The sequence below is a fragment of the Muntiacus reevesi genome, chromosome 7, assembly GCF_963930625.1.
Source record: "Muntiacus reevesi chromosome 7, mMunRee1.1, whole genome shotgun sequence".
Taxonomy (NCBI): domain Eukaryota; kingdom Metazoa; phylum Chordata; class Mammalia; order Artiodactyla; family Cervidae; genus Muntiacus; species Muntiacus reevesi.
In genome coordinates this window covers 83,144,931-83,217,019 of record NC_089255.1, presented here as the reverse complement: position 1 = coordinate 83,217,019, position 72,089 = coordinate 83,144,931, and the positions used below count along the sequence as shown (strand labels likewise).

Sequence of the window (72,089 nt, the reverse complement as noted above, 5' to 3'; positions counted from 1 at the left end):
GAAGGCCTTTGCGCCTGCTGTGTCTCAGGCCTGGAATCATCTTCCCTGAGTCTGCATGCTCCTCATTTTCATCCACTCCTCACCCTTCAGATTTCACTTCCAGCCACACCACCCCAGAGAGACCTCTTCTGACCACTCCCCTCCCTGAAATACATCAACTTATGACAGTGCATGCACCGGGGACCTCAACTGTGTAATGATTACAAGGTGATAATGATTTTCCATCTATTCGAGTGGATTGCTTTTACATTAAAGACCACCTCTCCCAGTGGACTGTAAGCTCTATGAGGACAGTGACCAAGGCTAGTTTTGCCAGAAGATATTCATATTTCCACCTGATGCAAAGAAATGACTCATTAAAAAAGACCCTGATGCTGAGGAAGATTGAAGGCAGGAGGAGAAGGGGACGACAGAGGATGAGATGGTTGGATGGCATCACTGACTCGATGGACATGAGTTTGAGCGAGCTGCAGGAGCTGGTGATAGACAGGGAAGCCTGGAGTGCTGCGGTCCGTGGGGTCACAGAGAGTCGGACACAACTAAGCGACTAAACTGATGATGAATGAACTCGATTAACATTTCCCCAATACCTAGCTTTGTGCCTGGCACAAAATAGGAATTCAGTAATTATTAAGAGCTAGACCATATCAAACTGACAATATTCACCCATTTTTGAATAGCAATTTCATATGGCTCATCCTAATATTAATGGAATGAATGAATTCTAATTTTTCTGAACACTATTTATTTCAGCATGGAATTCAGTACAGGAAGGGTCCATGCTGGGACTGTTTAAAGAGCAGGCTTTCCTAAAATTATGAAGAGCTGAGTATCTGGTTCCTGGTCATGGTCTTGACCTGAACAGTGCCTCTCATACTTCAACATGCATTTGCAGCCCCTGGGGATCTTGTTCATGTGAAGATTCTGCTTCAGTAGGTCTAGGGTGGGGCCTGAGATTCTGTATTTGTAACAAGCTCCCAGGTGACGCCATGGGGAGGTGGCCAGAGGGATGGAGACCAAAATGCAGCCTTACAGCAGGTTGGTGAAGGGCCTTTGTTCCACTAAAGAGCCCCCACTAAGGCCGTCCTCTCTTTTCTTTCTCAGCCAATAGGAAATCAGAAAGTCATCTGAAAAGAGAGGGGACTCCAGGTCATTACCAGAGTGTCTCATTGTATGGAAAAGAAGTCGATCAGTTGTCACGCATAAATGAACTTTCCAGATCACTGAAACGTAGCCCTCCAAAGGCCCCAAACTGTTTTTCTTTTAATAGTTATTGGTGGAAATGTTTCTAATATTAGTAAATGCTATCTTACCTTCTTCAACAAAACAAATTGGACAGAACCTAACTCTTGCTTTTTTTCTTGCTTCTTTAAAAAAAAAAAAATTGGTGAAATATATCACATACATGAATAAAGCACACGTGTACAGTTTAAAGAGTTTAAATTGAGTGAATACAAATGGACCCATCATGATAAGAAAAAGAATACACTACTGTTAGGGGTTCCTCTTTCACCATCAGAGCAACCACTACACCAAGTTATGTGTTGATCATGTCCTTGCTTTTCTTTATTGTTTTATCACATATGAATGTGCCTCAAACAATATAATTGATTTTGCCTGTGCTTGAACTTCTTATTAATTGAACCCTACTTATGTATTATCTCGTGGTTATTTCTTTTGTTGAACATTCTGTTTTTTAGATTGATCCATATCACCATCTGCAGTTTGTTTGTGTTCCCTGCTGTATAATATTCCATTTCAGACAATGCCATAATGCATTTACTCACTCTACTGTTTGATGGGCATGTGAGGGATTTTGAATACTATCACAAACAATACTGCCTTGAATTTTCCGGCATGTGTCTCCCACGACTGTGTGCCAAGGTTCTCTCTATACCTACTCAGGAGAACTGCTGAGTCAAGGGTTTTGCCTGTGCTTGGCTTTGCAAGGTGCCGCCAAACCAATTTCCAAAGTGGTCATTCTCCCACCAGCAGTGGGGGAATTCCTGTTGCTCCACATGTTCACCAACACTGGATACTGGCCCCCTTTGTAATTTTCCCTGACTTTTCATAATGCCTAGTATTTTCATGAATCGTGCTGTGTCAGTCCATTCAAGTTGCATAACAAAATGCCACTGACTGAATGGTTTATAAACAACAGAAAGTTGCTTCTTTGTGCTGGAGACCAGAAATCCAAGATCAGGGCACTCACATGGTCGGGTGAGGGCACTCTTCCTGGTTGCAGACCCCCTCATTGTAGCTTCACGTGGTGGAAGTGTCAGGGATCTCCCTGGAGCCTCTCTCATAAGGGCATTAATCTCATTCTTGAGGGCTCTGCCCTCATGACCTGATCACCTCCTAATACCATCGCCTTGGGGGTTAAGATTTAGTATGTGAATTTTGAGGGGACACAAACAGTCAATCCATTGCATCCACTACCCTCCACCCCATACCTGGACTGAGCTGTAACACGGAGCTGTTCCTGTTACACTAAATGGGCCCAGGGGCCATCCTGTCCTCTCCTGTCTACTTTTTCTTACAGGTGTGTCTCTGCCTTAAACACAAAATAACAGCCATCTGTCATTCCTATCAGACTGTCAAGGCTCCAGCAGCTTTACCCCCCCCCCGCCCCTTCTAAGGTCCTCTCAAATCTGCTGTGGACTGGGAAATTCTTCATCCAGATTTTCCCTTGAATTGTGTCTGCACAAAGAGGAATGGACTCTGGAGAAGGGACTGCATGGCTTGGGTGAGTAAGTATGTAAACTGTAGGGGATGAATCCTGTGACATTTATTTTAACTGTGAGTGGTCTTTTTTGTTTATTTGTTTTGAGAGTGGTTGGTGGTTTCCTTACCTGTTTTTTGGTTTTTGTTTATTTTTGCCTCTTTCCTGGTTCCTGACAGTGTTCCAAATAATTGAGATTGCTGTGTAACCTGCCTCTGGATAAATGAAGTACTGCTGCTCTTTGAATATAATCTAACTTTGTATTAAATTTAATTAAATTCCTGTTTAATTTTGGTTGCTGGTATCCTCCCAAAATACCAGAGCTTCAACTAGAAGATGGCACGTGTCCCTGTAACAAGAGACAGCAAACATTCCAAGGAGCCTGATTCAGCCCCCACCAGAAGCATCTTTAGAAACAAGGGCATTGGAAAATTCTGATTCTTATTAGATGAGGTTCGTGCCTTATGCTGAGTCTGAGTTAAACTTATTTGATGGCAAAACCCAACCATCTTGGTGAATTCTTATTGTTGAAAAGTATTTTGACTATGGGTTACTGACCAGCTCTAGCAGATGTGAGCAGAAAGGGGATTGATTGACAAGGTCTTGAAAAACTTATAGAATCATCACAACGGGCAGACTAGGTTTGAGATCATGCAGCCGACAATGGTGCTGAAAATCATGAGGCAAAACTGGCCTAGTGAGGACCTGCTCCCACTACCAGACACTGGGCACTTCGTCCTACTTGGCCCCCACCCCCACCCAGCACTGGACCTCGGGTGCAAACACCACTATGGGAATTCAAGCTCCCTGCGGAGACTACCTTGACCAGAGAGGCTGCCTTGGTAGAGTCTGGTCATATGCTGCCCTATGACTGCAAGAAACACTGGGAAGACAAATGCATTATTCAGGCTTGGGTTCCACACCACACAATAGAAAGCTCAAAATACTTACAAACTACAAAACAAAATCGAAATTTATTTCTCCCTACGTAAAAATGTTTAAGGCAAAGAGCGCACACAAGGTGCTCTGAAGCTCCTTCAACTCTGCCTTTGTGTACTGCTTCATGGACCAATATGGCTGCTTGAGCATCCGCCATCAAGTCCACATCCCAACCGTTAGGAAAGACAAAGGGGCAAAAAAGAATGATTTCTTTCTTTACCACTTCCTGAAACACACACATTGCTCATAGCTCAGTGGTTGAAACTTGATCATTTGGCCAAATCTAACATAACAGAGGCTGAAAAATGCAGGTAGCCTTGTGCCTAGCTAAAAATTCGAGGTTCTCTTACTAAAGCAGGAACTGGTGGTGTCTGCCAAAGCAAGTTCCTGGCATTTTTGTCATCTGTGCTAGGATATGAGCTCTGTTCCCTATCAAGACACATCAAAATGTATGCATGCAGGATGGGATGTTTCCCAGTCTCAGAAAGGGGCTTCTGAGCTATAGAACCACAAAAAAATCAAGAAAGAACACAAAATTCCATTACTGCTGCCTTCACTATAAGTACGGCAAGCTTGTTAACTGATTCATGTAGTATGGAGCCTTTGAATGAAGACATTTGCCAGAGGCCTGTGACATAAAGGAGAAAGAGATTTGGAGTCACAACTGGAAATAGAGGCATCCAAACCAGGCAGATCTTTGTTTTTTCATGGGTTTGGGGGACCAGGGCAAAAATTCAAAGACCTACACACCAGGTATCTAAATATTTAAAACCTAATAGTCAAACTGACAACTTGTTAAATAAAATATGTCTTCTCCAGGTACCTTCCAAAAGGTACCTTCCTAACATTCTTGGAAGGCCAAGCTTGAATTTTAAATTCTCAGGCTCAGAACTTCCCTGGTGGTCTAGTGGTTTAAAATCTGCCTTCCAATGCAGGGAACATGGGTTCAGTCCCTGGTCAGGGAATTAAGATCTCACATGCCATGGGGCAACGAAGACTTCCAGCCGCAACTACTGAGGCCATGTACCACAGTGAAAAGCCTGCGTGAAGCAGCAAGACCCCACATGCTGCAACTAAGACGCGACGCGGTCAAATCAATAAATGTTTACTTTTTTAAATGCCAGTGCTCCTCAGACCAAAATGTGGTACAGGTACAGACAGTCTCAGGCCAGGGCCTGTTCCCCTTTTGTTCCAACCCTCAGCAGGGACTCTTGCCACCTGCAAGTTCCTAACACCAGCCTGTACCTCCACATTCTGCCCACCACCTGTGCCCCAAGCACCTACCCTTGGCCACTGGCTGCACAGGGCACCCTGGACCGGGGAAACAGGCCCCCATGGGCCCTGGGAGTGAACTTGGGCCATTTGGGCAGAGTCAGCAGTCCTGGGTACCAGGAGGGAGGTCTAGACAAGGCTAAGCATGGGCATGGGTGTAGACCTTGGTTGGGCTTCTCCCTTGGTCCTGACCACGTCTCACCCAGGGATGCTGGGAGACCAGGGCAGGGGTCACCAAAGGTCAGGGCCTGCTTGCCTGGATCTCACAGTGTCACTGGATCTCATTGTCACACTGACCTGGCAGGCCTGTCCATAGAGTGAATTGAGAGTAACTGGAAGCTATTTTGAGAGTTTTCCCTACTAGATCTGGGGTCTGGAGATTGCCTCTGGATTACTAACTACGGGAGAGGATTTCTTTTGCTGTGACTGCACTGGGGGCAGAATTCAGCGCTAAATGTTTGTCTCCTCACCTTCAGAAACAAACCCAGACCAAAAAAAAAACCAAAACAAAACAAAACCAAAATAGAAGAAAATGAAACAGGAATCCCTCTTCCCTCCTGGATGCACTCAACATATTTCTGTTTCATCCTCCGACGCCCTCCCATCAGGCTCTCCCCCATCGTCGTCTGGCTTTTCCCTGCTAACTTTGTTCCCTCCACCCTCCTTCCCTGGCATGGCTTAATGCCTGCCATAGCGACAGGGAAAACAACATAACACTGGGGCAGATGAGAGCTGGATTTCAAGAGCCCTTCTGAAGAGCACAGACTAGTGGGGGGCCAGGAATTTCCATGGTGCAACAGACCAGAGGGAAAGCTTGAAATCTTGGATAGGCAATGAGGAAAACTCTGGAGTTGGAAGAACAAGGGGCATCCCCAAAACCCATTGGAGGTTGACATAAAAGGAATAAGAAAGAGTGCTCGGCAGTGTTGGTAAAAGATTAATGTACTTCCCCCCAATGCCCCACAGCCCGTGACCATCCCAAAATACAGTCAGTATCCTATGGGGTGAACTGTTAGCAGAGGGGGAAACAGTGGGGAGCAGACCTTCAGGAATACCAAGATCCCTCTTCTGAAAGGAGCTACAGTATTAATATTTTGGTGAAGTGGAACCCAGCATTTTGTGCTTGGAAGGACGGGAAGGGGTTAACACACCCAGGGAGCAAACCTTCCAACCTGGGGTATCTTGGAAGGGTGTGGCCCTGAAACCGATTTATTTCAGAAGCAGAGGAAGCCAGTGAATGTACTTCTGGCCACAAGACACAACAGGTAAGGGAAAAAAAGAGGAAAGAAGCCTGGTTTCTGCTTCCTGGAGAGGAGGTGTTGTTCCAGATCTCCCAGGTAGCGCACACACCTCTCACGAAAAAGAACGTGTACAAGTCCTGATGGCTCTCTCCTCCCACCACCCTATCTCTTCCCAGTGGCTGGCTCCCCAGCATGCTGGCACTGGTGCTGCCAACGCCTGCCAGCAAGAAGGAAGCTGGGTATCATGGCTGCAGCTCTTGGAGGCTGCTTATGAAAAAGATGACTAAGCCCTGGGGGCAGGAGGAGGGTGCAGCTAACACCTAGCTCAGCAAGTATTGCTACGCTCTCAACTCGGTCCAATTCAAGGTTGATCAAGTGCCAACCGTGTGTCAGGCCGGTCCCTGGGTGTATGAAGATTGCTCCAGAGAACCAGGTATGCCCACGAGGAGCTGGAATCAGATGCACAGATCCACAAAAAAGGAGAATTAAGAGTCTGGTGGTGGAAATTATTTTCCTGGGATGCAGTGAGGGAGGCAGAAGGAGGAAGAAAGAGAGCTTTTTTCATTTGTGTCTACAGGCCAAGAGTTTTAGAGGCTTTTTCAAACACACATTTGTCCTCAGACCCTCTAATCCAGTCAGTCTGCTCTGGTCATCTGAGCAACCCTCACACTGCCCCCTCCTCCTGTCTTGGCTCAGGTTCTTATTTCTGGACTTGGTCTAGGCTCTTTGCACTCAGCTCCCTGAATCACTGTCCTCCAGTTAGATCCAATCAGCTCATTCCCTGCTTGAAAACTGTCCACTGTCCCAAGAATAAAGGCTAAGCACCAAGGTCCCTCACATCATGGCTCAAATGTGCCTAAGTCCTGAGAGTAGAGAGGGCTTCAGGGTAGGTTCGATTTAATGGCTCTATATGTCATCAACACCCCTACTTGCTCTTTTCTGGATTTCCTCTCTGCCATCCATGGTGCTGTATTTAACCTTGGGCAGTCTTCTCTCATGGTGACAAAACGGCTGCAGTAATTCCTGGCCTCACACCCACACACCATGACCTGTTGAAAGAGAAGGACGGTGTCTTTTCCCGAAGCTGCCAGCAAGTCTCCAGCCTCTCTGGTCAGAACTAGATATCTTGTTCATTCTCAGGCAAGAAGGGATTTTGCAGATGAGTCTATATTGGATCTATGTGCCCCACCCCTCTGTGAAGGTGAAGTCAACTTCCTCCGGAGGACACGAGAAGTGGAGGGAGGGTGGATACCCAAAGGAAAGTGGGGTAATTACCAAAAGGGAATGGACGTTGAGGAGGCCACCACAGAGTCCACTGCAGCATCCCTGTACGACCGCTTCCCCTCAAGCCCCACTCAGCTACTTGCTGTTCCCAAACCTGTCCTGCGCTCTGATATCTCTAAACCTTTGCACACATTGTCCCTTCCACCTCGGACACTGCATTCTCTGCCTCCAGTTCCAATGTGTGTGTTTGGGAGCGGGGCAAGCAGGAGCAGGGGCGGATTTCCATACCAGCGTGTAGGGTTTCTTACAGCTCAGCTCAGTGCTGACATTTTCTATCTGGAGACAGCGTGAGGTTTGCAGATTGATGTCTCAGTCCTGCAAGACTGTCCTCTGCTTCAGAGGCGAGTCCCAAGACCAGACTGTTACAGGGACTTCAGATTGACTGGCTGGAGGTCAGAGGTTCCCATGACTTCCTCCTCAGGTTCCATTCATTTGCTAAAGTGGCTCACAGAACTCTCACTAGGTTAGTAATTTGTCATTAAAAAAAAAAAAAAATTGTACAACTAGGGGACAGCCTGATAGAAGAGATGCAGAGGGCAGGGTATGTCAGAAGGAGCAGAGAACCTCCACGCCCTCTCCAGGTGCACTATTCTCTCCACATCTCCACATGTTCACCAACCTGGAAGCTCTCCAAACCTCATCCTGTTGGGTGTTTATGGAGGCTTCATTTTATAGGCATGGCCATTTAAATCATTGGCCATTTGTGGTTGATTCAACCTCCAGCCCTTCTCCTTTCCCAGGAGCTCAGGGCCTGGGACAGAAAGTTCCAACCCTCCAGTTACAACGTTGGTTCTCTTGGCACCCAGCCCCCATCCTAAGGTTCGTCCAAAAGTCACCTCATTAACATAACAAAAACACCTTTGTTGTCCTCATCACTTAGGAAATTCCAAGGGTTTTAGGAGCTCTGTGCCAGAAATGGACAAAGACCAAATATAGATTTCTTATTATAAATCACAGCCTCACAGATGCCTTTTCATTGCTGGCTCTCAGTGTGCGCCCATTCAGTTTTCAAGCCCTCGTCAACATCACCTTCCCTGTTTTTTAGATGTTGTGATCACTGGCAGGACAGAAAGTAGGTTCTTATCCACTCTCGGCATAATGCACTACCTGGCACACAGTTGGTGCTCAGTTAAAAACTTGTCCAGTGAATGAACATTGCTGATGAGACAATAGTATTTCCAAAGCCTACAGCAAGAAGCTAGAGTCTCCTCAAAATCTCCTCCAAAAGTCTAAGATGTAACTAATGTAAGCAGAGTTGTAATGTGGAAAACTATGACGAGTCAAGAATGGAGCCCCCAGGAGGTTCAGATAAAGGAACAGGAGTTTGACAGGCAGGAGTTTGTCAAAGTGTCTCCAGCATCATCCCAAAGAGGGGGCTCCCTTGCAGGCTGGCAGGAATGATATAGTTCACTTGGTAGATCAGTATACCCTTAAATGGAAAGGGGTCTACCAGGACATCATGTCGCTGTTGTTTAGTCGTTCAGTCATGCCTGACTCTTCGCGACCCTGTGGACTGTAGCCCACCAGGCTCTTCTGTCCATGGGATTTCCTAGGCAAGAAAACTGGAGTAGGTTGCCATTTCCCGACCCAGGGACTGAACCCACATCTCCTGCTTTGGCAGGTGGATTCTTTACCACTGAGCCACGTGGGAAGCCCAACAGGCCATCACAGCCTGATCCATTAATCTTCCAACCATTTAACTTGTCCTACTGGGAGGAGATTGTGACAGCAGACCCAAGCACACCCACCCATCTTATGAGATTATAGTCTCATAAGCCCCTCATAAACTGGCTTTCTGGTTAGCATTCTAATCTATATTTTCTTAGTGTGGATAGTCTGGGGTCAACACTACCAGTTGATTCCCAATAAATTTTCTCTTTTCCTTCCTTAGTCATAGAACCCTACCACCTCAAATTTTAGATGGCCACATCGTCACCTAAAATACAGATTACATTTCTCAGCCTCCCTTGCAGCTAGATACGGTCATGTGACTACATTCTAGCCTATGACATGTAAGTCAAAGTAATATGTGACTTCTCTGAAGTGCTATTATAGGAGGGTAGTGTTTCCTTCTCTTTCCTTTTCCCCTTTCTGCTGGCTGGAATGTGGGTATGTTGGCTAAAGCTGAAACAGTCATACTGGACTGTTAAGAAATTTGGAAACAAAGTCAGTGTAGAGTGGAGCAACAATATAGAAGACAGAAGCAACAAGATAAAATATGTGTTGCATATTACCACAGTGCCATCTAGGGCAGCCCTCAATGTCTACTTGAACATTATATAAGAGAAAATGTACTTCTCTCTTGTTTAAACCACTTTTGACACTAGCAGCCAAACCTAATTCTAGCCTAACAGCTGTACTGTTCCGTACATGTGACTATTGAGCACTTGAAATGTGGCTGGTACGAACTGAGAAATCCACACTGAATTTTGATTTAGTTCCCAAAAAAGGAATGTAAAGCATCTCATGAATAATTTTTATATTGCATACATATTGGAATGGTAACATTTTAGATATATTGGGTTAACCTATTATTCTTTTCATTTTTTCAAAAATTACTACTAGAAATTTTTAAATTGTACTATGGCTCACACCATATTTTTACTGGACAGTGCTTCTCTAGGTCTTGTCATCTCTGAACTGACAATATCAAACTATTTAACCATGTAAAGCTGAGAGATGATCAGATACTAGTTGCAGACTTACTCCCCAAGGTCCAAATTCTAACTTTACTTCTGACTATCTGTCTGTTTTCTGCTCACTGCAGCCCCTCGCCCTATTTGTTGAACTACCTTATCCGCAGCCAAAATAGCTGTAAAGCTTGGCCCAGAGTATAGCTAAACTTAAAATGAAAAGAGAAAACAGGAGACGATCAAGAAGTTTAAAAGACATCTTCATCAAGTCAAGGAAATTGCCCTCTATTCCTGGTTTCCTAGGAGTTTTTATCATGAATGGATGTTGGATTTTGTCAAATGCTTTGTCTGCATCAGCAGATATAATGGTATATATAGTTTTTCTTCTTTAGCCTATCATTGACGTGATGGATTACATGGATTGATTTTGGAATGTTGAATCGGCCTTACAAACCTGAAACAAATTCCACTTGCTCACGCTGAGTAATTCTTTTTATACATTGTTGAATTTGATTTACTAATACTTTGTTGAGGATGCTTACACTTATATACATGAAAGACGATAGTCTTGCATTGTCCTTTCTTGTAATGTCTTTTCTTGTTTTGGCATTAGGGTAATGCTGGCCTCATAGAATGAGTTGGGAACTATTTCCTCTGTATTTTCTGGAAGAGGTTGTAGAGAGCAGTATCATTTCTTCCTTGAATATTTGGTAGAGTCCACCCGTGAAATCATCTAAACCCAGTGCTTCTGTCTATAATAGATATATCTACTCAACTATCTATTTTTCCTTGTGTGGGTTTTGGTAGTTTGTGTCTTTCAAGGAATTGATCCATTTCATCAAAGTTACCAGATTTGTGAGCATGGAGTTGTTCATAGTGTTCCTTTCATATCCCTTCATTACCCCCTTATGTCCACGGGCACACCTCTTTCATTCCTAATCACTTCTGTTCTATTTTTTTTCTTGTTTAACCTGGCTAGAGGTTTATCCATTTTATGATCTCAAGGAACTAGTTTTTGGTTTCACTGATCTCTATTGTTGTTCTATTTTTCAGTTTCCTTTATTTCTTCTATCATTTTTTATTATTCTTCTGCTACTTGTCATAGGCTTAATTTGCTCTACTTACTCTGTTGATTTTAGATATATCTTCTTTACTAATATATGTATTCAATGTTATAAATTGCCTTTGAAGCTCTACTTTCACTGCACACATTTTTAATAAGTAGTATTTCCATTTTCAAATATTTTCAAATTTCTCTTGGGTCTTCTTTGACCTATGTGCTATTTAGAAGTGTATCATGTAATTTCCAAATGTGGATTTTCCAGCTCTCATTCTGTTATTTCTACTTTAATTCCACTGTGAGCTGAGAACATACTTTGCATGATTTACATTCTGCTAAACATATTAAGGTGTGTTTTATGGCTCAGAATGTGAGTGTCTTGGTGAATGTTCCATGTCAGCTTGGGAAGAATGTGTATTCTGTTGTTTTTGGATTGAGTATTTTATAAACATCAACTAAATCAAGTTGGTTGGTTGTGCTATTCAGGTAAACAATATCCTTACTGATATTCTCCCTGCTTGATCTATCAGTTACTGAAATAAAAGTTCTAAAGTCTCCAGCTATAACAGTGGATTCATTTATTTCTTCTTGTAGGCCTGTCAGTTTTGCAACACATATTTTGATACTGTTTTTAGGTGCACACACATTAAAAACTATTAGGTCTTCTAGAACAATTGGCTCCTTAATTGGTGTGTCTCTCTATCCCTGATATATTTTTTTGTTCTGATGCCAGTTTTGCCTGAAAATAATGTAGCTATTCCAACTTTCTCTGATGAATGTTAGTACAAAGTATCTTTCTCCATCCACTTGCTTTTAACTTATCTGAGTCATGATACTTAAGGTCAGTTGTTGATAAACATAGAGTGTCTTATTTTTGTGTTTTTTTTTTAATCCATTCTGACAACCTCTGCCTTTCACCTATATATTTACAGCATTTACATTTGAAGTGATTATTGATATAGTTGGATTAAATCTACCATGCTTGTAACTGTTCTCTACTTGTTACACTTGATCTTTTCTTCCTCCCCACCTTTTTTTTTTTTCTGCCTTCACTTAGTGTTTAGATGAATGCTTTATATGATTCCATCTTATCTCTTCCCTTAGTATATCAATCACCCCTCTTTAAAAAACTTTTAGTGGTTGCCCTAGAGTTTACAGTATACAGTTACAACTATTTAAGCCCATCTTCAAGTAATACTATAGTACTTAACATATAGTACAGGATCCTTACAACACAGTATTTCCAGTTTCTCTTCCCATTCCTTATAACATTGTTGTCACTCATTTCACTTATCCATAGGCAGTAGCCACCCAGTTATACTTTATATCAATAGATAGTAAGAAAAATAAAGTTTTATTTTACCCTCATTCATCCATTCCTTCTCTGGTGCTCTTCCTTTCTTTATGTAATTCTGATCATATATCATTTCCTTTCTCCCTGAGGAACTTCTAACATCTCTTACAAGACTGATCTGCTGGAATTATTTTGCCTTGGTTTGTGTTTGTTCAAAAAACTTTCTGTTTTTCACTTTTGAAAGATAATTTCACTAGACATAGAATTCTAAGTTGGCATATGTGGGGGGGTGGTTTCTGAGACTTTAAACATTTCACCTCACTCTCTTCTTGCTTGCATGGTTTCTGTCAAGAAATCCTCCATAATTATTATCTTTGTTCCTCTGTAGATAAAGTGTGTATTTCCTCCAGCTTCCTTCAAGATGTTTTCCCTGTCATTAATTTTCTCCAGTGTGAATACAGATTTGGCGAAGTGTAGATGCGTTTAGCATTTATCCTGCTTGGTGTTCTCTGAGTTCCTTGGATCTGCTGTTTGAAGTTTGAAGACTGTCATTAATTTTGGAAAAGTCTTGGCCACTATCACTTAAAATATTTCTTCTGCTCTGTTCTTTCTTTTCCCTCTGGCATTCTAATTATGTGTATGTTGTACCTTCGGAAATTGTTCCAAAATTCTTGGATGTTCTGGGTTTGGGGTTTTTTTTTTTTTAATTCTTCTTCTTTTTTTTTTTTTTACTCTTTGCATTTGAGTTTGGGAAATTTATTTTGTTTGGTCTTGTTTATTTAAGAGCACAACATGAGATCCACTTCCTAACAAAATTTTAAGTGTACAATGTATTGTTGTTGACCAGACGTCCAGTGTTATGCAGCAGACTTCCAGAGTTAATTCTTGTTTGACTGAAATTTAATGCTCTCTCATCAGCAACTCCTCATTTCTCCCTCCTCCCTGCCAGTAGCAACCACCGATCATTCCATTCTTGTCTCTATGGATTTGACTAGAGATTTGACTATTTCAGTCTGGGAAATTTCTATTGACATATCTTCAAGTTCCCTGATTCTTTCCTGAGCCAATCCAGTCTGCTAATGAGTTCATTAAAAATATTCTTCATTTCTGTTGCAAACATTTTTTTTTCTAGAATTTCTATTTGATTCTTTCTTAGAGTTTCCAAATCTCTGCTTATGTTACTGCTTGTTGTCTAAGTTTTCCATTAGAGCCCCTAACATACAAGTTACCTTAAATTCTCTGTCTAATTTCAGGATCTGTTATATCTGATTCTGGTTCTGATGGTTGCTTTGTTTTTTGAATCTGTTTTTTATTGCCTTATAATTTTTTTTGTTGAAAGCTACACATGAAGTGCACAGTAATAGGAAGTGAGTTAAAAGCCTTTAGTGTGGGGTCTTAGATAATCTGGCTAGAGGTGAGCTGTGTTTAACATTGGGCTCTAGTTGTAGGTCCCAGAGGCTTCCGATTTCATTAGCGAGCTTGCTTTGTCTCATCCACTATCTTTGTGCTTCTGTAAGACCTCCTCCTTAAACAGTCTTCACCTTACAGTTCTTCCAGCTCCAATTCACTGTCATCACACAGGGGCCCAGTTGATGTGATGATAACATGTGAAGGGAGGGAGTTTTACATAGCCTTATGATTTAAGCCCCGTCTTTTTTAAAAATTCTATTTATTTATTTTGGGCTGTGCTGGGTCTTTGCTGCAGCACACAGGCTCTTAGCTGCTGCGCATGGGTTTTTCTCTAGTTGCAGCGAACAGGGGCTGCTCTCTAGTTGTGGTGCGCAGGTTGCAGTGGCTTCTCTTATTTTGGAGCACGTGCTCTAGGGCACGCAGGCTTCAGTAGCTGTGACTCACAGGCTTAGCTGCCCCAGAGCATGTGGGACTGAACCCGTGTCCCCTGCATCGGCAGGCCAATTCTTTAAAGACAAGACCAGCAGGGAAGTTCCTAAGCTCAGTCTTTCTGTGGACCTGTGTCTCTGGCTGTGACTTTCACAAATGTTTCTTCGCTTCCCCCTTCCCTTTAGGTGAGATAGGAAGGCTAAAGGGGGCTAGAGTTGGGTAAGTGTACTTCCCCCAAGTGGCCTAAGGCTCTAGCAAAGTATTTTCCCCAGAAGAGTATCCTTTGTTACAGAAAATGCTCTGAATGTATCTCAAAATTATTACTTTGCCCCTCTCGCTCCCAGGGCCACAAGGGGATCTTTCTTGGCTCCTCACTGTGAGAACCTGGTGGAGTTCCTAGAGGGAAAACCCACAAGAGTGTGGGGATCCCTAAGTCTGTTTCCCCCAAGAAAGTTTTACTCTCATTATAGTCCACATTCAATCTTCAGTAGTTCATCTAATTATCACTTAAGTGTTCCCACAAGTTTATGACTCGAGAAACATCTGTTCCAGGTAAGCTGACTCCAGCTGTGTTCCTCTGCATTCACATCTCTTCACAAATTTCAGAGTGGCAATTTGCCCTGAAACCCCAATTCTGATAAATTCAAGGAAAGTCATTGATTTTCAATTTGTATAGCTTCTTCTTGTTGTTAAGACAGGAATGACAACTTCTAAGCTTTTTACATGCCAGAGCTGATTCTAAAAGTCTGTTGGGTCTTTTTTTTTTTTTTAATAAAATTATATAAAGTTCAAAGTATATAGTAATTTTGGTCTACTTAGTGTGGATCAAGTTATCCAATACCCAGGATCATAAGGCAACGAGTACTCTGGTAGGCATACTAAGTCATCAAGAATAGGCTAAATCATGTTTCAAATACTCTACTAAGCAAAGAAAAGAAGCATGCATACATTTTTAAAGCCCATCAAAATGATTTAAATTTGGGCAACCAAATTTTAACCCTTTAGAATGACTTATCCCTTTTATAGCTAAGGTTATAAGGCTCAAAGTAACCAAGTAAAGAGATTCTAAATCAGCTTGAAGTCCTTCTTTCCTTTCCTTAGTTATTATTTAAGAAAACAACCATACTATAGATATTTATACATAAATCAGGTTCCATATGAATGGCCCCTGGACAGTATTCCTCCTAGGGTCAGGAGGTTGGGTCCCCCGTCCACTCCCTTAGGGAGCAGTGTCCAACTCTGCTCTGACCTGGAAATCTCTTCTTGGCTCCTTTTTTCTCTAACGGATCCAGCTGGCCTCTCAAAAAAAAACCCAGGTATCCTGGGAGCTGGGATGGCTGAAACAACAATGCCATAGCCAATGTGCTAATGAATTCTTGAAGCTGCCTAGTGGAATGAGGTTACAAGGAGGTGTTGGAAATGTTCCTTTCTCTCCTTTCTTTAAAAAAAAAGGCCTTTCTTTTTGTGAGCGGGTGTATACACACACATACACCAGGCCTCTAACCTAAAAAAGCTTTCAGTTTCCAACTGCCCCAAATTACTTAAGTTGATTTTCCCATCTCTGAGATCTCAGAATGTTCAGGTTCTGGACTGATTTCTGTTCTTCCCCTTCTGAAATCCACTCCCTTTCCTTAAAACTCAGTTGTTACTAGTGATCTCACTTGCATGGCATTCCTTCTGTTTGACATGTTAGTGTCTTTCTTGTTGACTGAGAGAACCTCAAGAGCTGAGCCTACATCTTATTCTTCTAATAAGCCCTCATATCTCCCAAAGCTCCTGGCATCCACAATACCTCACCCAAACACTCAATAATGCTTATCATTTTTACTCACTCCTCCAGTAATAGTAATAGCGAACACATATGGAGCACTTCTTAGGTACCAGACACTGTTTCAGGTACTTCACACGGATAAATTCACATAATCCTCCTAAACACCCCTAATATTATCCCCATTTGACATATGGGGAAAATAGTACACGAATTTGTTAAGTAACTGTACACAGGTCACAGAGCCAGCAAGTCATGGCAGAGCTGAGATGTGAACTCAGATCTATATCTGGCTCCACTATCTTCTAAATGACTTGTCCATATTGCCTCCCCCAACGTGCATAAATCCCTGAAATGATTTATCAATTTAGTCGTTTGCTGTCATAGCAACAGAACAACTACCTGGGCTTTAACTTTTCAGAAGTCTGTAATTGCATTATAAATGAGCTCCATGGTTTTGCTCCCAGTCAAGCAGTCTTTGCATCACTGGGAAGCCCTAGACATTTATGGAAGGTACAAAGGGGATGGGGATGAGGAGCTGTAGTTGACTCCTTTTCAAATTTGAGATCCAGGTTTCTTTAAAAAGAAAGAAAGAAAGAAAAGCAAACTTATGACATGGGTGAAAAGCTAGAACACTGTGATGTTTAATTCTATGTATCAACTTGACAGGGCCAGGAGGTGCCCAGGGAGCTGGTTAACCATTATTTCTGGGTGTGTCTGTGAAGGTGTGTCCACATGAGATTAGCATTTGAATCAGTGAACTCTGATAAGGTAGATTGCTCTCTCCAATGTGGGTGGGCCTCACTCAATCACTGAAGGCTTGACTAGAACAGGTGGAGGAAAGAGGAATTTGCCCGTTTTCCTTCCCACCTGCCTGTTTGAGCAGGCACATACCTCTTGATGTGGTCTCTTCCTGCCCTTGAACTGAGATTAACAACATCGGCTCTCCTGGCTCTCAGGCCTTTGGACTCCTACTGGAGTTATAATACACCGCAGTTCCCACCTACTTCTGCTTCATTGACTATGCTAAAGCCTTTGACTGTGTGGATCACAACAGCCTGTGGAAAATTCTTCAAGAGATGGGAATACCAGACCACCTGACCTGCCTCCTGAGAAATCTATATGTAGGTCAAGAAGCAATAGTTAGAACCAGACTTGGCACAGCGGACTGGTTCCAAATTGGAAAAGGAGTACGTGTATATTGTCACCCTGCTTATTTAACTTATATGCAGAGTACATCATGAGAAATGCCAGACTAGATGAAGCACAAGCTGGAATCAAGATTGCCAGGAGATATACCAATAACCTCAGATGCACAGATGACACCACACTTATGGCAGAAAGTTAAGAGGCATTAAAGAGCCTCTTGATGAAAGTGAAAGAGGAGAGTGAAAAAACTGGCTTAAAACTCAACATTCAAAAAACTAAGATCATGGAACCTGGTCCCATCACTTCATGACAAATAGATGGGGAAACAGTGAAAACAGTGACAGACTATCTTCTTGGGCTCCAAAATCACTGCCGATGGTGACTGTAGCCATGAAATTAAAACACTTGCTCCTTGGAAGGAAAGTTATGACCAACCTAGACAGCATATTAAAAAGCAGAAACATTACTTGGCCAACAGAAGTCCATCTAGTCAAGGCTATGGTTTTTCCAGTAGTCGTGTATGGATATGAGAGTTGGACTATAAAGAAAGCAGAGTGCCAAAGAATTGATGCTTTTGAACTATGGTGTTGGAGAAGACTCTTGAGAGTCCCTTGGACTGCAAGGAGATCCAACCAGTCCATCCTAAAGGAAATCGGTCCTGAAAATGCATTGGAAGGACTGATGCTGAAGCTGAAGCTCCAATACGTTGGCCACCTAATGCAAAGAACTAACTCATTAGGAAAGACCCTGACTGGGAAAGATTGAAGGTAGGAAGAGAAGGGGACGACAGAGGACGAGATGGTTGGATGGCATCACTGATTCGATGGACATAAGTTTGAGTAAACTCCAGGAGTTGGTAATGGACAGATAAGCTTACCGTGCTGCAGTCCATGGGGTCACAAAGAGTCAGACACAGCTGAGCAACTGAACTGAACTGGACTGTTCCCTCGAGTTTCCAGTATGTGATCCAAAGCGTGATTTGGGGAGGACCAGGACAGCCCTGCCCCAAAGACAAATTACTTTGTGTTAGCTCCCACCATCATCAGTTGGTTCTTTAAAGCTCATTGCCCTGTTCCTCTTGTCCTTTTGTTGAAGCCTGTGCTTTTCCAGAAGAAAAGTCATATATGGTGTAAGCAAGAAGATCTCAATATGGAGGAGGGAGACCTGGAGTCTGGCCCCAGCCCATTCACTGTCTCTGTAGACAATAGAGATCCAGTATCCACACAGCCCATCCTCTGTGAAATAAACGGGTTAGACGTGCCATCTCTGAGGACATTTCCTGCTAGAAGAAACTGTGGTCAGTGATTCAAGTGTGGATGGGCTCCCTGGACAGCCTTCTTCCGAGATGAGGCATATAGCACAGAAGCCTAATTAGAAGGCTGGGATCCCAAGACTCTGTTGCCTGAGCCCTAATTTGCCCCAGAACTGGATGTGACCCAGGGCAAGGAGAACCTGGGGCCGTGGGCATTGCCAGGCTTCAGTCAGCTCCTGCAGCCCCGCAATTCCACATTAGCAAAGCTCTGTTTTGGAAAGGTTCAAGAACTATATTGGTACAAGCTGGAAGTTGGTTGGCCACATTAAGAACTCAGCATCCCCCTTCCCTTGGTCCCACTGGCTACAAAAAGAGCTTTGTCTGCCATGGGGAAGCCAGTCCAGGATGTGACCACCAGACGGAATTCAGACTTTAATAGGCTGCTATGTCTGCTCAGAAACATACGACTCCAAGCTTCTGCACCTCCAGGGCTGGATGCCCTCCACATCAGTCCGGGTCACAAGGCGGGGTCTGGCCTGGCTCTGAAGAGAAGGGCCTGGGCTGCACACCAGCTTGTGCCATCCTTCTTTTCCCATGCTTTCCATGCCCATTCTAAAAATGGACAAAAGTGGCTGGGGGTTGTACTCAGCAGAAATGGTAGGATGAGTTACAGGATTTCACTTTCTCTGCGGCTCCCTCAAAGGTAATACTGCAAGGAGCTGTTCAGCGTCTCACCTGGGTCAGGAGAGAGTATGGCGCATGAATGGGATGGGTAGAACCCAGATTCAGAGCCTGCGTCACCTTCCCTTCCACCATCTCCCCAACCTCCTGCTTCATCCGGTGACCAGCTGGACTCCACCACTGTTGTTGAGTCGCTAAGTCATGTCTGACTTTTTCGCGAGCCCATGGACTGTAGCCCTCCAGGCTCCTCGGTCCATGAAGTTTCCCAGGCAAGAATACTGGAGTCTGTTGCCATTTCCTTCTCCAGGGGATCTTCCTGACCCAGGGACCAAACCAGGGTCTCCTGCTTTGCAGGAGAATTCTTTTTGCTGAGCCACCGGGGAAGCCCATCATACGTAGGAACTAAGCTGTGAAATAGAGAAAAATCTGTCTCAGGTACCCACGCCTACTCTGTGGATCCTCTTGTACCCAAGCGTTTTACTTTAGGGAAGCCACCTAGATGGTGGAGTTAAATCCCAAGGGCAGAGAGTTTTCCCAGTGGCTGTGAGATGTCACCAAATAGGTGGTCTCCCTAATGGAAAGTTGGCCCTTCCGTGTGCTGAAGGTGGGGAGAGGCTGTTTATGGGGGACGAAAGCTGCACTGGCAGGAGAGAGGAAGGAAGCAGTAGTTTTTTGGCTCTCTGAAAATGTTGCCTAGAGGCATCCTGGATTCTGCCCAGCCTGCAAAAAGAGGGTCATTCACCACTGTGGCTGCACCAGCTGCAGGGAAGTATTGAAAGGGTTTGGTCTGTCCGTGGGCAGCCAGCCAAGTGTGTGGCCATTCATCTCTAACATCCAGGGGGAAGGGATAAAAGCCAGGGGAGAGTGTGGGATTGCTTGTAGCTGGAGATCAGGGAAAGATGTACGGTGGCAGGGGCGGCTGAAAAGAGAAATAGGCTTGGACACACAGATCTTATGGGAAAGGCTTTCTGGGCACAGGGAACACAGAGGGTCAAGGTTCGCTGGCTGGAAGACACAGGTGCTGGGAGAAGAGTTTGGCAGGGTGGAAGGTACATGAAGGGAGTAATAAGAAATAAATTTGAAAAGGTCAATTGGGATCCAATTATGGAGGGTGGGCCTTGGGCCATGCTAAGAAATTTGGACTGTATTCCACAGGCAACAGGAGCCTTTTAAGATTTTAGCCAAAAAGTGGCTTAATTAGGGAAATAAACCAAAATTTGCTCAGTACCAAGGATCAGGCACTTTACCCATGTTATCGCATATAATCCCACAGTGATCCCATGAGGTAGGTGACATAATCCCCATGTTGCAGTTGAGGAAATTGAAGTAAAAAGAGGTTAGAAACTTGTCCAAGTCACCCAGTTAAATCCTCACATGGGTACAGTGACCCTTGAACAACACGGGCTTGAACTGTGCAGGTCCACTAAAATGCAGATTCCTTTCACCGAATACGTTCTATAGTACTACACAATTGCTGGTTGAATCTGCAGATGCAGGGGGCTGATGGTAAAATTATACATGGATTTTCAACCACAGGGAAGGTTGAGGCCCCTATTTCCCACGTTGTTCAAGGGTCAGTCATACCTGATATTTCCTTCTTGTGCACCTTACAGATAAACTAAACAAGAATGTTCTCCAGGAAAAGTGAAGTGAAGATCAAGACAATAAAAGGATAATGTGAGAAATACAGAAATGGTGGAATGAGCCCAGAAGTCATCTGTTTACCAATACTCAAAAGAAATTGGTGTCCAATAAAATGTCAGGGAGTCCCAAGGAGAAAGATTTCTAGAAGAATACAATGGATCCAAGAAGCACATAAAATTAGTAAAAATCTAGATTATAAAATTGGAACAAGATGGCAAAAACCTAGCTTTCTTTACCCAAAGAGTAAAAAGGAAGCAATCAAAAGTTTGGTGAAAAACAAACCACCAAACAAGAGTAAGTCATGGTCCAAAAATGAAGCAACATAAAAGGTAAGATGGATTTAAGCAAATGGTGGCACATAACACAGGAAAGTCTATGTGATCTCGGAGCTAAGAATATTGCCCTTGGAATGAATGGCACAGGGGTCTGCCCTTGAATACCAGGAAAAGAAATGTGATCATTTACCATCACCAGGCCCTGGGCCCATTTACCCACACAAAATATCCTATTATAGTCGCTGTTTATTGGTCTTCAATGGACCATGAACAAAAAAAAAAAAAGGGAAAAGGCCACTGTGATTTGGGGACAGGATATAATGTTACCATACTTGACAAATGTAGAAATTTAAAACTCACTGATAGAAGAGGTGAGAGGGGAAGACTAGGATGGTAATGCCAATATCCTCGGAGAAGGCAGTGGCAATCCACTCCAGTACTCTTGCCTGGAAAATCCCATGGACAGAGGAGCCTGGTAGGCTGCAGTCCATGGGGTCGCTAAGAGTCAGACACGACTGGGTGACTTCACTTTCACTTTTCACTTTCATGCATTGGAGAAGGAAATGGCAACCCATTCCAGTGTTCTTGCCTGGAGAATCCCAGGGATGGTGGAGCCTGTCGGGCTGCCATCTACGGGGTCGCACAGAGTCAGACACGACTGAAGTGACTTAGCAACAGCAGTCAATATCCTACCTTGTAGGGTAATGCGTCCAATACAACTGATAGCTAATGAAACGAAGTTATCAACAGGGGAACTAGAATTAGTGACTGCATGAGTTAAAATTTAAAAAAAAAAAAAGGAACTGTTATGGGGATAACACAGTCATGGGACCTGACTACATAGTCTGGGTAAACCTGTTGCCTCTGTGTCTGGTGCTGGACCTGAGGCCAGCAGGACTAGCAGTGGAGACAAAAAGATGGGAGCAAAGAAGGAGAAGGAGAACCTGGAGCCTGTTTCTGTCTCCACCTCCCATCGCCTTGATATGGGTGACTTTCTGGATAAGCGGATGCCCCGGCCATGAAGTTTCACTTGCATCCAGCCCAGGCCATAGAAGAGCTGGAGGAGACCTGGAAGGGGTGGGAGGACCCTCAGGCAGCAGGCCGACGAGGCGAGCGGCTTGTCGGCGACAGGCAGGGGCTGCAATGGTACCTGGCCCTGTGCCAGCCTTCAGACAGTAAAAATGGCTGTTGCCTCACTTCCACCTTCCAAAATTTTGCGCAAACGTCCTGCATGACTAATCCTAATTTGGAACTGTGATGGGGAGGGTATTGGGAGAAACGTATTAATAGTTCCTGCTAAGTTGACACCATACATACAAATTGACATACTCTGAAAATCCGAGAGAGGGACAAGGACAGTTGTCACAGGATGAGGTCCCTGGAAGTAGACACTGAGGTAATTGGAGACACATGATGCTTATGATGATGGGCACCTGTGGAAAGCGTGGGATCGTGCAGGACATTTGGCCTTCTCCAGGACATCCATAGGATGTTTGATCCATAGACATTTGGTCCATGCCAAAACGTCCTTGGAATTTGGTCCTAGCCAAAACATCCATGAACATATTTGGTCCATGTCATGGGGTTTTTGACAAAATCAAATATCAAGGGCCTTTTGGCATGGACCAAATGTCAGCTAACCAGGTGGGAAGGAAGCAGGTTGGGCAGAGGGATGAGTCAAACTGCAATGCAGATCCTACAAAGCTTCCTCCCACCAACCAACCCAGAGCACTGAGGTGAGCATTCACCATTTGAGTCCACTGACCAGAAATGGCCTGGCCTTATTCTCTCATGTGATGTGCGGGATACAGGCTGCTGCAGAAAGGTGTGGCCTGGGCAAGGCAGCTGTGTGCCTCTAAAGCTGATCCTAAAGGAGCTGGCAGCTGGCGGACCACTATTCATGTGGCTGGGCTGCAAGTGGGTCTTGTGTGTGTGTGTGTATGTGGTTTATTTATTTACTTATTGGCCATGTGGCATGTGGGATCTTAGTTCCCCGATCAGGTTTCAAACCCGTGCCCCCTGCATTGGGAGCACAGAGTCTTAACCACTGGACCACCAGGGAAGTCCCTACAAGTTGGTTTTTGTAGGGATCATACAGCATCCGGATGGCCTGTCTCCATGCCCACCCAAGCATATGCATGAGCTGTGAAAGTGACGTGAAAAGTCGCTCAGTCGTGTCCAACTCTTTGCAAACCCATGGACTGTAGCCCACCAGGCTCCTCTGTCCATGGAACTTTCCAGGCAAGAGTACTGGAGTGGGTTGCCATTTCCTTCTCCAGGGGATCTTCCTGACCTGGGGATAGAACCTGGGTCTCCCGCATTGCGGGCAGACGCTTTACCGTCTGAGCCACAATCCTGCTTAATCCGAGCAAGGAGACAAGAGGTGAAGTCCCGTCAGGAACCACGAGGACACAGCGGGGTTGGCATATTCTATTACTTAGAGATAGAAAGCAACTGACAGAACCAAGAACCACAACAGTTAAAAGCCGTCGCCTCCGAGGGACAAGACTGACTCCAAGGCACAGTGGAATGGAGATCTGCTCTTAACTAGAAGCCCTCTGCGCCATTTTATTTTTCTAACCATGTGCATACAGTTCATGGATTAAATATTTGTAAATTTTCTTTCAAGTTTGGGGTTGTCTGACTCCACGCCACATCCCAGAGTCATGCCCCAGGCAGGCCTATTTGGAGTGGGCACAGGGAACCTTCGCTTTCTCCGGGGGGGTAGGCACAGCTGTGAGTGCCTGGCTGTGAGTGCCTGGCTGTGACTTGGCAGGCGTGCCTGGCCCATCATTCCCAAGGCGGGAAGCTGGCCAAGTCCTTCATCTCGTGCCCTGAGTGGATAGGTGCCCAGGACCAGCCCCCGTGTGGTGCTGGATTGGGGGCCTCTCTGTTTCCACTGGAGAGCTGCTGAAAGTGCCATCACTGAGAAGAGGGTGCCCTTTCACATATCCGGACTCTTCCCAAACTTTCACGTCTGTGATTCAGACTCCGAGGACCAGAGCCTGACACCTAGAGAAGGTCAGCAGTCGGTAGGTCTGGTGGGAAGTACTCCTCAAGGCTGGATGGACCTGTGGTGACTTCGGGAGGATCACTCGGTCTGAGGATGTCCCTTCTTATTTTTTTAAAAAAACTTTTTTTTACCACTACTGTATCAGAAGTTAGGAAAATAAAGACAGGTTGACCATACCTCCACCCCGGCGCCAATGCAGTCATTACTTCCTTACCATATTTCCTCTTACTTCATTCTCCTCTATGGCTACCTTTTTAAAAAAAAAAATCTATCGGTCATCCCATTGTACATAAATTTGAATGCTTGCATTTTTTGCTAAATTTATACAATAAGCATTCTCCCTGTTGTTACCTAAGCCTCATAGCTATATTTTATTCTTTAATATTTATGTATCTTTATTTCTCTTGACTGCATTGGGTCTTAGTAGCAGCACGTGGGCTCTTTGTTGAGACATGCAGGTTTCTCTCTAGTTGTGGGGCGCAGGCTTAGTGGCCCCACGACATGTGAGAATCTTAGTTCCGCAACCAGAGATGGAAACTACATCCCCTGAATTACAAGACAGATTCTCTCTCTTTTTTTTTCTCTTTTTTCGTTGCAAGGCAGATTCTTAACCACTGGACCACCAGAGAAGTCCCCATAGCTACCACTTTAAACAGCTGCATGAGATAAGGCCAGGGATTTTATCCCAGAATCTAATAACATCGGATCCCAATGCACAGTAGACAATTCATACTCTTTTTTCAGGAACAGAATGCGTGATCGGGCCATAATCTGTTTTACGACCCCAAAAGAACTTTTTGGCTGACCTAATACTATTCTCTTACTGTGGGGAATTGATATTGAAGGAATTCCAATTTTTCAAACACACTGTCTTACTTCTCTCCAGGACAGCCTTCCTTTTTCAATCAATTTCCCCAACCAACCTCTATACTCTGCTCTTTGCCTGCCAATCCCAAATCACACAGACTCTGTCCTTCATCCATCATAAATCAACCGGCCTTTGCAGAGCAAGCAGCGGTGCCCACGAGTGGGTTACATGAGAAAAAGCAAATCGTGTTAGTAACTGGGTTAGCAGAGTAGGGAGCATGGGTCCCATCTGAGTTGGGGCCCTCCATGCACTTCAGAGGCAGTGAGTTCTGTCAACACTGCTGTCACCATCAAGTACCCTTCGTCCTGAAACAGTGACCCAGGCCCTGCCAGTTATTTCATCTCAGTGCTTGCGTTTTTCATGTGAGTTTAAACATTCAAACATCATGAGCATGAAACATAAACACTCAACCCGCCATGGCATTTTAATGAGGTTCAACTGGGTTCAGCATGTCCTATTACTTACAATTGTGTAAAAGCTTTTCGACCCAGATCACTTCCTTAGGTCTGGCCCATTTCGGCCAAGACAAACTTTCTGTTTTCTGAGCACTTTAAAGTTTGGGGAGAATTATTCTGGGCAGATGATGAACACCCACAGGGCCTTCCTCAGCTCTGTGTAGTTGGATCAGCAGTTTAACTGAGCTTCTCAAAAACTCCTGAAGAGGAAATGACTGAGTGATAAACCGTGACGGCTCACTTGCCCTGAGGATGCTCCCCACCCACCTTTGCCTTGCTCCTTCACTTTTCAAACTACAACCACATCTGTGGCTCTTAAATGCCTGCCAGGGGGCAAGAAAAGGGTTCTTAATATTCCCATCTGACAAGTGTGGCAACTGAGGCCTAGAAAGATAAGGTGACTTGTACATGACCTCAACACAAAGAAAACTAGTTGTCCAAAGTTTCTTTTACTAAACGTATTTAGGTACAGACTAAGCTGCTATCCTAAAGGACATCAACCCTGAATATTCATTGGAAGGACTGATGCTAAAGCTGAAGCTCCAATACTTTGACCACCTGATTCAAAGAGCTGACTCATTGAAAAAGACCCTGATGTTGGGAAAGACTGAGGGCAAGAGGAGAGGAGGGCAACAGAGGATGAGATAGTTGGATGGCATCACTGACTCAATGGGCATGAGTTTGAGCAAGCTCCAGGAGAGAGTGGACGACAGGGAAGCCTGGTGTGCTGCAGTTCATGCAGTCGCAGAGTTGGACACGACTTAGCAACTGAACAAGAAACAGCAACAAGCTGCTATAAAGATGCTTAAAACTGTCCCAGCACACGGGCAGGTGGTCCAGGCCATTAGGTGGTCCTGCCATCCTCCACACACAGCTTCCATCGCTGTGTCCAAGTCCAACATGGCTTCTCCTGTATCCTCAGCCCCTGGGGAGGGAAGGTAGAAAGGGCAAGGGAGTGGTCATGAATTCCCTTTAAGGTCATGCCTTCCTTTTATGGCCAAGAGTTTAATGGGCATGCCAAGCAGCAAGGGCAGCATGTGCCCGGTTCACACTCAGTTCTAATAATGAACAAAGGTGATCAGGTATCAGCTGACAACCACTGCACTCCAGTGTGTATGTTATGGGCGACCCTAAAGGGGGCAGATGAGGGAGGCTCAGGGAGGGCTAAGTTTCTGCAGCTCTGATTATCCTGGAGCTATGGGCTCAGCACACACACACACACACCATAAATGCATGGGAACTGGCCTTGCCCTCTAGGTGCTCACATTTTAAGAGGCAACAAACATAAACAGGACATGCTGACCAGAGGACAAGGCATGAAACCAATAGATGACTGAATGGCAAAACATAGACACTTACCAGGCAAGGATTTCCCTGCCAAGGGACCAGGGCATCTAAGGATAAAGTGGAGATCCCCAAACTGGTCCTCAAACTCTGCCTCCTTCCCACCTTCCATTACATTGTATTGTGATCAGTTGGGCATATTTGTGTCACTCCACCATGTCTAGAATAAAAATTTCACCAAATCTTGTATACCCAGTGCTTAACATAGTATCTGGGAAATAATGGATGCTAAACAAATGAGTGACCCTTAAAATAGCCCTTGAGACATCCCTGGTGATCCAGCGATCAACTCTGCTTTCCAGTGTAGGGGGCACGGATTAGAATCCTGGTTAGGGAACTAAGATCCCACATGCTACATGGCACAGCCTATAAATGAAAACTTAATTACTTAATTAAAATGACTTTTAAAATCGTGTCATTTTCCACCATACACCTGGTGCACAATGTATGCACAAGGCCTGACATTTAGTTGGTGCTCAATACACGGAGCTGACTGACTTAACTAGAACTTAATTAAAGAAGAATGCTATCAGGTGCAGCAAAGACATCCCCAGAGGGCAGAACACATGGTTGCCAATTCAGTCCAGCTGCACCAACGGGATTTTCAGAGTCTGTAAGTCCCATATGTGCAGCTTGGTCTGCCCAGCAGATGGAGGCTTGCGATGCATTTGGCGAAGGTTGTCTGGAGCTGGGGCCAACCATGCTATACTTTAGCCTCCCACTCCTTTTTTCTCCCCTCACTGACTCCCCAGGTCTCAGTCCTTAACCAGGAGCTCTGGTCCCCATCCTCTATTCCCAGGGAGACTCAGATTATCAACAGGGCCGCTACTGGACCACTTTGTCTTCAATGCATCTTGGGTGCCAAGCACAGTACTTGGCACTAAGGTAAAGCATGAATTAAACAGATAAGGTCCCTGCCCACACGACATGTAACACCTATCAGGGGATCAGCTAAGCTAAATGACCCCAAAGAGACACGGTCGGGTGTACCTGTCACCTCGAGAGTAGCATCTGTCTTCAGGACACCAAGCACTTCACACTCAGCCTGTCTCCCCTCCTGAGCTGAGGTTCAGAGAACATGAGCACGAGTCCACCCTCGGACCCAGACCTGCCTCCTGCCCGCCTTGAGCACATCCTGTATCTTCTCCATACCTCTCCCCTCATCTGTGAAATGAGGTCGAGAACAACAGCCGTTCTGCCTTCATTTCAGGGTTCAGTTCAGTTCAGTTCAGTCGCTCAGTCGTGTCCGACTCATTTCAGGGTTAGAGAAGGACTAAATAAGGCACGTGACAGGGCCCTGTAAGCTGTAACGTGTGCGTGCATGTGTGCTAAGTCACTTTAATCATGTCTAACTCTTTGCAACCCCGTGGACTGTAGCCCGCCAGGCTCCTCTGTCCATGGGGATTCTCCAGGCAAGAATACTAGAGTGGGTTACCATGCCCTCTTCCAGGGCATCTTCCTGACTCAGGGACCCAATCCGTGTCTCTTGCAGCTCCTGCACTGCAGGCGAATTCTTTACCACTGAGCCACCAGTGAAGCCTTAAACTACAATAAATGTTGCTTATTACTGTTGTCGCAATTAGTATTGTTACTCCTAAGTAATCCTTCCTCCTGATTTTTCCGTCTGACTGTCAGTGGTGTCAACATTCTCCCCGTCCCCTAGCCTAAGGTTACCTGTTGTTTCTGTCTCTCCAAACCTTTTCTCCCCTTCGTTAGACACCAAAGTTCAACTGGTTTTCCTATAAAGAGCACATCTGTCTCCATCTCCCTGGCTACAGTGATTGGTTCAGAGAATGGGCATGCGACCCAAGCCAGCCAATAGGTATCCTGGGATTTTCTTACCAAAGCTATGAAAGAAATGGTCCCTCTCTGCTGAGATTACCTGATTCTGGAGCTCCAGCAGCAATTGATACCATCATGTGGAGAAAGCTCGTCTGAAGAATAAGCCAAGCAGAGAAAGACTATGTTGAAGCAAGCTATTCTTAAAGTCAGAAGTAACCCAGACTTGCTAGGCACACAAATGAAGGTAAGATCTCTTTTTTATAAGCTGATTGAGTTGAGTTTCTATCACTCAAAAGTGGAAGACTTCTGACAAACTCAAGCCTCAAAACTGAAAAAAAAAAAAAAAAAAAGACTCAAAACTTAGGTGATATGTTCTATTTGTCCTTTTTCTCTTTCCAATTCTAATACTTGATCTATTAGAGTTTGTAAACAGAGTGCTTTCTGCTACATGGTTCTGCCACTGTCCTGGCCAGACTCTCTTTGTGTCACACCTGGAGGCAGTCTGGTGGGAAAAGCTGAAGGATTATAGTTAGAAGGAGCTGGGGTGAATCCTGGCTGCATTATTTACTCACCATTCATGTGATCTTAGGTTTATCTGGACCTCAGCATTTTCCTCTGTAAACTGGGACAAATCCATACCATGCATGCCTGTTGTATGAAATGTTGTTTTTGTTCATTCGCTAAAGTCAAGTCTAACCCTTTGAGACCCCATGGACTGCAGCACACCAGGCTTCCCTGTCCTTCACCATCTCCTGGAATCTGCTCAAGTTGAAGTCCATTGAGTCGGTGATGCTATCTAATCATCTCATCATCTGTTGCCCTTTCTCCTCCTGCCCTCAATCTTTCCCAGCATCAGGGTCTTTTCCAAAGAGTTATCTCTTTGCATCTAGTGACCAAAGTATTGGAGCTTCAGCTTCAGCATCAGTCCTTCCAATGAATATTCAGGAGTTATTTCTTTTAGGATTGACTGGTTTGATCTCCTTTCAGTCCAAGGGACTCTCAAGAGTCATCTCAGGGCCTGGCTAGATAAAAGACAGCTATTAAAGCCATAACAATAAAATGGCCATAGCCCAGTCTGAGAAAATGGGGCCCAGGCAGCTCTGGATGCTTAGGAGCCACTGGAGCAGAACAAGAGATGATGGAGCTGCTGGAGGAATGACACTTGGGCAGGGATAGTCTCTCAGCATCAAGGAGAGGGTCCTAAGTGATGAAATCCCCAAGCAGCCCATCGGAGGCGAGTGCCTGAAGAGGCCAGCCCAGGTGAGGTCAGGGTTGGAATAAAGGGCTGGTCCTCAGGAATAAGAAGAGTCCTCTCCCAGGAGATATTGCGGGTGGGGGTAAGTGCTTGGAAACTTAGTACATTTATGACCTGCTATGCATGTATTTGTAGGCTCTCTGCAAAATACCAAATTTGGAGTCTATCCTTTGCTTTTCTTGACCACTGTTCTGCCTTATTGTTCCTGAAGGAAAAGAATAAGGACTCAGAGTCTGGGGTCTGGAGCTCCCACCTCTTTTGCAGCTGATGAGCTCTGTGACCCTAGGAAAGCAGTCTCCCCTCTCTGGGTCTTGGTTCCTTCACCTGTTGAGGGGGGTGGGATGGGGGAGCGGCAGATGTTCTCCAAGGTCCCTTCCAAATTGGAGTCCAGGCCATCCTCAAGCCCTAAGGGGTTAATCAAGGTGGGCCCCACCTCCACCAGGAGACCACACCAAGGGCTTTTGTTTTCAAAGAATCCGAGGTAGGGCTTGGGGAGGGAGCAGTGTTCCCAATTTCCATAGCTGATTAATCCAAGAGAAATGATGAGGTGGGCACTGCAGGTCTGCAGCCCTGGAGACATTCTCCCCACTGGACAGGGCCGCCTCTGTGACAGCTCCGCACGGAGAAAGGTGAACCAAAAACTAGGGGGTGACCGTCCCTGCTTAACAGCTCTCCATTTATTTACCAAAAAAATATTGTTCCATCATAAAAATTCCCAAAATAGTTCCTTCTCTGGCCAGACTGACTGGCGGGCGCCCAGCTTGGGAGCCCAGCCTTGCTGGAGACACGCTCTCAGGGAGGCAAAATTAGCCCGGGAAGTCGGGGGCTTCAGTCTGAGGACCACCAGCCCCACACATCCTGTGAGGGGCGCGGCCGGAGGGTTTGAGCTGTGGAGTCGTCTCTCTAGGGGGCGGTGGGGGCGGGGGCCCCTCTGGGCAGTGACAGGATTTTCCAAGGCTCAGCAAGTTTATTTTTAGCTCAGAAGGGTTTCTGCTCTAAGGGGACTGGGGGGTGGGTTTCATCTGCTGAAGGGGCGACAGATGCTTTGCTCTCTGCTGGAATGCTCTCTCCCACACTCGAATTCAGGCACCTTCTCCTCCCACAGTTCTTGACTTAAAACAGCTCTGCAGAGAGCCCTTTTCTGAGATCCCTCCCCTGAAAATGACCCCGATGAGGATCTCAGCTATCCAGTTCAAAAGACTCTTCCCTTCCCTTTGGAGAACGTGTCACAGTCCAGGCTTAACGCATTTCCGAAAGTCCATGCTTAGCCTTTCCCATAGGCTGTAAGGTTCTTGGGCAGAGAACCCAGTACCTTGCACACAGTAGGTACTCAGTAAGTATCCTTCCCATTTATTGTTGTTGTTCAGTCATTCAGTCATGTCCAACTCTTTGCAACCCCATGGACTGCAGCACGCCAGGCTTCCCTGTCCTTCACCATCTCCCGGAGCTTGCTCAAACTCATGTCCATTGAGTCAGTGATGCCATCCAACCATCTCCTCCTCTGTCATCCCCTTCTCCTCCTGCTTCAATCTTTCCCAGCATCAGGGTCTTTTCGAATGAGTCAGTTCTTCGCATCAGGTGGCCAAAGTATTAGAGCTTTAGCTTCAGCATCAGTCCTTCCAATGAATATTCAGAATTAATTTCCTTCAGGATTGATTGATTGGATCTCCTTGTAGTCCAAGGGACTCTCAAGAGTCTTCTCCAGCACCACACTTCAAAAGCATCAATTCTTCTGTGCTCAGCCTTCTTTATGGTCCAACCCTCACATCCATACATGACTACTGGAAAAACCATAGCTTTGACTATATGGACCTTTGCTGGCATTTATAGAATGACTTAATAACTTACTTGAGACTTAGAAAAGCCAAATAAATTGCCCAAGGTCATGTAGCTCACAAGTGCCAGAAGTAGGATTTGAACCCAGGTCTGTGTGATTCCCAAACCCAGGTCTTAACTCCACTCTCCTGATCCATGTGATCTGCAGGGCGGGACAAATCGCTGAATGAGAGGGCAGGAAACAGCCGTGATTGTGTCTTCTCTGTCACCTTCCTCCTGCACCCATGATGGGGAGGGAAGAGGGCATACAGGTGGCCGCCAAGAAGACTCAGTACTTAACCCCGGTGCCTCACATGTAACAGGTGATCAGTAAGTAGGTGTGGGGTGAATGTTCCCTCTGCCAGGGACCCCAGACATCTCCCAGAGCATACAGGTCTTGCAGGGACTGTCTGTACTTGTGGGTGAGAGAGTGAGGGAGAGGGACCTATAAAAGTGAATCCCTCCGACTGGTCTCTCCTCCTGCCCACCACCCCACCCTAACCAGAGCAGGACCCCAAACAGGAACACGATCCATAGTTAAGAGCCGTCCTTACTAACAAGATGCTGTGGCTGCCAAGAGATTCCAGGCTGAGTTTCCAAGCAAAGGTGAGCAAGCCCCTCGTCGCTCCCTCAAAGGCCCCACTTTCAGACCTACCCCCTTACAAACACTCCAAGCCATACATAAAGCTTCCGTAATTTCATGTGAAGTGGGAGCAAATTCACCTCAGAATTTAATAAATTCAGTTCAACTAATTCATCAATTCACCTTAGAATAAAACGCCAATTTTATTGAGCTAGAATAAATATAATGCATACACAGTGAGTGTATTTATAATGAATATAAAGAATATAATGGCTTGCTTTGCAAACCGAGCATTAAGACAAGCACTCCCCGCCCCCCTCAAAAAAAAAAGACAAGCCCCACACCACCTCCTGGGAGGAGAGAGACAGAGAAAGAGCAATCGGAAGAGTGAAAGATGTTTCCTCAGGCCATTCCACTCAGTGAGGAGAGGCTCCACAGAATGAAGAACAAGATGGCGGATACTCCCTCTGCAGCTGGTTTTGGCTCCCACAATGCTTAGCAGCTTTTTGGCACCTTGAGTGGGTTCTGATAAAGGAAGATGTGTATCTTTTCATATATCTTGAGCCCTAAATTCAAGGTAACTACTTCGTGATATACAAAGTCACGTATATCCCATTTTAGTAGGGAAGTTATCTTTAAGGGGCAATTTTACGGGACACGATCTTTTTCTTTACCTCCTGACTTTAGAACCTGACTTTTACTTAGCATCCAACAATACTGTCATTAGCATTCACTGTGAGGAAATGAGACCATAGATCCAAACAAGAAAAAAAACAATCTTCTGGAATCTTACCACTCCGAGGTAACCACTGTGTGTTTCTGAGGGGCTTTTTCTCAAGGCAAGTATCTACAAATGCATAGCTGTTATATCCATATTTTCTAAAGGGAATACTGGAAAGAAGTTGGCCTTTTGAAATCTACAGGTTGTGATTTTTTTCAAAGTCTTTTCTTTAAGAATACAATGGGCTCGATTCTTTCCTTTTCAAACTCCTCTTTATACTCTGGGCCAATTTTCCGCACTGTTACTACTTGTACCAGAAAACTCCTTGGCATCCTCAGTTCTGAGCAGGTGAGAGTCAGAATCACTCCCAGTGGAAAAGAGGCCAAAGGAACCAGGATGAATCTTTTCCTTCTTCCCGATTTGGCCTCCGGTTAGTCCTGTAGGGAAGCTGGCCCAAGAAGACTGAATCACATCCATAAATCACACCTGTACTCCGTCCCTCCTGCCCCTTGAGGCTGAGCCGTCATCACCACAGTACAGAGGATGCCACGTGCCACTGGGTCCATGCGCCATCATCACCACAGTACAGAGGATGCCACGTGCCACTGGGTCCATGCGCCATCATCACCACAGTACAGAGGATGCCACGTGCCACTGGGTCCATGCGCCATCATCACCACAGTACAGAGGATGCCACGTACCACTGGGTCCATGCGCCATCCTCACCGTAGTACAGAGGATGCCACGTGTCACTGGGTCCATGTGCCATCATCACCACAGTACAGAGGATGCCACGTGCCACTGGGTCCATGCGCCATCATCACCATAGTACAGAGGATGCCACGTGCCACTGGGTCCATGCGCCATCATCACCACAGTACAGAGGATGTCACGTGCCACTGGGTCCATGCGCCATCCTCACCGTAGTACAGAGGATGCCACGTGTCACTGGGTCCATGCGCCATCATCACCACAGTACAGAGGATGCCACGTGCCACTGGGTCCATGCGCCATCCTCACCGTAGTACAGAGGATGCCACGTGCCACTGGGTCCATGAGCCATCCTCACCACAGTACAGAGGATGCCACGTGCCACTGGGTCCATGCGCCATCATCACCACAGTACAGAGGATGCCACGTGCCACTGGGTCCATGCGCCATCATCACCACAGTACAGAGGATGCCACGTGCCACTGGGTCCATGCGCCATCATCACCACAGTACAGAGGATGCCACATGCCACTGGCTCCATGAGTCATCATCACCACAGTACAGAGGATGCCACGTGCCACTGGGTCCAGATGGGACCCACTACTTGTGCCATCTGGAAGCAGGTAGGCTCATCATCATTTCCTCCTAAACCAGATGACACAGAGAGAATTGGAAGGAACACTTAGGCTGAGAGAGAGATTTCAGAAATAAACACCCTCCCTTTACCCCCATTCAAACCATTTCTAGCCTCACTTTTTTTCTTTGCCCAGTCGAGAAGGAAGGGATGATTTTGGCAGCGCTGAGGATGGGAGAAGAGCAGTGTGTGTGCAGCACCCCCAGTCTCCTGGCCTCTCCCCCTGCACTTCATTCTCCTTGCCGACCTGTCCTGCCACCCAGGACACCTCCCGCTATGGCAGCCTCAGCGAGCTCCCACTGAAACAAAGGCATCCATCAGGTGGGCATGTCCCTGCCTCGGGGTGAGAAAGCCCAAGCTATGCATATCTGGATGGACAGCGCCAGATGAGTTGCCCCAGGGGCATTTTGATGGCTCTATTACTTTTCAGTCTGAAGTTCCAACAGGGACAGGTATCTTATCACTGCTGCCATGTTCCAAGACCTATTATGCAAGTTGGGTTCTGTGAAGTCTTCAAGTGCAACCAAAAGGCTGCAGAGACCCATGGAAGGCATCCCTGTAAACAGAACACAGATATGGTGAGCAACCAGCACTCCTGTTTGGATCAAAGCAGGAATATATTCTCATGGGCACAGAGGAGTACCCTTTGGGTTGGCCTTCCAACTGCTTCTTTGGACCCCAAGATCCATACGACTGTAGTGAAGGAGCAAATATTATGGCGGGGATATCATACAGGTTCACCACCAGGCGTCAAGATTTTGAGGATGGAGTGCCAAGATCGTGGCTGCTCATGGCAGTTCTAGATAAGACCCTGTGAAGGGATGGACGTGGGACAACATCTCTGGGTGGACCATTTCAACTTGCACCATGTATATGACGACTTTGGAATGACAGCAACCTTTGATCCTAAAGCGCATTCCTGGGACCTGGAATGGGGCCGGGTGCCACACCAACTTCAGCACCAAGGGCATGAGAGAGAATGATCTGAAGCACCTTGGGGAGGCCATTGGGAAACTGAGCAAGAGGTACATGCAGCTGAGCCTACGATCCCAAGGGGGATCTGAACAATGCCTGGCGCCTAACTGGACTCCGCGAAATCTCCAACATCAATGACTTTTCAGCCAGCAGGACCAACCGTGGCTCTTGTACCCCCATTCCCAGGATTGTAGACAGAAGAAGGGTTACTGAAAAGACGTCTGCCAATCGTGACCCTTTTTCGAAGATGAAAGCCCTCATCTGCACATCTTCACTTTTTTTTAAAACCTGGATGAATACTTTTAAATATATTTATTTATTTATTTGTCTGTGCCATACCTTAATTGTGGCTTGCAGGATCTTTACTTGTGGCATGTGAGACCTAGTTCCCTGATCAGGGATTGAACCTGGGCCCCCCAGCACTGGGAGCATGCAGTCTTAGCCCCTGGACCACCAGAGAAGTCCCTGCACGTTTCTTCTCAGTGAAACTGGCAGTGGGTTCACCCAGTACAGAAACTAAGTGGATTGACCTGCAGCCATCAAACCCCTCCTAATTCTACACCCCATTTCTACTCTTACCCTTCTCTCCATTGTCCTGATAGCTGTGACTTAAAGGATGGGGTACCAAGGTTGTTCTTAATTCCCCCCCCCAAAAAAAAGAGAGAGAGAGAATTTGGAGAGCAACAGAGTTCAATGTCAAATGCTAACTGGTGGGGAAAAAAATGTTCGATACACTGCGTATTTTGTAACGGCCTGGTTTCATTTCGCTTTGCTTTCTTCAGTATTTGGTGGTTGCAAATCTAGTCCAAGATTGGCTGTGGATTTGAAAAATCAGTGGTTTTGATTAAGTATTTGGACTTTGATCTTTGAATGGAATTAACCTTAAAAAGAAAACAGTGCTGCTTAGATGAAAGAAATCACCAGCCTCCTGTTCTCCTGAGCGGAGCGTCAAGTTACTTCTATACCATGGCCAAGTGACTACTAAGGAATTTGATAATTACCTTTCCAGTTAGAATAGCACATATTCACTGCTCAGATTCAAGAATTTGTTTAAAAATGCAACTATAAATAGTGCAGGTACTTCCAGTTTCTAACATCAGTCTTGCAAATTTCCTGTCCTTATGAATAGGCTGTTGTTCTAGCCACCCAACCACAGTCAGCAAATGGACTCGCACGAGCTAGCACCCCTTCACCACCTTTGTGTTTATTTAACCACCTTGCTCTCAGGATAATTTAAGATGACTTTTAAATATTACATGCAATATAATGAAAGCAAAACAGTGGGTATATAAGAAAAAAATTTAAGGGAAAGAAACAGAAGATGAAGATGCTAAGGGTGAAATTTCAGGTTTGCAGGTTGTGAAGGTCTGTATGCTGGCTCAAAACTGCTTCATACTTGAATATAAACAGAAAGCAGGGAGACATGGTCAGTTATATGATCTATAGCATCCATAGAATAAAAGCAGGTGTTTAGGGGAAAAACAACTATTTCTGGGACGAAGACCCACCAAAAATGTCTTCCATTGATCCTCATAAAGCAAACAGCATTCTTACCATAGGTATGACAAGGAACTCCATAAATCTTTCTCTTAAAACATTTTTGTGTAGGCTGATGACTTCTTAAGAAATCTGAGTTTATTAAAAATCATTTCTGGAGACCAAAAGCACATGGTTCAGATCCACAGCCTTTGTGGTTCAAGGAGAGATTTTAAGAACTGGGAGAACACATAGACTGTGAAAACCAGACCATCCTCATCAAGTTTTATTTCTTTAAACAAAGCATTTGTAAGCATTGTAAGCACAGTGAGTTTACGGATCCTTTCCTTTAACCAGCACTTGTGATGATAGTTAAACATCACTCTATTTGCTTTAACTTGAGCCACGTCAGGAGTAGGGTCAATGTCCCTGGTGGAAAGTGCAGGGAAGCGACCACACCTCATCCTTGTCATCCTTTGTCTTCTCTTACAGGGAAGACTTACAATGTCAAATTCTCTCCTTTGCCCCGTTTACCATCCATTCAAGGTCTAGTTGGGCCATTCTCAGAACAACTTTCTCATGCAGTACTGCTTTAGACAAGTAGAGGTCATGATCCTCTCTTTTGTCCCAGATCCCACATCTTCTCTTTGGGGTGTTCTCCAGTCCCTCTTGGGGCTTCCCTGGTGGCTCAGACGGTAAAGAATCCACTTGCAATGTGGGACACTCAAGTTCAATCCCTGGGTTGGGAAGATCCCCTGGCAGAGGGCATGGCAACTCACTCCAGTATTCTTGCCTGGAGAATCCCCATGGCCAGAGGAGCCTGGCGGGCTACAGTCCATGGCATCACAAAGAGAGATACAACTAAGCGACTAAGCACGAGGTCAGTCCCTCTGCCCACCCTATCTTCTTCTCACGCCCCAAACATATGGGTTGATCAGATATCCTGAGGGGTTCCAGAATTCACGTCTCTGGAGCTGTCCTGGAGTTCTGGCTGGGTTCAGGTTGGGGAGGACATCAGTGAATGTAGATCACCCCTGCTGGCTAGCAGGGTAGGTTTTTCATGGGACTGGGCTTCCGGAATGGTGCTCTCATGCTAATTCAGGGTGACTCACTCACATCAGACGCAGGGAGAGTTCAGGGCTCTGGGCTATCCGGCATCACCACTGACCATTACATTGGAGCCATGTCAGTAGGCTGTACATCACCTTTCTCTTGCTCCTTCCACCTCACCCCACCTACCTCACCAAAATAAGTGCCAGGGGACCCACACACAGTGGGATGTCACTGCTCACATAGCAAGGCAGTTTATTTGTCCGCTCTCTTCCAACTCCTACCTAGTGATCTCAAGAGGAACAATGTTTCCCCTCTTTTTCTCTTCACTTTATTCCATTTGTCAGCAAAAGCCCAAAACCCACGTCTAATCATCTTAAACAGTGTAGCTAATAATGCTTTGGGGCTTCCTTGGTGGCTCAGTGGTAAAGAATCTGCCTGACAATGCAGGAGGCTCAGTTAGATTCCTGGGTCGGGAAAATCCCCTAGAGAAGGAAATGGCAACCCACTCCAGTATTCTTACCTGGGAAATCCCATGAACAGAGGAGCCTGGCAGTCTACAGTTCGTGGGACTGCAGAGAGTCAGACACTACCCAGCAACTCAACAGCAACAATAATGCCTTACAGAAAGAAGAGAAAGCCACAGGTATAAAAGTCAAATTAAACATACTCAAAAAACCAGGACCATCATCAACACCCCAACACCCCAAACCCTTAGGATATCTAAACGTCCCACCTATAATTCTCACAGTCTACCTATACTTCTAATAAAATTGTTCACCCTTACCACCAACATTCATGATAATTAAAAATGAATTCTTATTTTGTTTTATAGTTCTTCTATTTAAAAGCATGGACGGTGAAAAAGTAGTGTTTCATACTTGCATTAATTCCAAATGGGCAGGATTTCAAATATATATGAAGTTAAACAAGTTTCAAGGATTAACTAAACCACATAGCCATATATAATATTGTTTTTATAAGAAAATGTACTCCCAGTTCCCATAACCACTTTATAATTGAACTTCTGGTATAGAAAGTCGGGTACTTCCTATTCAGCGTCACCCACATGTACGAAAAGCATGAATCAGGATCACTGACCACCACTAGCAATGAATCATGCCTGAGCATATGAAGAAGGACAGATTATTCCAGAAACGGTCACTTCTGGAAGTGATGAGTTGTTCCAGAAATTTATTTGCGATATCAGTGCGACAAAAACCATTGCAACAAAAATCCCTTGATAGTGTGCACACACATGTGCACACATCCACACAGGTATACACATATATATACATACACATATACACAGGTATACACCTGTATACACAGGTATACACATACATCCGCACAAAGACTTCCGAGGGTTGGATCAGTCGTGAAAACACTGACTGTGACCACAGGTTCAGGTTTGTTACATTAAGACTTGTACTTGGGAGCTTGGGCTTGCACTGTCTCCCTTGGCAAGTGACCCAGACATTGAAAAGAGTTGTATTCTTTTCTTTGCAGACTCCTGGGAATATTACCAAAGAGGTAAGATTACCTCTTACCAAAAGAAATGTTGCTCATACTTTTGCTCATAAAAATGTAGACTATATGAAATTAAATTACTATTGATGGGTTTAGGATAAAATGGAGGGTAAAAGAGCAGTAAACTAAAAGGCAGGCATCCTCAATTCCAGACAAGCTCTTCTACTGACCAGGTGACCTTGGGGAAGTTATCTCGCGTGTCTGAACCTCAGGCTGCTACGCTGTGACAGGGCAGGGTCAGACCAGAGTCACATCAAAGAGTCCCTCTGTGCTGAATGTCCGTGACTTCCCCCCTTGACCAGTCCCAGGTCACTTCAGACTGTCATTGCGTCCACACAGGCCCTGGAGCACCAGTGCCAAAGCTGGGACCTCTGAGAGGTCCTAGGTAAGAACTGAATCCCACTGTTACTCAGACGAACATCTGCACACTCTTGCCTCTCCCCCTCTCTCTCCAGACATTTGGTGGCCCCCTGTGTACACAAACTCACAGAACTCCATGCTGCCGAGTATAAACAGAGCGCTGTGCATACCCTGAAACTATGAGGGAACAGCTGATGGTATCATAACAAAAGGCAGAAAACTCGGCAAGCGGGTCCAAACCACACAGCAAATTCACGGCATGATGCTCACCCACCACGGGAGGAGCTGCGGGTGTCCTCACCTGCCAGCGCTGACCCCTACAGGCCCAGAGACAGCAAGTGTGAGGCCAGGGTGAGGAGGAATCCTTCCTCTGGCTTACTCCAACCTCCTGGAGCCACGGGCACTTGGCAGACCCTGGGAATGTTCGCCGGCTGCAGTCTTGGCTGCACAACAGTCAAAATAGCCCCTCCTAAATCCTGATGTTTCTAGCCCAGAAATGCAGCCTCCGGGATTAAAGGGGAAGAGAGGAGAGCTGGGTGAGGTTCGTGCCTGGCAGGGATCCTCTGGAGGGTTGAGTTACATTGTTATCATGCTAACAGGTTATGGATGTGTTTCTGCCAAAGGCATCTAGAGGCTAAACCAGGGTAGCTAAGAACCCAGAACTAGGCCTGCGCTGTGGGCTGAATGAATGGTTCTGCCACTGGATTGGAAGACCCAAGAAGGCTGGGGTTTTGTCCGTCTTGCCCACTGTTGTGGGTCTGACTTCCCATCTAGGTAGTCTTCAATAAGCACTTGTTGTGCACTTGTCAATGAACCAAAAGGCAGGTAGCCTTTGAATGAGAGGAAGCTTATTGTAAATGAACAGTGAATGGGGGATCAGGCCAGAGGAAAGGCGACCACAGCCAAAATGTGGAAAGGGGGCCACTCTGCAGGGCAGGGCAGTGCTCTAGCCTTTCCAGAACCATGAACACATACCCCAGAAGTCTTGTGAGCCATCCTAGACTGCTGTTTGCCTTCCAAGCTTTTGGTATTTTTTATTTTTTGTTTCGTTTTTTTTAATTATTTATTTGGCTGCACCAGGTCTTGGTTGCGGCATGTAGTTTCTTTCCAGCTTCATTATGGCATGTGAGATCTTTAGTTGGGGCAGGTGAGTCTGCTTCCCTGACCCCAGGATAGAACCCAGGCCCCCTGCATTGGGAGCTCAGAGCCTTAGCCACTGGACCACCAGGGAAGTCCTGACTCCCAAGCTTTAAATACATTACATATGGAGCGGAGGCTATTAGCTCTGGGGGTATGACATGGAGAAATTTGCTGTTTGTCTCAAGAGGCCCACTGGGACATCCGAGGGGTAATGCTGACCAGGCCAAAGCCCTCATTCCTGCTGATCCAAGGCGGTGGGGGTTAGCAATAAGAGCAGAAGAGACAGGAGGCCGAGATAGCCTCTTTTTTCCCCCACTCCAAGCCCACTCCCCATCCCCACTGTCTTGAGATGGTCCTCCCCAGGGTCAACAGGCAGCAAAGTCCCTCCAGCTCTGACTTGGATAGCTAGCTCTTTCCTCTTTGCTTTGTTGCTAATTTCTGAAAAGAAGTTTCTGGGAGGTGTGATTGTCCTATACCCCAAAGACTTTCACACCGAGGAAGGCGTGAAGGTGCTGGCATCAGGTACTGCCATTAAGAGCAGCCAGGTTGGAAGCCCCAAACACCTGGCCTTGTGAATTTCACAGTCTGTGAAGTCTGGTTGACCTGTCTTGAGGGTTCCTGACACCCAGGTCCCGGTAGGAGAACACAGGCGGGGGTGGTGTAGGGGGCACGGAGCTACTTCTTTATCTGCTGACATTGGTTCAAGGGCCCAGTGTGGGCAAACCCATAGGCTTTTGTATGAGGATTCTATGAGATAATGCATGGGCAGAATGAGGCACAGTGCCGGGGAAACAGGCATGCCTTCAACAAATATTGATTAATAGCTTCTCTGTGCCAAGTACTGTTCTAGGCACTAGGAAGATAACTCTGAACAAATAAAATCCTGTTCCTCTGGAGCTTCCATTCCACTAATTGTTAGTTGCTCAGTCCTGTCCAACTCTCTGTGACCCCATGGACTGCATCCCCCCAGGCTCCTCTATCCATGGAATTCTCCAGGCAAGAATACTGGAGTGGGTAGCCAATCCCTTCTCCAAGGGATCTTCCTGGCACAGGGATTGAACCTGGGTCTCCTGCATTGCAGGCAGATTCTTTATGGTCTGAGCCACTAGGGAAGCTCATTCCATAGAGGGAGGCAGCTAATATGTTAACAGTATATCATGTGTCATGACAAAAACAAAGTAAGGTGAGCGGATGGGAGGCTTCCATCCAGACTGGAGTGCCCCCACATAAGGAGGCCACAGAACAAGAGCCTCCAGCACTCCCAAAGGTGACGGGGCTGAGTCTAGAATAGGATGTTCACTGATGTGGGGCTGTGCCTGAATGCAGAGTAGGGGGTGGCAGGGAGGGGAGCAGAAGGGAGGCTATCATTAACCATCCTTCTACCTTGAAGAGAGTTTGATGTTGTCTGAATGAACTTTCCAGAAGCCCCTCCCTCACCTTCTGCAAAGGAGTTATTGTCCTAAAGCGCTGCCTGTTAAAGACTGTCTCCAGTGCTTAAAACCAGCATGAAGTCCCCTTCAGGTTGGAGGAGAGGAGGGCTGGTGTTCCTGCCCCAACAGCCAGGGTCACCCAGAGGCTGTCTCAGTTTCCCCAGGATGATAAGCCTTTGGAAGTCTTAAAAACCCAACCATTCAGATCAAGTTCTTGGTCTCATGCGTACTGCCACGTGTTCCTGAGTGGGAAAGTTAGGTGGCCTCCGTGAGCCTCAGTTTCCTCCTCTGCCATGGGGAAACTAGTCATGGCATCTACCTTGTGGTAGCCATGAGGCTGATAAAATGTGACAATCTGGGAAAGCACTTAGCATAGAGCCTGGTACACATAATCGCCTCAGAAATGTTTGCTACAGATCCCAGGCTGCATCCCTTATCAGACTTATCCCTTATCCCTTAGCAGACTCGACCTTTTCATCTCTCTGGTGCCGAGGTGACTGCACTCCTACCCAAGGACCTGAGAACCAAAGGCCGCTGATAGCACATTCCTGTACTAGAGGACCAGGAACTGGGGAGCCTAACAGACACCTTCAGCCTTCTGGAAGAGCACTGACTCTGGGGAAACACCTGCTGCATTTGCCGCCTAGCTTCTATTCAGGCTGTTTTCAGGAACGGTACCTTGATTTCCCTGGAGAACCTGCTCCCCCACTCTCTGCCAGCATCTCAGAAGGAGGTCTCTCCTGGCTCCAGAGTGGAGCACAGGGTCTGGCTTCTCAACCCACCTGCATGCTCCATCCTCACCACGGCCACTGGACCAAGGGCACGTGGGAACCTATATAAACCAATGAGCATCAGACCTGGACTTGTGGGGAGGGAGTTGTTCTCTCTTTCCTGCTGAATTGGACCTCAGAAGACGTGAATTATAGCCCCTACAGGTTTCTTCCTCCTTAAAATTGGCATGCTTCTACTACTGTATACGTTTTAAATATAATTTAAATATAAATGTGGCATTTATACACTAACTCCATCAGCGACTGGTTGAGGACTGCTCTGAGGGGATATTAATTCCCTGGCGCTCTGGCCTGTCTTGAAAGTGTACAAGTGGTTTCTGGTGGTCAGAGAAAAGCTACAGCTAAAGAGATGCAGGTGTTAACAAATGGAAATTGAGCCAGCATCCATTGAAATGGGAAAGGACCAAGGAAATAAGGATGAGGAACCCACAGCATCTGCTGTAGGTGAACATCCTTCCAGTGGTTGGGGTGGAGGGGGATTTGCCCTCTCATGCCATGGCCTAGATCTGGTCAGTGAGAGACCCCAGCTTCCCTTGGTCAAGTTTATAGTTCTAGTAGGGATGCGGAGGGATTGCTCATGACCTGGGCTGAGCCAGTCGACAAACCTCAGCCCTGAGAATTCTGCTAGAAATATTGGGCAAGAGATTTCTAAACTGAGATGATGGAAGCTTGGGGTTGCCAGGGACCAGCAAAAGGAAAAAGCCTGCTGGAAAATGAAAGCAATACAGACAAACCCAGAGCTGAGGAACAGAGTCCTGATGAGATCGTCTAAATATTTGGATCTAGCCGTGTCCCAAACTCATGCTCTTGGACTTTTTAATTAGATGGAACAATACATCCCCTTTTATTCCCGAGTAAGTTAATTCGTGTTGTATTTCTATCACTTAAAGCTAAAAATAGTCCTGACTAATGCATGGGGCAATCAAGATTCTCTAAAACATGGCCCAATTCAAGTATCTATTGTTACCTTCTGCCATTCTTCTACTCACGTCCTGCACTGCCTCCAGACTTGTAACTGACTGGATCTCCATTTTTTAACCTTTTGGCCACAGCATGAGGCATGCAGGATCTTAGTTCCCCGGTCAGGGATCAAACCCAAGCCCCCTGCAGCGGAAGCTCAGAATCCTAACCAGTGGACAGTCAAAGAAATCCCTAGATTTCCTTCATATACATATACCCCACTCCCTCTGAGCATCACTCACCTCACTCCCATCCTCCAAGATTGCCTATTTAAACCCTAGCCAATGTTCTAGGACCAGCTCCTCTCCCATCTCTTCCAAAAAGCCATACTGAGCAGCCCAAGCTACAGCTTTGCCTCATTCAGGTAGTGGTTTTCATAACGTGGCTATTTCCGTAGCGATGATACGAGTACGTTTTCCTGGCTCCCCATCAAGACTAGAAGCCTTGTGGGTAACTGTGTCTTTCACGAGGCCCAGAATGGACTAGTCCTGCAGTATGCAAAACAACACCCAGGTTGACTCAAATCTCTTTTTGAAAGTGTCTGAAGACTAAATAAATGGTGATGACAGTTTGGGTTGGTCGTATGAAGAGCCCAGAAGGCAAGTACTTCTTACTTCTCTGTTTTTCCTGAGACCAACAGACCAGAATGCTGCCGAAGGAGGCCCACCAGGGAATCTGTCCCTTCACCCACACGGCAGAGCACAACCATTTCCTGAGCACCCCAAGCTACAGCTCACAGACCCCTGGTAGCAGATGTCTGCCTTTTCTGACTTCTCAAAAGGCTTCGCATGATATAGCCACATTTAAGGATATTCATGTTGAGTGTGTGTGTAAGTGTGTAGACATTTCTCACCTTCCTGGGTATAGATATGTGGCTTAGATTTTGTCACTTAGATGCACCTGCAAGAGACTTTGGTTTGGAAGTGAGTTGAGGACACAGGAGGAGTGCAGGCGTATATTTTGGGGGCCCACATGGTGGCAGGTTTCTGGGAGTGGAGGCTCATGGCCACACCTTGCCTGCAGCAGAGACAAGCCTGGTTCCATGGCTGGCAGTGGCAACTGCTCTCTGCCAACCCAACCCTGCAAGCTGTAATCCAGGAGCTGTTCCCAGAGGCTCAGCTGAGAACCTGGTCCTCCAGCCCTTCTGACAATTCCACCAGCTTCCCAATGTCCTCAGATAAACTCCTTCCTGCTTAAACCAGCTAGAGTGAACTCTGTGTTCTGCAACTGTGCACTCTGATGGGCGAGGTCCAGTGACTTTCCCACTTTCCAGGCAATAATGGGAGTTACGTGACCTCTCCTGGCTGATGGCCAGCCCCAATTCTTCTAGAGGTCAAAAAGCCCTGGAGCTGTTGGAATTATCTACTATTCTGCTCTTGGAGGGAGGAGGCAGGTTGACCAGCAAGACCAGGTGGCCTTAGGGAAAATCTGCTTGGATTCTGTATGTTTATCCTGGTTTGATTGGAGATTCTTTCTTTCACCCCAAAGGTGACTTTTAGTTGATTGGAAGCTTTCACTAAATAAACATAAAGTCACTTTTGCCTCTCTCAAAGATTTTTATAGCACTAGAAATTCAAGATTTAAAAAAATAAAAGCAAAAACCCAAATCTTTCCCCCAGTGTGAGGCTGCCTCTGAATCTACAGACCAAGTTCCTCTAGCTCGGGTTCCTCTTGCTAGCTTCTGACTCAGCTCATTTTCCCCTTCTGGGGCCTCTGGAAGACCTTTTTCAGCTCCCTCACCCTTGCTCTTACACAGCTGCCTAAATCATAGTTTCCCCTGGAGCGCCTGGTGACTTCCCAATTAACTTGACCATGTGTCTGCGAGGTTTGGGGATCTGGAGCTGAGGTTAGGGTTGGGGGTCAACCTTCATAAATGCCTTTTCTCCTCTGTCTGACCCTGAATTTTAAGGCAACCCTTTCCTCACTCTGCTTCCCACTCTCCACTCCAGCCAGCTCCAGACCAGACCAAGAACTCCCCAGTGAGGAAGTTCAGCCTCCTGCTCAAAATTTATGGTCTCCTTGAAGGGTACCGCAGGGAACAAGAATGCGGGTTTATAGGGAGTACCCAATTCTTCTACTGCAGAAACACAAGCACCCTGACTTTATTTCCATGAGGTCACCACAGATCCTGCACAGGAATTCTCCCCTGTTGCCCTTCTAGTGTTCATTCATCAAACACTTATTTTATCCCCTAGAGAAATACTCTGGACTGAAACCCCATAAGAGGATAGGTTCCGAATGTCTTGCCAGGGTCTGTCAGAGAGGCTTTTGTGGACAAGTCCTGGCCAGCAGCTTAAAGAGAAACGAGGTCCCCAGAGGCCCCTGACTGTCTGATCATGTGACCCTCTTGGCTCGGTGACAAGGACATCCTGTTCCTCTTGGAGTGATGGCTCTCTTGGGGAAGTGACTGTGTCATATCTGGGACAGGAAAAAAGCTATTTCAAGTCCTGAAGTAATCACTCACTCCGTTTGTGCAGCCTTTTCAGGAACTGCCTGGACAGTAGAGAAAGACCAAACTTGAGGGAGGGGAACTAGAAGCTGGTGTTGCCACAGCCCATGAGGACCACCCGAGAGGGAGGAGGGGGCAGGAGACTGGCATGGCACTCCTCCGCTGGGACACGTTTCTGCACAGCCGTGGAACGACCACAGGTGGGGATCAATACACATGACCCCCAAGCCAAGATGCAGAAGCCTCTCTACACTTCCAGTAGACAAGGAAGAACGGAAACATCCTTATCTTCACAGCGTCCTTGTGGTCCAAAAGCACAGTGCAGGACTTCCCTGGTGGCCCAGTGGTATAGAATCTGTCTGCCAATGCAGGGGACATGGGTTCGATCCCTGGTCCGGGGATATTCCACATGCCACAGGGCAACTAAGCCCGAGCATCACAACTACTGAGGCCACCCTCTAGAGCCTATGCTCCTCAATAAGAGAAGCCACCACAGTGAGAAGCCTGTACACCACAACTAGAGCATGGCCTTTGTTCGGCAACAAAGACTCAGGGCAGCCAAAAATAAATTAGTTTATTTTTTTAAAGTACGTTGAACAACAGGATAGTACCTGAGGACTGTGAAGGTTCCTCCATGGCTGGCAGGGTCTCCCACGTGCAATGAGAGAGTTAAGGAGCCTTATTTGTATATTTCCTTCAGGAATTCTGGGAGTCAGACCCAAAACTTATTTCCTTATCAGCACGGTAGTAAGAGTTACATTCAGAAAACTCACGGACGCACACATAGTGACCAGTCAGTGATTTGACCACCAAATTCCAGGGGGGAAAGGCCATATTCCTAAAGAGATCATCTCTGTTTTCAGCATAATGCATTACCTGGGCCTTCTTGGCACGTTATAAATGTTTGTATACTTATTGGAGGAATGGTTTTATGTTCATGTGTAGAATTTTTATGTCATTTGACATTCCCATTTTCCTTGAGAGCAGAGTGTATGCAGCTGTTTGAGTATCAGAATGGTAAAGACTGAGTCTGGATTTTTATTTCTTAACAAGGAATTAGTCAATCACGTTAATTTTTTTATTTGCCTAATAAACAAAAAGAAAAAGCAATGAAAGGCAGAAAGGTGATTTACTACAAGTCTGTAGAGTTCTGGGTTTACCTCCAGGAAGCCCTGGCCTTACCCAAGTGGTCTCTCCATTATCATGCAAAAATCAAAGAAAAATAACATTGCTCCCAGAAATTTCAGGGCAGTTGCTGTTTTGAACTTTAGATTGGAGATGGCAGATATTTGGCATGCTTGCTACTGCTTTGTATTCTGTGCCCATGACAGACATCACTAATCAATAATTATAATGCTATACCGTGGACCTTCAGAGTCTTTCTCGCATTGCATTCCAGGCAGCCACTACCAATCAACTGGGATTCACACAGAAAAAAGAAATCAGCTTGTCAACTTTGCTCTAGCCCATGACAGGATGTGGTACTCTATTATCCCAAAGCAATCTGGAAGTCTCACAAGGCTTTTTATAATAACAGTAAACACAGAAATTACAGAAGTACAGATATGAAAGGGACCATAGCGATCATCTGGCTTAATTCAAATACAAGATGAGCCTGGGGCATCTTTTTAATTTATTTGCTATTTTATTTTTTGCTGCATGGGTCTTTGTTGCTGCACACAGTCTTTCTCTAGTTGCTGTGCAAGGGGCTTCTCAATGCTGTGGCTTCTCTTGTAGCATGGGGTCCAGATCACACAGGCTTCAGCAGTTGCTGCTCGTGGGCTCTAGAAAGCAGGCTCGGTAGTTATAGCACACAGGCTTAGTTGCCCCCAGGCATGTGGGATCTTCCCGGACTAGGAATGGAACCTGTGCCCCTGCAGTGGCAGATGGATTCTTAGCCACTGCACCACCAGGGGAGTCCCAGCTTGGAGCTTCTTATATTGCAAGTGGGGTCCCTGATGTCCAGAGAGGTTGAGCCACTTACCCAATTACCCAATGTCAGAGCATTAGTGAATGCCACTAACATTTCCTCATGTCTATACAGTGTGTTAAAGATAACAAAGTACTTTTACCGGAAGCATCTCATATGATCCTTCATTCATTCAATAAATACTCATTGAATTCTTATTGTGCTCCATGTGCTGTGCTGGAAAATAGGAAAACAGCAATCAGTAAAGAAAAAGGTTTGATTCCTTCCTTCCAGTTAGGTAGGGAGCCTTAAAACAACCCCATGACCTGGGCAGGACAGACACTACTCTCCTCAGCATTTTAGGTAGAAGGGGGATGACAATTAAGAGAGGAGATGACACTAATTAAAAATGGTAGCTCTGGAATGTACAAGATCCCTCAAGTGGCCACTTTTGGATGCAATCACTACTGTGTGACCGGTAGGGACCAAATTTCCAGACCCTCTAGTCATTTGTTAACCAACTCTCCCCCCATATCAGGATGCACAACGTATGAAGGAATCTTCCTGGATCTACCTCTCTATTCAGGAAACCGTGGTGAATTCTCCCAACCCTGTATAAATAATTTCACAGGGCTTCTTTCTGCAGACCTCTTCTCAAAAAGTGGTGAGAACAGCACAGACATGGGAATTAGAGCCCAAACTCCTGTCCCCATCCTGTCTCACACCAGTGAGTTCATCTTGAGCAAGTCACAGCATCCCTCTGGGCCTCAGTTTCCCCATCTGGCAGGGAATTAGTTATAGCCATGAGATCTCTAAGCTTCCTTTCCCCTGATACCTGATAGCTCTGCTAGACCAACGAAGAGACAAGCTGTTCAGTCATACTTCTCCTTCTACTAGACATGCCATGTAGCAGCTGTCTTTGCAGCCCAGGCCCATCCTGCAAAAGCAGCTCGACAGAAAGTACAGCAAAGCCTGAAGAACCAAGTTCTAATCATGAATCCGACTGATCACACGACCAGAGAAACCAATGCAAACTCCACATGTCATGGCTTCTTCTTCCCTTATACAACAGTAATGATGTAATCAAAGATGAAGCCAGATGTGGAAACACTTTGAAAATATTAAGATGGGATCAAGAAGGGAAAAAAAAGAGCTGACCTCAATAACTTTGGGAAATGATGCATTGACTGGAGTCCATAAGGCTAAAGACAAAAAAAAAAGTACAAAGACAGCATTCTTGTCAAAATTTTGTTTTTCATAGGGATATGGATTAGCCATTCTGAAACTACGTGTATAATAGGGTTAATCAAATAAATATTTAATTTACAGACAATGGGAGCCAGGTTCCTTACTGTCAGAAAAAGAAGTGATGATGAAGAGAGAGGGAATGCTAGAATGAATCTTGCAGTGCTAGATCAGAGTGGAGATATCAGTATGAATTCATTTTTACTTAAGTATGCATGCAGATAGATACAGAAATATAGATACGTACATATGCATAGGTAAGTATGAATGCATGTATATACATATATAAGGGTATGTATACTTATAGACACAGAAATAAATGAAGATATGTGTATATGCACAGGTAAGTGTATATATATATTTCCTAACTCTGTCCACCAAGAAGGTATAGAAGCAAACGACACCCCTGTAGCAAAAAGCACACCAGGAGTTCAGAATTTGGTTTCTAAATACCATTCTAAATAAAAGAAACCATGGTGCTTCAGAGGAAGAACTGATTCTTGGGCTGGAGCAGGGAAAATACATAGTAAGCCTGAAGCATCATATAGTACCAGAAAGTAAAAAAATGGGGAAAAAAATGGGGAACATATGAAAGGTCACAAGAGTCACACTTAAGGTTCTCAGTGGCCAAAACTGCAATGGTTTGAGAAAGTATTGGGTTATCATTCAAAGAATAAAATAAATATCCATGAGTCCATGCCATGAATAAATAAGTTATGGAAAAGAGACAAATCTTCTTTATAGAATTCCAAAATATACATGTGGATTCTCCCTCCTCAAGGGAATGGAACTTCGTTCCCTTCCCTTTGAATGTGGGCTGGACATGGTGATTCACTTCCATTAAGTAGAATCTAGAAAGGAAAAAAATAGTCACTTTACAGTGGAGAAAACTTAAGAATAAGTCACCTTATCCATATGATCAAGGGTAGCCTCACCACTGATTAGTCATATTGGTGTCATGTACCTCCTGATATGGTGTGAAAAACAAGGGCACTTCACCTCTGTGGTGTTCTTCTAGAAAATCCACAACCCTGGTCTAATCATGAGAAAACCTCAGACAAACCCAAACTGAGGCACATTCAGTAAAACACCTGAAAGTGTCAAGGTCATGAAAAATAAAAGAACAACTGAGATATGTGCACAGACCAGAAGAGACTTGAGAACTAAATGTAATATGGTATCTTGGAACAGAAAAGAAAAAAAAAAGACATTAGTAGGAAAACTGGGGAAATCCAAAGATAATCTGTAGTTTAGTTAATGGCATTATACTATTGTTAATTTCTTAGTAAAGCAACCCAGGGAAACGCTATCTGTAAGGAAGGATCATTACATCCGCATTTAGAGGTAAGGCTGAAATTCTAGACCACTAACCAACCACAGGGTGCACATCACAGAGACCAGCGACCAGATATGCCACGGTTTGAAAAAAGGTTTCAACCTTTTTGGGTGAGAGTTGAGAGCAGTCAGGATGGAAGGTAGAAAGCTGTATGGGGCCTTCCCAGCCTTCACTCATGTCTCAATGAGATGAATAGGCCTCCATAGGAAGTCACTTCTGTTCTACCACTTAGTTCTTACCTCTAGGCAGAGTCATTCTCTGGAAGCTGTTTCTCTGAAAGGGACCTGGTTTGTGATCAGAATCCATTGTCAGGGAGAAAAAGTTCCTTCTCCCACGCAAATGCCAGGCAGGGGTTGGTGCCAAACGGTCACAGGACCCTCATTTTCTGCAACAGTGATTGCTTTGTGTACAGGGGGCAAGATGCCAGGGCAACTGCTGGGGAAACTACCGGCTGCATTGCAGGGCCCCTAGCTTTGGGGGAATTTCAGACTAAGACGGGTAGAAGAAATAGAACTTCACCACGTGGTCCCCGCCATCTTCTGGGAGTCACTGATGGGGAAATAGCGGAGAGACACTGTTCATTCCTGTTCCACACATTCAACAGCAACGCTGGTGATGGCAAAGCAGAGACCTTCCAGAGGGGACAGCATTTAAAATGAAGCATCCTCTAGAATGAAGTGCCAGACTAGCCAAGCTTTTCAAAGAGGGGTTAATTCCTTTAAGTGTTTAACTTTGGTCATTTGGGTTTGATGGAGACTTTTTCAAAGCTTGTTACTTGCTCCCCCACCTTATTAAACAGAGTTGGAGAACATAACCTTTCCTGGGTGGTTGCAGGTCATTATGGGGAACAGCAGTTACGCCAACTGCTTTGACATAGAAGAGCATTCAGCATTCGGGACATTTGCTGAATGGGTGGTGATCTCAGCAATGGCCCTGAAATTCGCTTTCTTGAAAGAATCCCTGACATCAGCTTGTTTTTCCTTCAGAGAAGTGCAAGGCATGTTCCCTGTTCTTCACAAAGGCAAAACAGAAAGCTGGCCCCAGAAGCTCTGTGACCTTGACCAAGTGATGTCATCTCTTAGTGGCTCAGATTCCTTATCTGTAAAATCAGGAATAATGTTATGAAATGAGATAATGCATGTTCAGAACATACACGAGATACATTAGAAAAATGCTTAGCAGAACAGTTCCCAGCACCCAAGAAGAACTCAGTGTGTTGATTATTACTATTGGCAGAGGAAGACAAGTCCCTGGATCAGATTGATTCAGTCTACTGCCTTTTGCTACACGTTCACCAGCATCACCATCCCAGAAGCCACACTGTTGTTGACCTCATCTCCTGGACCTCATGTGGCCACCGGCCGAGCTGTGCAGATTCTGATCCACGCAGCTCTCCTCCAGCCTGTACTTTATCCAGTGAGAAAGGGCAAAAGGAGATTTCCTGCATCAGCCGCTTCAAGTACCAAGGACTCGCAGTCCATCTCAGATGTACCAGAAGGAAGCACTCTGCACAAGTGCGCTCTGGGTGGTGTCTACCGCCGACCGGCCGTTGAGGAATCCCCGTCTCTGTGTTCCTGGGGGCACTTCCACCGGGTTTGGAAGACGAGCACCTAGCTGAGAGAATTGCGAAGCAGAGCACCTAGCTGAGAGAATTGCGAAGCATCGCCCTTTCCCCCAGGGAGCTCGAGGAAGGCACAATCTGGCCTCGAAATTCCTCTCTCTCCCAATGGCATCACCCGCAGCGTCTCCAACTGGGAGGAGGTCGGAGGAGACCGCACCCGCCGCAGCCGCGCCCAGGGCCACTGGCGGTGGGCATTTAGCGGGGGAGATTCAGGATACTCTAAGGGCGGACTCACCCAAACCCGAGGCTCTCTTGTTTACCCAGGTCACCCTCCCCACACCCCCGCGCAGCTCCTGCCCTCCTAGAAGGGGCGCTCAAAGTCAAAACCAAAGAGGCCGCTCTCCACCCTCTGCCCCGCGTGGGAGCCGGCTTTCAACCGCATCCCCCGCCTCCTGGGCCCCGGGCCCAATACGCGCGGGGAGACTGCTGCCTCGCGGCCCCCCTCCGAGGAGAGGATCAGCCCCTTCGTTTGTGCAGCCTTCCTTCTCCCAGCTTTGGCGGATGCCATCCTGCAGACAGCACCTCCTCGGCTCTGCCAAGGCTCTGGTGCCAGGCCCCCATCCCCCACCCTGGGCGCTGGTGGAGCCCTGCTGCCAAGCACACAGAGCCCGCTCCCCTTATAGAGACATTCATACCTGCCCCGAACCTCCCTCCAGTGACAGAGTAACTCACTGAAGGGATGAGCAAGAGACCAAAGAGGTCTGGGGAGTCCCTCCTGGAAGCCTGGAGGGGCAGAGGCAGCACCCCACGCCTGGCATGCTGTGGGTGTTCAGTCACTATCTAGTTTTGCTCTCCCCTTCCTCTTTCTCTCTCTCAGTATCAGACCCTCTCTCCTCCCACCCCTTTCTCTTGGTTTCCTGCTCCATCCCTTCTTCTCCCAGTTTCTCTCCTTTGACGGATGCCTCCCGCCTGCCAAGGACACTGGTAGGACTGAGGGGGCTTCCCTTGCCCCTCAGAGCATCTCCTGGCCCCACAGGCTGCTGACCTCTGAACCCGCCTCCTACTGGTAACCCTGACATTTCCCTAAATTCACTCTGACTCCTTCTCCCCAAGAGAGGTGCACGCCCACACCTCCAATCCTGGCTTATCCAGCGTGCTCTGGTTGAAGGAATCGGATTTATACCAACCTGAACATCCCAAAGTGCTCCTGAAGCACATTTGTGCGTATCATAGGATTTTCCAGCTTTACCAAAACCTCTCCAAAGCTTGTTAAATGCTACCTTATAAAGTTTTAATTTTTTATTTTATTTTTTTCCTTATAAAGTTTTAATTTTGTTTTGTTTATAAAGTTTCATTTTTTGATAATGATATTGCAGTTATTTTTTAAGTCCTTATCTGAGATATATTTTTTTAAGTATTTACAGATGAAATGATGTGACTGTAGGGGAGTAATCAGATCAGAGAACAACCTTGGGTTGATGTTTCCTGGGATTGGGTAATGTATATGTGAGGGTTCATCACACTCTCCACAGTCTTTCTCCATAGTAGAAAATTTACGACAATACTCCACTAGTCAGAAAAGAGGGCTTCCCTGGTAGCTAAGTAAAGAAGCTCTCTGCCAATATAGGAGACATGGATTTAATCACTGGGTCAGAAAGATCCCCTGGAGAAGGAAACAGCAACCCGCTTCAGTATGCTTGCCTGGAGAATCCCATGGACAGAGGAGTCCAGCAGGCTACAGTCTAAGGGGTTACAAAGAGTCGGACACGACTTAGCAACTAAACAACAATAACAATCAAAAGAGAAAGAAATGAGTGGATAAACAAAGATTGGCAGAATGTTAATAATTACTGAAACTGGATGCTAAATACATGTGAGTTCACTGTATTATTTTCTCTACTTTTTTATATGTTTGAAAACTTCCATGATTAAAAAAAAGTTTCACATATTTTAAAGATGTCATCTTATCCTGACAAACCTAGACAGCGTATTAGAAAGCAGACACATCACATTCAAAAGGTGACAAAGGTCCATATAGCCAAAGCCATGGTTTTTCCAGTAGTCGTGTACAGATATGAGAGTTGGACCATAAAGAAGGCTGAGTGCCAAAGAACTGATGCTTTCGAACTGTGGTACTGGAGAAGATCCTTGAGAGTCCCCTGGACAGCAAGGAGATCAAATCAGTCAATCCTAAAGGAAATCAATCCTGAATAGTCATTGGAAAGACTGATGCTGAAGCTGAAGCTCTAATACTTTGGCCACCTGATGCGAAGAGTTAAGCCATTGGAAAAGACCCTGATGCTGGGAAAGATTGAGGGCAGGAGAAGGGGACAGCCAAAGATGAGATGGTTGGATGGCATCATTAACTCCATGGACATAAGTTTGAGCAAACTCCAGGAGATATTAAAGGACAGGGAAGCCTGGGGTGCTGCAGTCCATGGGGATGCAAAGAGTCAAACACGACTGAGCGACTTAACAACAACAGTCTTATCCTAAACCCTTCAGCCACGTAAAGCCCCTCTCCTGCTTAGAGCGCACGGCCGAGATGCTGAGTACAGGTGTTTCCTCAAGCCTCTGGTGCAGCTGCGGCCCCTCCTCTCAGAAGGGCACCCTGAAGCGCTCCAGACCCGAGACTGGCTGGGCAAGGCTGCATTTCCATCTCCATGCCTTTGCACCTTCTCTTTCTTCCACGTGGCCTGCCCTTCCCTGACTCTCCTACCCCTCACTCAGCCTTGCCCTCTGCCGTCAAGCTTTTGCTGGTTCTCCAGGCTTTGTACCTCCACAGAACCCGATACCTTCTTCAGTGTTACACCAGTCACTTGGAATTCTAATATTCTTTTTATGCCTAGCCCCCACACCCTCACTAGACTTTTAACTACTCAAGAGCAGGGATTTTTTTTTAATTCAACTTTCCATAGTCATGACTTCGAATACCATCTATATCTTCATGACTCCCCAGTTAACAGCACCAACCAGACTCTCCTAAACACTGGAGCCATAGATCCAGATCCGAATGTCCTCTGAACTTCTCCCCTTTGATGTTCTACAGGCCCCTAAAGTCTGGGGGCTCCCAAACTGAATGCATTATCTTCCCTAAATGTTCTCCCCCTGCCCTTCCTGAGCAGGTGAGCAGGATCACTCTCCATCCATTTGCTCAAGCCACACACCTGAGCTTCACCCTTTACCCTCCTCCTCGCCTGCCTTCCACCTGTTGATTCCACACCCTACATCATTTGTGAGAATGCGCCCACCTCTCATTCTCACAGCCCCCTCCTTGTTGAAGCACCATCATCTCTCACCTGATCAACCACAAAAACTTCCTAACTGTTCCCCAATCTTGCCCCCTCCTCAGTCTCTATAAGAAAGCCTGATCTTTCTAAGATGATCTTCGTGGAATGCCAATATGATCCTTAATGAAATTCTTCCATGTCTCCATAAAGTCCAAATTCCTCAATATTAAAATGGACTACAAGGCCCTCTGTGGCTGGCCTCAGCTTATTTCACTGTTTGCAATTTCTTTTCGCAACCCTGCCCACCAGTCCCCAAGACACACACACACACACACACACACACACACACACACACCCATGATAAGTTCCAGCTATTTGGAAAGACTGGCTTGCTATATTCACTGTCTGTATGGCACAGTGTCACCAAATATCACATATGCTTGCCTATATTTCTTGTCCTGTAGCAATTAGATGGAGCGATGTGACTAGTTCTGGCCAATGAGGTATGAGCAGAAGTCAGGCGGACACTCCCAGGCTAAGGCACTTGAATCTCCAACGTACTCCCTCCCTCTCCTTTCCTTCCCTTCTCCTTCTTCCTGCCCCTTCCCCTCCTTGCCTCTCTCTTTCTTCTTCCTCAGCCATATGTTGAAATGGTGGAGTCTTGAGATGGAAGCATCCTGGATCCCTCAGTTATCCCATGAAAGCAGTTGCCCTGATCTCACATCAGGCTTCTCTTGAGTGAGTTTTCTTGTGTTAAGCTACTTAGAGGTTGAAGGGTTTTTTTTCGTTTATTGAAGCGTAACCTATATTATCTTCTCCAGGTCTTTTGTACTAGGTCCTTCCTGCCCCTGCAGTGATTTTACCTCCTGCCTCTCTACACCCACTTCCACACCTGGCTGACTCCTATTTTTCTATCAGGCTTAGCCTGGCTGTCACTTTCTTCTGAATCCCTAGGTCCAGGTCTGGGATTCTTACTGAGAACTTCCTTAGCACCCTGTGAAATCCCTCTTAGCATTTTGTGCTGTATATTAGAATGGCCATTCATCTGCCACTTACTCCCCATTAGGTCTACAAAGCTAGAGTGCGTGTCTGTCTTGTTCATAGCTTTGTCCTCAGCACCGACAGAGGGCCCGCATGTAGGGTTTTAGCAAATATTTGCCCAACAAATAAACTTTGTATTCACAAAAATCTAGGGCTTCCCTGGTGGCTCAGATGGTAAAGAATCCACCTGCAATGAGGAAGACCTGGGTTCGATCCTTGGATTGGGAAGATCCCCTGGAGGAGGGAATGGCAACCCACTCTAGTATTCTTGCCTGAAGAATCTCCATAGATAGAGGAACCTGGTGGGCTACAGTCCATGGGGTTGCACAGAGTCAGACACGACTGAGCGACTAAGTACACAGCATAGCCCCTAGATCAATACATATTTGTTCAATGAATGAATGACTTTACAATCCCTAAAATCAGACAAGCAAAAAAAAAAAAAAAAGGCTTGGGTTGTATAAAGTAGTCCATAATCATATTCATAAACAGTAGCCCATATTCATAAACAGCCTTGAATTATGGAACTATATTCACAAGCAGTTTTAGATACACAAATTAGCATATCAACCTCCTCAGCTCTGCCCTGACTCCAAATGTCCATTATTTCACTTTAGTTAGTCTTTAGTCTCTCTTCTGGGGCTTCCCAGGTGGCTCAGTGGTAAAGAATTCACTTGTCAATGCAGGAGACATGGGTTCAATCGCTGGGTCGGGAAGATCCCATAGGGAAGGAAACAGCAACCCACTCCAGTAATCTTCCCAGGAAAATCCCACAGACAAAGGAGCCTGGTGGGGGGAGCCCATGGGGTCGCAAAGAGTCGGGCATGACTGAGCCTGCCAGCCCAAGGCACAATTCCCTCTTCTAGTGATAAACTATCAGAAATAATTCAGGGTTCGGGAGGGTGGGAAGTCCCCCCTTATACCCAGTTGGGGAAACAAAATAGAAATTTACAGTCAAGTCCTTACTCTCCTCCTCCCTCACTTTTTTGTGTTTGTTTAACTTTTTCTCCCCATAACCTACTGGGACCACAGAAGGACCTGCTCCAGTCATTAAAGCAGCAGCTATGTAAATAGGGGACACATCTTAAGCTCTGGTGCCACTTAAGGCCACAGCTGTCCCACAAAGCCACAGGCGCTGCTGTTGAGTCAGGTGGCTGGGAGGGCCAGGGAGGGGGGCTGAGCAGCCCGTCTCCTGAGCTGTCAGATGCCTGCGGTGACACTCAGGCCCTTCAGTTCTCCATTTGTCATTCTCAGCAGAGCCAAGAGCTCAGGTCACAGGGGACTCAGGCAGGCTGCTGCAATCTTCCCCAAGGGTTGTAGCTCGGTCTGGGAGAAACCTTGAGAAATCAACAGGGAAAGAGCCATCAATCAGATGCAGTTCAAGGCAGCAAAGATTTATTGAGCCTGCACATACATGAGTCCCTGGAAGGAATACTAAAGAAGTCTGTGTCCCAGATGGCGCCTTCAAAGGTCTGAGCCTCGTGAAATGAGCCAGAGTTAAGCGCTGGAGAAAAAAAAACAAGGCGACAATACGAGGCAGCGTCTAATCAAGGCTTTACAAGGATCAAAAGGCTGAGCGATGTGACCAGGAGACAGCAAGGAGGACCTCATTGTAGTATTTGATGTTGGGCATCTGCTCTGGATCAGCTGTTACATACATTAGTGTACATTAGCTACACTAAACCCCATGAGGTAGGCTCAGAGTGGCAAAATAACTTGCCCAGGGTGACAGAGCTGGTGACAGGCAGAACCAGGGCAGAACACCCCAAAGCCTGTGTTCTAGTCCACCTCTTATATCCAGGCCCATAAAGGGTACTATTTATTATGTTTAAGATCCTAAGCTAAAACCTTCACACGTATTGTTTTTTGCCCCCATGTCGTCTTGAAGAGGGAGGTACTGTCACTTGGAAAAACTGAGGCCCAGAGAAGTTAATGAGGCACAAGGAAAGAGGGAAACTGGGAGGCCCCTGATTGCAAGACAATTCAAATTTATTCAAATTCAGGTATCCTGTGCTTTCTATTTTCCCCGGCCATTGATTTTTATTTAAACCACAAACATTTTAGATCTGCAAATGTGCTATTTTAGGAGTTGGGCATACTGAGATATTACGTTTTTCTGAAAGACAAACTGATACGCGTTCTCACTGCTGCAGCTCACAAGTCCTTCCTAGAAAGTGAAGCTGGCCTTGAGTCAAGGGTCAGGGAGACACTCACCACCATTCAAGATCACAATTTTTGTCAGCCCCACCCTGGTTGATCTTGCCCTGAAATGTAACAAGTGAGCCTTGTAAAGCAAGCTTCATGTTTATGTGCCTTTGATTTCTTGATCTCTTTCCAACTGCCATCAACATTTGTCAATCAGAGCAAACATTCCTCTCTGCCAGGCACAGCGCTAACCCTTCTCCCCACACAAATCCCATTTTGTAGGCCAGGCAACTGACGGTCAAGGAGGTGAAGTTCCTTGCTCCAAGGCATACAACTAAGTCAGTTGCAGAGCCAGACTTCCTGCCTCCAAGACCAGAACATGTTATTATCTCTTTCTCAGTAAAAATTCTTACCTAAGGAGGCAGTAAGGCATTGCTTAAATCATTGTTGAAAACACTTTAAACCAGCAAGTGTGTATCTTGTTCCTACCAAAAATACAAGACTCCGTGTTTGTCCAACTCATTGACTACATTTGTAACAAGTGACATAGGCTCTCTGGGCCTCTCTGGGTTTCCCATCTCTAAAACATGGGTCAGGCCCTGCTTCATAGGATCATTATTAGGACTAAATGGGATAATGCTTACCAAACACCTAGCATCTTTCCTGGCATATGGTAAGCACTCACTAAGTGATGCTTATTAGCCTTGGTGATATTTATTGCCTACTACCTGCCGGGACTTATGCAGTGTATTATAAAATAGGATGTAAAATAAGACCCAATATGTACATGTGGAAAACACATACATGGTTATACGTATATAAGATTGGGAATACAAAGAAAAAAATTCTGGACTGGCATAAACCAAAATATTAATAAGTGATTAGAAGAGGTTTTCATTTCCTTCTGTGTCTTTGTACATTTCCCAAAGTTTTCTGTAAGTGAACAGATTACTTTTGTAACCCAAACAGAGAAAATTGGGGGAAATCCATTGGAAGCGCAATTCATTCTGAAATGGGAGGAATACTTTATTTTAAGAAAGCAATAAAAGCTTAAAACCTTTTAAAAGGTAGGCTAGCTTAATCGCCCCAGGAAGGAAGAAGTAGCTATTTCTCAGCAAAGCTGAGCAAACCCTGCTGACTTCACCGGCAGTGGCTCTCACCCTTGGTTCTTGAACAAGGACCTCAGGATTAGAAAGGAAAGACTTCAGAAGCCACCACTCATCTGGTGGTCACCTGAGGGGGGCAGATGGCTGCTTTTCAAATCTCATTTTTAGCTGTTCTGAGGCCGAACCCAGCCCTCCTGCCCCCCAGTCACTCTTCTCCATGATATACACATCCTTCCCGGCTAGAGACTCATGCAGGTGCAACAGCAGGGAGTGGTTCCCCCAGCCCACCCAAGCTAGGAAGGCAGATCCAGTGGCCAAGCAGGGACCCACCTGGGCCCCTTAGAGAGTGGCTCCCATAGATGGAAGCAGTCGGGTCTGGGAAGGTGGGGGAGGGGAGAGGAAGTGGAGGAGCAGCACGTGGGAGATTCCCAAGACTTTCTCACCCAACTCCCACCCCAGACTCGGTGGGGGTGGGGGTGCGGGCAATGAGGAACTGCCTCTTGCAGATCCAGGCTTCTCAGGGAAGCTGATAGCCTTGCTCAAATCCCACAGCTGGTAGAGGAAAGCTACCACACACGTGGTCTATCTCGGGCAGCATCAAAGCAAATGTCGAAGGAGTGGCAGGTCGGAGAGCTCACGCAGCGCTGCTTCTCAGCTTGGGACGGTGCAGTGCCGGTTCCTTCTGACAACAGAGCCTTTATTCTTTCAGGCTGTAAGTCAGTCGACAGGCCTTCCTCAAGTGATGACTGTGCAGCCACTTACACTGTCCTAGGTCCTGAGTTTCGAGCTAGGAACAGAACAGAAAGGATGCTGCACTGGTTGCGTTTACAGTTCGGGGGGAAGAGGCAGAAAATACCAAATGTGTGATCCCGGGGCTGGGGGAAGAAAGGCAAGGCAAGGAAGACAGGCTCGCTGGTCTGGTCAAGGTGCATCTCTGAGTCCAGGGTGCCCTGAGGCTTTGGAGAAGGGAGAGTTACTCTGCACGAGGGGTGCAGGGGGACTGGGGGTTCCCAAGGAATCCAGGTAGGGAGGTGGGGGGAGGGAAAGGAAGGGGCAAGCTGAGTGCTGGGGACCCACCCTAAAACACTCGTCTCCCTCAAGTTTCAGGGAAAGCCATATCGCATAGAGACAAAACAATGAAGAGTTTAATTTCTTACGGAAAAATAAATGAGGAGGCCGAGATTTTTTTCAGGGTTAAAGCACACATGGGCCCAGAAGTGAGAGAGCGTGAGGTACCCTGAGAACTAAAAATGGTTCATCCCCCAGAACCCAAAGCCTGAGGTAGGAAGCAGGAGAAAAAGCCGGACCCTGAGGGCAGGAGGGCAGCGGGGACCCTGCCTCATACGGCTCAAGGCCACGTGCTGCACTCCCACGTATGGTCCCAGCCTCTGTCTCCTTTCTGTCACTACTCCGGGTGTGAGCACGGTGACCCAGACCTTGCAGGGTCCCACCTCAGAGCTGGGTCGACGTCCCTGCCACCCAGCCTTCCCCAGGCCCCAGAGACTGTGGTGTGGCAGGACTCAGGCAGCCTCCTCTGAGAGGACCAAGGACACCTGGCCCTCTGCTAGCAATGACCTTTCATGGGCATCAGGGGCCCCAGAGGCAGGACGGCAAGGATTTTCCCCCAGCAGCCACCTGCCCTCCCCTTGGACTTGAAGTTCTCCTGTGGTGACACGGCCAGCTCCGGGCGGTGACTAACCCGGGTTTGAGGCGAGTCTTTCCATGATGGGCAGTGAAGCCTTGGAAAAAGCCCACTCCCTCTGCAGGGGGTTTTCTTCCCCATCTGTGGTTGGCTCATCCTGCAGTCATAGATTTCGTGCCTTCCTCTTCCCCATTTTCTAAAGCCCCTTGAAATCTTGTTCCCGTGGAGAATGGAGGGAAGCTCTTGCCAGCCAGAACCCAACTCTTCATCACTCTGATCTTCTGCCCTTGAGCTCCTGCAGGCCGCCTGCCTTCCAGGGGCTGGAGCATCCAGGCCTGTCACTGTTACACTCCCCATCTCTCTGGAGCCCTCCACCAGGTGGCCTGAGGGACAGATGAGAAACAACTGCAATGCAAGATGACATACACCCTAATGGGGATCAGCCCAGGGCCCTGAGGACTTAAAAAACATTCCCAACCTAATTAAAAGTGAAGAGTTATGTTTTATTCGGCAGAAATGTTTAGGACTTAAGCCCAGGAGACAGCATCTGAAGTAACCCTGAAAAAAAAACTGCTCCAAGGAGGTGAGGGGAGGAGCCAAATTACATAGAAGTTTTGTAACGAAGGGCAGGGAATCTGGACATCAAAAGATTATCATTAAGGGAAACCAGAGATCCCAAGTTAAGGAATTTAGTGCTTTTCTACATGTAGGAAGATACAAGAGTCTGGGCTCACTGATATCATTCCTTTCATATGCACCTCAGCTATCTGGAGCCAGTACCTTGTGTTTTTACATCCTGAGCTTCCGCTCCTCAGGACTCACCGTAGGGAGTGACTGTGAGCTGATGGCTGCTAGATAGCAGATGACCATTATATCTACCGCTGTGGGCAAGAATTTCTTAGAAGAAATGGAGTAGCCCTCATAGTCAACAAAAGGCCGAAATGCAGTACTTGGGTGCAATCTCAAAAAAGTCAATGATCTCAGTTCATTTTCTAGGCAAACCATTCAACATCACAGTAATCCAAGACTATGCTCCAACCACTAATGCTGAAGAAGCTGAAGTTGACCGGTTCTATGAAGACCTACAACACCTTCTAGAACTAACATCAAAAAAGATGTCCTTTTCATCATAGGAGATTGGAATGCAAAAGTAGGAAGTCAAGAGATACCTGGAGTAAGAGGCAAGTTTGGCCCTGGGGTGAAAAAAGGAGCAGGGTAGAGGCTAACAGTTTTGTCAAGGGAACACATTGGTCATAGTAAACACCCTTTTCCAACAACCCAAGAGACGACTCTACACATGGACAGCACCAGATGGTCAATACCTATATCAAATTGATGATGTTCTTTGCAGCCAGGGATAGAGAAACTCTATACAGTCAGCAAAAACAAGACAGGGAGCTGACTGTGGCTCAGATCATGAGTTCGTTACTGCAAAATTCAGGCTTATATTGAAGAAAGTAGGTAAAAACACTAGGCCATTCAGGTATGACCAAAATCAAATCCCTTATGATTATACAGTGGAGGTGACAAATAGATTCAAGGGATTAGATCTGGTAGACAGAGTGCCTGAAGAATTATGGATGGAGGTTCATAACATCGTATAGGAGGCAATGACCAAAACCATCCCAAAGAAAAAGAAACACAGAAGGCAAAGTAGTTATTGGAGGAGGTTTTACAGACAGCTGAGGAAAGAAGAGAAGCAAAAGGCAAGGGAGAAAGGGAAAGATATACCCAACACCCAACTGAATGCAGAGTTCCAGAGAATAGCAAGGAGAGAGAAGAAGGCCTTAAAAGAACAACACACACACACACACACACAAAGAGGAAAACAATAGAATGGGAAAGACTAGAGATCACTTCAAAAAAATTAGAGATACCAAGGAAACTTTTCATTCAAGGATGAGCACAACTAAGGACAGAAACATTAAGGACCTAACAGAAGCAGAAGAGATTAAGAAGAGGTGTCAAGAATACACAGAAGAACTATACAAAAAAGGTCTTCATGACCCAGATAACCACAATGGTGTGGTCACTTATCTGGAGCCAGACATCCTGGAGTACAAAGTCAAAAGGGCCTTAGGAAGCATCACTATGAACAAAGCTAGTGGAGGTGATGGAATTTCAGCTGAACTATCTAAAAATCATAAGAGATGATGCTGTCAAAGTGCTGCACTCAATGTGTCAGCAAATTTGGAAAACTGAGCAGTGGCCATAGGATTGGAAAAGGTCAACTTTCATTCCAGTCCCCAAGAAGGATGTTCAAAGAATGTTTAAACTACTAAACATTTGCCAAGAATGTTCAAACTACTATACATTTGCGCTCCTTTCACATGCTAGCATGTGAAAGCCTCAAGCTAGGCTTCAGCAGTTCGTGAACCTAGAACTTCCAGATGTACAATGTGGGTTTAGAAAAGGAAGAAGAACCAGAGATCAAATTGCCAATATTCGTTGGATCATGGAGAAAGCAAGGGAGTTCCGGAAAAACATCTACTTCTGCTCATTGACTATGCTAAAACCTTTGGTTGTGTGTAGTGAAAGTCCTTCAGTCATGTCTGACTCTTTGCAACTCCATGGACTGTACAGTCCATGGAATTCTCCAGCCTAGAATACTGGAGTGGGTAGCCTTTCCCTTCTCCAGGGGATCTTTGCAACCCAGGAATTGAACCAGGGTCTCCTGCATTGCAGGCAGATTCTTTACCAACTGAGCTATGAGGGAAGCACCTTTGACTGTGCGGATCACAACAAAGTGTGGAAAATTCTTAAGGAAATGGGAATACCAGACCACCCTACTCACCTCCTGAGAAACCTGTATGTATGCGGATCAAGAAGCAACAGTTATTAATAGAACTGCACACGGAACAACTGACTGATTCAAAATTGGGAAAGGAATATGACAAGGCTGCATACTGTCGCCCTGCTTATTTAACTTATGTGCAGAGGACATCGTACAAAATGCTGGGAAGGATGAATCACAAGCTGGAATGAAGATTGTCAGGAGAAATATCAACAACCTCAAATATGCAGATGATACCACTCTAATGGCAGAAAATGAAGAGGAACTAAAGAGCCTCTTGATGAGAGTGAAAGAGGAGAGCTGACTTGAAACTCAACACTGAAAAAACTAAGATCATGGCATCTGGTCCCACCACTTCATAGCAAATAGATGGGGAAAAGTGGAAACAGTGACAGATTTTATTTTCTTGGGCCCCAAAATCACTGCAGACGGTGAGACTACAGCCAAGAAATTAAGACGCTTGTTCCTTGGAAGAAAACCTAAGACAAACCTGCATATTAAAAAGCAGAGATATCACTTTACCAACAAAGGTCCTTATACTCAAAGCTATGGTTTTCCCAGTAGTCATGTAGGAATGTGACAGTTTGTTCTTAAAGAAGGTTGGGTGTGTGGTTAGTCGCTCAGTCGTGTCCGACTCTGCGATCCCACGGACTGTAGCCCGCCAAGCTTCTCTATCCATGGAATTCTCCAGGCAAGAATACTGGAGTGGATTGCCATTCCCTTCTCCATCCTGAATACTCATTGGAAGGTCTGTTGCTGAAGCTGAAGTTCCAATTATTTGGCCACCTGATGTGAAGAGCCAACTCCTTGCAAAAGACCGTGACGCTGGGAGAGATTGAAAGCAAAAGGAGAAGGGGGCAGCAGAGGATGAGACAGTGAGATAGCATCACTGACTCAGCGGACAAGAATTTGAGCAGACTCTGAGAGACGGTGGAGGACAGAGGAGCCTGGTGTGCTGTAATCCCTGCGGTCCCAAAGGGTAAGACACGGCGTAGCAACTGAACAACAGCAACAGATCGCAGGTATTCTCCTTCCTGAGTTCCCTCAGGGCTCACAGGCTCACATTAGACGGCTGCAGTCACTGATGCCTCTGATGTCTGTGTTTACTGATACAGCAGGAAATACTCCATTTCTTAGCCCTCTGGGGACCTGGACACTGGGGCACATAAACCAACCTGGGTAGGCTGGGAAAGGCTGCCCAGAGCTGGTGGCAGATGAGTGTAGAATTGGACCCTTGAGTCCAGTTAGCCTGGCCAAGAAGTAGAGCCAGGACAGATCAGAGAGATGCATAGACATGAGAAAGAAGGTATATCAGGGTCTGATGAGCAGGCTGGCCTGGTGAACTACACACTTGCTTACATTTCTACACCCAGATGAACTCAGACATGGCTGTGGGACTTGCCTGGTCAATGAAATTTGAGCAGAGGTGACACCCGTGTCACTTCCAGACAGAAATGCATGGCTCAAGACCCAGTGTCCTCTCTCCTCGCCCCTGAATTAGTGGAAGCGCATGTCAAGCCAGAGTTTTCATCAGCCTGTGTCCCTAAGGGACTGAATTGAACAGAGCCCCCTGCTGGTCCGAATGGCCATGTAATGTAAGCAAGAAATGAACTTGCTGGCTCACTCACTGCAGCAACCCCCAGCCTGTTCCTAACCGATATCATTGGCCTGGCTACAGTGGGCTTATATGGGGAGGTATCAGGGTGAAGCCTGCATATGTGTGCAAGCAGTTAGATCTCCTGTTACTCTTTTTCAAGAGCTCACATAGATTAGAATCCCGATCTTCGTCATTCACTAGCTCAGAGTCCTTGAGCAGTTTAGTAAAACCCTTTGAGCCGAAGTTTATCCATCTATAAATAGAAAATAATGAAAATAATATTAGCTACTTCACAAGGCTGTTGTGTTTTCTGAGCAAATGAACACTGGGTTTTCCCTATCCCCCGTTATGATGCTTGGACCACCTGTTCCCAGTCACCAGAATACTTATTTAAAATGCAAATCCCTCACCCCTGATCCAGACCTACTGAATCCGAATTTCCACGGGTGGGGTCCAGACATCTGTGCTTTCAGAAAGCACTCCAGGTAGTATCTCTCATGCTGGAGTTTAAGAGCCACTATCCTTAAGGATCATTGAAAAAGCAAGAGAGTTCCAGAAAAACATCTATTTCTGCTTTATTGACTATGCCAAAGCCTTTGACTGTGTAGATCACAATAAACTGTGGAAAATTCTTCAAGAGATGGGAATATCAGACCACTTGACCTGCCTCTTGAGAAACCTATATGCAGGTCAGGAAGCAACAGTTAGAACTGGACATGGACCAAGAGACTGGTTTCAAAGAGGAAGAGGAGTACGTCAAGGCTGTATATTGTCACCCTGCTTATTTAACTTATATGCAGAGTACATCATGAGAAACGCTGGGCTGGAAGAGGCACAAGTGGGAATCAAGATTGCCGGGAGAAATATCAATAACCTCAGATATGCAGATTGCACCACCCTTATGGCAGAAAGTGAAGAGGAACTAAAAAGTCTCTTGATGAAAGTGAAAGAGCAGAGCGAAAAAGTCGGCTTAAAGCTCAACATTCAGAAAACTAAGATCATGGTATCTGGTCCCATCACTTCATGGGAAATAGATGGGGAAACAGTGGAAGCAGTGTCAGACTTTATTTTTTGGAGGTCCAAAATCACTGCAGATGGTGATTGCAGTCATGAAATTAAAAGACAGTTACTCCTTGGAAGGAAAGTTATGACCAACCTAGATAGCATATTAAAAAGCAGAGACATTACTTTGCCAACAAAGGTCTATCTAGTCAAGGCTATGGTTTTTCCAGTGGTCATGTATGGATGTGAGAGTTGGACTGTGAAGAAAGCTGAGCGCCGAAAAATTGATGCTTTTGAACTGTGGTGTTGGAGAAGACTCTTGAGAGTTCCTTGGACTGCAAGGAGATCCAACCAGTCCATCCTAAAGGAGATCAGTCCTGGGTGTTCGTTGGAGGGACTGATGCTGAAGCTGAAACTCTAATACCTTGGCTACCTCATGAGAAGAGGTGACTCATTGGGAAAGACCCTGATGCTGGGAGGGATTGGGGGCAGGAGGAGAAGGGGACGACAGAGGATGAGATGGCTGGATGGCATCACTGACTCGATGGACATGAGTTTGTGTAAGCTCCGGGAGTTGGTGATGGACAGGGAGGCCTGGCGTGCTGCGATTCATGGGGTCGCAAAGAGTCGGATATGACTGAGCAACTGAACTGAACTGATCCGTAAGGCTTTGATAGATAGTCCAAACCTCCAGAGAGAGGAAGGATCATTGAATGGAGGGTGGCTTTTGGTCTGAGGCCAGGAATCTTCGGCCTGCCACTGACCTAGGTGACTGCAGTGCCTTGGATAAAAGCCAAAGGCTTAAAAGCCCTGTATTACTTAGAGATCAAGTCACCCCACTTGGAGCCAGCCTGGTTTGTACAGGTCCAGCATTAGTCAGCCCTCTGCAGCCAGCCTGGTAGAGCTTTCTATGAGATTTCCTTCTCTAGGCAGAGCCTTAGCAATGTAGCTCTCCCCTCCTTACCCACCCTCCACCTGGCTTAGGGAGGCTCAGCCTCTTGGGGCTTTTGGTACCACTTCCTTTTCCTTTCAGGCAAGGCTGATTCTTAAGAGATTCTGAAAAATTGAGGCCAGGGAGATGACTGCAAGAGTAGACCCTGGAATGTAGCCTTCTGAGTATATAGAGCTATCCAGAGGCCACAGAGGAGAAAGATGCTCCAAGCTACCTGTACAACTGCCCAGCCAGGCCCAGCTGCTCTGCTCTGCCACCAGCTTCCTCCCAACACATGCCACCACCGTATGACTCTTCTGAAGCTCTGCTCCACACGTGTGCTCAAGAGCATACACGTGGCTCCTTGTGGCTCCCTGCCCGTGAAATCAGGTCTTAACTTCTTGCTCTGGCTTTCAGACCCTCCAAGTCACTCTGCACTTTGTCTTTCTAATCCCTTTTCCCCCTACTTTACCAACCTACTAAGTTCTCTCCTCCCTCGCCCCTGTGACTCATCTGGGCTGATCACCTGTAGCAGATGCTGCTGGTGCCCTACCCAGACCCCCGTTTCTAGGCTGGCACCGCATGCCCTGGTACAAGGCAAAAAAGACTGGCCCTCTTGTCTCTAAGGAGGCCAAATCTGCAGTGCCAGCCCCACTCCGGAGCTCCTGTTATACCTCAGCAGAATCTCATCTTTGCTTGGCATCTCTTCCCCTCACCTATCCTCTTTTCCTCACTTTCTCACAAACGTTTCTCTAGAGAGAACACCCTCGAAAGTCACCCCCACAAGAATCCCCCAATCAGGTTTTGCTCCCAGAAAGCCTCACATGAGGCTCCCCTGTCATCTGGGAAGTTACCTTGAGATGAAGGTGACCACCAAACTATACCTCTAGGCAGGCAACCCCAGAGGTCACAGGGCAGAAAGGTTTGCAGACCAAATTACCATGCTTCAATCACATAATTTATTTAATCAAATTAAAACACAGTGAGCAGACTTCCCTAGTGGTCTAGTGATTAAGAATCCACCTTCCAATGCAGGGGATGCAAGTTCAATCCCTGGTCGGAGAACTAAGATCCCACATGCTGTGTGGCAGCTAAGTTCGGGCAACGCAGCTAAAGAAGCCCAAATGTCACAATGAGGGGCCTGTACGCTGCAATGAAGACCCAGTGCAGCCAAAATAAATAAATATATAAAACATGGTGAGAAGCAAGGGACAGGAAAACACACTTAGGATAAGTGCCAGCAGGCAGAAGGATCACCTACCTGAATCCCGGATAACACATATTCACATATCTCATCCTCTCTCTGCCATAGCAGCCTTCCCCACTCAAGGTGCAGCTAAGGGCTCAGAGGTGAGGCCAAGCCAAGGGGATCAGCTGGAGGATGGCATGTGGAGCGAAGGCACAAACTGCCTCTGTTGGGAAGACGCAGGGGCAGGTACCCCTGGTCACACTGCAGCACTCCACTTAATCTGCTGAGCAGTTAGGGATTCTATCTATGTTTCTTGGACATAACGAGTGTCACAGTTGGACAACCATCTCAGGAGTACACTGCTTCCATCTAGAGAAGACATGAGCTAAGGCTTGTAAATATTTAAGGTTTAGTTGATCTTTTCGTTGGTGGGTTTCCCAGGTGGTCCAGTGGTCAAGAATCCATCTGCCAATGCAGGAGATGCAAGAGATGCAGTTTCAATCCCTGGATTGGAAAGAGCCCCTGGAGAAGGAAATGGCAACCCACTCCAGTCTTTACATTCCTCTGTTGATAAGTAACATTCTCATTTCTTTCATCATTTTATCTATATTCAACACATATACATTCTGTTTATTCTCTCTGTGTCTAAGATAACTCATAAGCAACTTACTACTGTACCTAACGTCTCTAGTTTTCTGTAGCAGAGTTGAATATTCTTAAGTTACACAGTAAAGATAAGACAGTTCCTTTTTTCAGAATTACCGCCTCCTACCCATTGGTTCCTATTGCTCTTTGTATCACTCCTAATACAAAACTGCATTCTCCAGTAACAGAATCGGGCTTCAGGATCTGAACATGGTCTGTCTGGTTCTAAATTGGATGCACACACCATTGTGCCATGCGACGTGTTATTTGGGAACATGGCTTATCTCTCCTACAAATGGTAGGGAGCCTGTATTTTTGTCTCTGTATTTCCTACCATCTCTCTCTCTCTCTCTCTCTCTCTCTCTCTCTGTCTCTCTCTCTCTCTCTGTCTCCCTTTCACATGCGCTGGCATGAACACAGTGCTTGCCCATGGTGGGCCCTCTGAATGATGATTGTGCATTTCAACCGAATCTATTAACATTTAAAAAAAGAGCACAGCCAGTCTGCTTTCCTGCATCACCATCACTTGACTTAAAAAGCCGGAGGACAGACACAGGCTTCCTCCTCCAGCAAATCTCTGGACAGGATTTAGAGCTAAATCCCAGCTTCTATTTGCCAGATTCAGACTCTGAACACCAGGATCCTGATGTCTCCAGATTTAAGAAAGCAGTATCCTGCCCCCATGCAGCTTTAAAACCAGGAGCCTCTGTCCCTTTTTAGCTGGTCCCCCATCACAGCGCTAAACTGAGCTTTTATATGTGAAGAAAGGCAAAGTCACTCAGTCATGTCTGACTCTTTGCGACCCCATGGACTGTAGCCCTCCAGGCTCCTCTGTCCATGGAATTTTCCAGGCAAGAATACTGGAGTGGGTTGCCATTCCTTTCTCCAGGAGATCTTCCTGACCCAGGGATCAAACTCAGGCCTCCCACATTGCAGGCAGATTCTTTGCCATCTGAGCCACCAGGGAAGCCTTATATATGAAGAGCGCTTGCCAAATTTCCAGAAGAGCCATGGCAGGAAACTGAATGGCAAGGTAAGAGTATAACCCTGTACTACTCCCTTAATATCAGAGGGGAGGGAGTGATACAGATCATTAAGAAATAAAAATCTCAATGCTGGCCAATCGAGTTCATACACAGAACTTTGCTTCAGATTCAAGTCATCAATCCCAGTGCACACAGAAGTCACTGGAGATGGAGATTTAGGAACGACCCCCACTCCTCAAACTGTATTGGACTACTTCTCTAGCTCCTCAAAAAATGCAGGGTCATAATAACCTAAAATGGAAACGAATCTGAAAAAGGAAATATATACAGATATATATGCATAAATGAATCACTTTGCTATTCACCTGATACTAACAGAACATTGTGTATCAACCATATTTCAATTAAAAAGAAGGTGTGGGGTCTTCGTTCCAGCCATTCTACACTGCACCCTATATATAGCCAGCCTCTCCCAGTTAGAAGGGAAGCCTCTCCCCTTTGCCCTCTTTCTCTTGTTTTCTCTCTCCCTTAGGCTGCTTTTGGATGATGATGATGCCAGTTAACATTGATCAAGTCATAGGTTGGGTCCCAGGAAGCAAACTCTGAGACCACACACAGGATGTGCTGTTCATATCAATGTCTGCAGAAAGGCAAGGAAGTGAAACAGGACTGGATGGAGGGAGAAAGAGAGCTGAGATGGAAAGCCAGCAGAGGCCTTCATCAGCCTCCGAGATCTCTAGAACTCCTTTTAGAGCTGTCCTGAGTGGAGGCAAAGGATCCAGCCTTTATAGATCTCATAGGTCAGTCCTTGGATACAAAATGATCCCCTAAAGAGACCATGGACTTGAGTGACATGATCGCCTTCAACAGAGTCAATCCTCGTAAAGGACTGGCAACCGAGCATCCCCAGTAGCTGGACAGATAAGTCCTCTATTCCGAAACCACGATCAAGCGGCACATCACAAACCAGGTATCATCTTACACCCTTCACCTTAACCCATTTCATCCTCACCACAATTTTATCAGGTAGACACTACAATTATCTCCTTTTGCATGTGTTAACTGTTGCACAGAGAGGTTGAATAACTTGCCTGATGTCACACAGCCAGGGAGTGGTGGAACCAGGATTTAAATCCAAGCAGTCTGACTCGGATGATCATCTGCCCACCACTCCTCCCATGCGAGTCAAAGAAAAGTCAGCAAAAATTGGACCGAGATTTTCCCCAAGCATGTAGAAGAGTGCTTAGCAAACAACAAGCATACAGAATGTTTTGAATGAATAAATTGGTTAAGTTCAGCCTCTCAGTCATGTCCGACTCTGTGATCCCATGGACT

The 72,089-nt window shown here is 46.0% G+C and overlaps 1 pseudogene; it reads left to right on the top strand.

The window, feature by feature from the left end:
- The first annotated feature begins 34,510 nt into the window (after window positions 1–34,510).
- LOC136172658 (glutamine synthetase pseudogene) lies at window positions 34,511–53,516 on the top strand (annotated as a pseudogene).
- The last annotated feature ends 18,573 nt before the right edge of the window (window positions 53,517–72,089 follow it).